Source organism: Hevea brasiliensis, chromosome 12 (assembly GCF_030052815.1).
Source record: "Hevea brasiliensis isolate MT/VB/25A 57/8 chromosome 12, ASM3005281v1, whole genome shotgun sequence".
NCBI classification, from domain to species: domain Eukaryota; kingdom Viridiplantae; phylum Streptophyta; class Magnoliopsida; order Malpighiales; family Euphorbiaceae; genus Hevea; species Hevea brasiliensis.
Window position 1 is genome coordinate 5,367,857 of NC_079504.1, and position 71,826 is coordinate 5,439,682.

The following is a 71,826-nucleotide window of genomic DNA, read 5'->3' on the forward strand; positions in this document are numbered from 1 at the left end:
ATATGGAATTAATTGCAAACCGAGATGAACCGGCGATGGGCAGTTTGGTCAATTGACCCCGAGAGCTGATTCTTGACCTAACTGTCAAATAAAATCGAAGAAAAGAAAATTTCGGAGTCGAGAATTAAATTAAAGAACTAATAGAAAAATAGAAAAAAAAAAGAGGAAAATAAAAAAGTAAAAAGGTGATGACATCATGCATGACCTCATGCATGATGTCATAAAAGAATTAATTAAATGAATTATTAAATTTGGATTTTGTGGTCTTCCATAAGCAAAATAAATAAAGAAAAGAAAAGAAAAGAAAAGAAAAAAAAAATAAAAATCTCTTTCTTCTTCTCCCAATTTCCGCCCCATCTTCCTCCATAAACTCCCATGAAAAAAATCCTTCATCTAAGCTTACATCTAAGCTTAAATTCCTTCACCCAATTTACATAACTCCCCTAAAAACCTCACTAGACCTTGCAATCTCAACTTAAGAACAAGAAAGAAAGAAGAAAGAAAGAGAACAATTGAAGATTTGGTGTTTAAGTTGAGGTTAGTATGTTAACTTGTCATTTTTCCATTTTAAATGCATATGTGATGATTGAAATGAGCTTAGAATTAATGAAATGAAATGAAAATATGGGGGAAGGACCATTATTGAATTTTCGGCCAACTTGAAGGGGGCCATGATTTGCATGAATTTAATGAGTTTGAATGAGTTATGGACCTCCCTTAGTTGAATGATTATAGTTGGGAACTTTGAAATTACTAATGGTAATTAAGTAGTGAGATTAGGGTTGGAGGCCTAGGGTTTTGAGGCAAATTTTGGAGAAATGCATAAATGATAACTTTGACTTATTGTGAAGTGAAAAATGGTCAATAATGACCAAAGGAGATGTGTGGGAATTGTTAGAATGGAAGTCAAATTCGTAGGGTAAATGGTCATGCTGCTGGCAGCATGACCAAGCCAACTTTGAAGGACCAAAACGGAAATTTTACAAGTTCAATTGATATGCCACTAATTAGGGATGAAAATAGACATAAAATGACACAATTTTCATTAAGGAACCATGCCCAAAAACTGACCAAAACCTAGTGAACCAATTGACCAAAGTTGGTTAAGAGCAGTCTGCCACTGCACAAACTGACCAAATGAACAGTATTTGTTCATTTGTCATAAGTCGAGCTAGGAAGGTCAAAATGACCTGAAATTTTACCAGTAATTAGATAAGATATAGATCTAAAACTTTCATGAAGAACACCAACCCAAATTATGCCATTAACCTAATCAAATTATTGAGCAAAATTGAGTTACTGAACCTGCAAAACTACAGAATTGCCATTTGAACAGTAAAGTTTCAATGGCTATAACTCTCTCTAGAAAACTCCGATTTAGGTGAATCTTGAACCGATGGAAACCTAAGACATAGTAGAACATTTCGTATGAAGGAAACTAGACCAAATTATGGATTTAACTTGATCAAATTATTGAACGAAGTTGAATAAAAAATATGCCAGAACTAAAAATTGCAGCATGAACAGTGCACGTTAACAGTAACTGTATTTTGGCTATAACTTGAGCTACAAAACTCCAATTGGGGTGATTCAAAAAGGAGAATAAACTTAAGATAATGGGAAACATTTTCTATGAAGAAAGTTTTGCCAAATTCCAACAATAAAGCGACCAATGGAACAGTGCAACTTAGGACTCCAAAACTGAAATTTACCAAATTTGCCTAAAAGACTTAGGATTTGAGTAAACAACCAAAACCAACAAGTTTAGTGACCAAAATGTGGTATATGGGTGAGGTTGGAGTTCCCATACCTATTAAGCCTTAGAAAGTCAACTATTTGACTTGAATAGTGTAGTAAATAGTAACCCGAAACACAAAAATTTCGAGAACGTCGAATTTAACACGTAGAACTCGGTAAATGTGAAGCTAAATTTATTTTGGATTTATGTTAAGTTCTAGTACTGAAACATTATAAAATTGTGTGTTTCAGTTGAAAAGAATACCGGGAAAAAACCCGAGGAACCGAGTCAAGGCCAAGAGGCGACTCGCTTGAGGTTTTTGCACGACGTATACTTTTATAATCATCTTTTGCATACTGTTTTGAATAATGTGAAATATTGAATTATGGCATTCTTATGACGTTTTGATTTAAATTATTGAAAGTTATTATGTATATTGAAATGACAATGTTTAGCAAATTGTTAAGATAAGCTTTCAAACCACAGTGTCATTACCATATATTTGAACACCTCACTAGCACGACTAGTGAAGGTAATTAGTTTCAAATTTTGATTCCTTCTCTGGAGAAGTGTTGAGGTGTGCCAGTAGAAGAGGATGTGAATGGATATCCATATATTTGAGCTAGCTAGCCTTGTGATGTGATTTCTCTTTAGCCTCTGGCTATTGAGATTATATTTGTTTCGAATGGCATGATATAACTGTGGGTTTTATGAAATGTGTTTTGATACTTTGAAATGAACTTGGTTTGCATTAAAACCTCATAATTCATGTTTTGTGTTTAATGTTCATGTTTAGTCAAATTTTTGAATAAATGTGATTTATATTTTGCATAAAGATTATTTTAGTATGTTGTGCACCACTGAGTCCTAGTACTCAGCGATAGCTTCTATTGCTGTCGCAGATCTGAGAGACTACTGAGGAAGCAGTGAGTTTCTTGAGGTGTGAGGAGCTATCAGCTTAAAGTCTTCGGGTATAATTTATACCCTAACTGTAAATATTTCTTTTGATGTATATATTGCACATAAATGTATGGACATGTAAAAATGGGTCTTGAGCAGTTTGTATAAAAATTGTATATAGTTGTAATATATATTGTAGTTTGAAATTCTCTTAATGTAAATTTTGTAATAATGTATCTAAATTGTTTTGTTTCTAATGAAATATGAATGGAACTATTTTATTTAATTTGAATGAAATGGATTGCTAGTATTTTGATGATCATTGGATAGTGGATTTGAAATTTGAAAGTTGACAAATGTGTTGAGAAATTGATTGAGATTGAGTTTGAAATTGAAGCAGTTGTTGAGAAAAATTTTTAGAAGTGCTTTTTACAGGTATTTGAAGAACTGTTTTCTCAAAATACAGAGGGAACTCTGTCAAAATTTTTATAAAATTTGTGAAAAAATAAAATGAACTAAAAATATTAACTAGATTTACTTTTAATCATATGTTTTAAATACCTATTAGAAAATGCTCACCACTTAACAAAAGTAAGAAAATTGCTTTAAAATCCCTTGTAGGGTACTTAATGAGTTATCGGTTGGTGAAGTGTGGTAGTTCATTAGGTATTCTACGGGATCATGTTATGCCTTACAAAGGGGTAAGGTGTGACATGTTTTAGTGGTATCAGAGCAAGTTTTTGAAGTATGTTTTAAATTGTGAATTTATGTCTTTTCTTTATTAAGTACAACTGCTCAATGTCCATAATTGTTACATACAGTGCATTACATCATGAATATGAACTAACAGAGGGAAATCTCCATGTGTTACTTGTTCAGGAGATACCCTAATTTCAGACTGAAATGGAAGAAGGGGATCGCTCAATTGAGTAGTCTGTTGAAGCTGAGGCACAAGAGGAAGCCCCAGCTTTACCGAATGTCAGTGGGTCAGTAGCACCAGCCCCGCAAATGTCGCAGTTCCCTGCACAGTTTGCACAGCAGATGGCGGCAATGTTTCAACAAATGGCTGGGGGTATGCCTGTTCAAGCTCCACCCCAGACACCTGTGACACAACCACTGCCTCCAGCCAGACAGTATGATAAATTACTGAAGTATGGGGCTGCAGAATTTAAGGGTACAGTGGACCCTTTAGAGGCAGAGCGCTGAAGTTTGAATATTCTGTGTTGCTACTGCAAGGGGATGCGTATGATTGGTGAAAGACCATCCCCCACAGCTTGGTTGAACCACCAGTACTAACCTGGGATGACTTCATCAGAGAATTCAGACAGAAATACATCCCAGATGCATATGTTGATCAGAAACTATAAGAATTTTTGAGTCTGAAACAAGGGAACCGATCGGTGGCAGAGTATGAGAGGGAGTTCTCCCGCTTAAGTCATTATGCTGGGAGTCTCCTTACTACCAGCAAGGCAAGATGCAAGAGATTTGAGACGGGTTTGAAGCCCAGCATAAGGATGCAAGTTGTGGGATTTTGACACAGCAACTTCTCAGAGCTTATGTCTCAAGCACTTAAACCGGAGAGAATTGAATCAGAAGCAACCCCAGTGAAAGAAAAATCAGAAAAAGCTGAGAAATCAGAAAAAGACAAGGGGGAAAAATCAGTTGAACAGAGTTCTGGTGCTACCTCTGGAAAGAGAAAGAAGTTTAGTGAACCCAGCAGTGGTCGAGGTGGAAGATTTGGTAGGGGCAGATTTTCTAGATAGAGACCCCCTAGGTCTGGTCAGCAGTCGAGCAGGGGTTCACATTCTGCCCGCCCCTGTGAGACTTGTGGCAAGATTCATGGGGGGGAGTGTTATTGGGCCACTGGAGCCTGCTTTAACTGCGGAGGCAAGGGTCATTTAGCAAGAGACTGCACTAGTGCTCCGTCTTCAAGATATGGTCCAGCTCCTACTACTGCCGAGGGATCTATTCAGAGTCCTGCTCCTAGAGGTTCACAGTCATTTGGCAGAGGAAGAGGCAGAGGTAGAGGTACTGCTTCAGGTAGTCAGAGCACAGTTGGACAGTCAGGACAAGGAAGTGCTTCAACCAGAATCTACACAATGAGACAGCGAGAAGAGGCCGAGACTTCTGATGTGGTAGCTGGTACATTCTCTATCTCTGATCAAGAAGTATTTGTATTGTTTGATCCGGGTTCAACTCATTCATATGTTAGTGCTAGCATAGTCAGTTCACTTGCTGTTCCATGTGTCCAAATGGGTTTTGAAGTGCTAGTAACTAGTCCGTTAGGACAAGAGGTCCGGGTCAACAGAATCTATAGAGACTGTTCTTTGGTGATCTAAGGACATGTTTTCTTGTCAGACTTGATTGAAATGCCCTTCAGAGAGTATGATATTATCTTGGGCATGGATTGGCTAGCCAGGCATCACGCCATGATTGACTGTAGACTGAAGACAGTCACTTTTGGTCTCCCTCTGTACGGTGATGTGGTAATACACGGGGAGAGGCATTTACTGCCATCAAACATCATTTTGGCTGCACTAGCCAGAAGAATGATCAGAAAGGGGTGTGAAGCATACTTGGCACATGTGATAGACACCCAAGTGGGGAGCCCAGCGCTAAGGGACATCCCTACTGTATGTGACTTTTCGGATGTATTTCCTGATGAATTGTCAGGATTACCTTCAGAAAGAGAGGTACAGTTTGAAATTGATGTTATGCCTGGTGTGGACCCAATCTCCATAACACCATATAGAATGGCACCTGCAGAATTAAAAGAGTTGAAAGTACAGTTGCAAAAGCTACTTGACAAGGGCTTTATCCGCCCTAGTGTGTCACCTTGGGGAGCGCCAGTATTGTTTGTAAAGAAGAAGGATGGCACTCTCCGCTTGTGTATTGATTATCGACAGTTGAATAAGGTGACAATAAAGAATAGATATCCATTGCCCTGCATTGATGACTTGTTTGATCAGTTGAGGGGTGCAGCTGTGTTCTCCAAAATTGACCTGAGATCAGGTTATTATCAGCTGAAAGTACAAGAGCAGAGTATTCCTAAAGCGCCTTGTAACCCGCTATGGCCATTATGAGTTTTTGGTTATGCCATTCGGGTTAACTAATGCTCCGGCTGCTTTTATGGATCTGATGAACACTATCTTCAGACCATACCTCGACCAGTTTGTTGTGGTATTCATAGATTGTCACACCTTACCCCTCTGTAAGGCATAACATGATCCCGTAGAATACCTAATGAACTACCGAACTTCACCTACCGATAATTCATTAAGTACCCTACAAGGGATTTTAAAACAATTTTCTTACTTTTGATAAGTGGTGAGCATTTTCTAATAAGTATTTAAAACATGTAATTAAGTGGAAGGCTAATTGGAAATTTTGGCCCATTTTATTTTTCCGCAAATTTTATAAAAATTTTAACAGAGTTCTGTCTGTATTTTGAGAAACTAGTTCTTCAAATACCTGTAAAAAGCACTTCTAAAAATTTTTCTCAACAACTACTTCAATTTCACAATCAAACTCAATCCATTTCTCAAGTTCAAAATTCAATAATCCTCAAAATACTAGCAATATATTTCATTCAAATTAAATAAAATAGTTTCATTCATATTTCATTAGAAACAAAATAATTTATATACATCATTACAAAATTTACATTAAGAGAATTTCAAACTACAATATATATTACAACTTTATACAAATTTTATACAAACTGCTCAAGACCCATTTTTACATGTCCATACATTTATGTGCTATATATACATCAAAAGAAATATTTACAGTTAGGGTATAAATTATACCCGAAGACTTCAAGCTGAATGATCCTCAATCTTCAAGACTCGATCTTTGCTCCTCTAGTCTCTAAATCTGCGACAGCAATAAAAGCTATCGCTGAGTACTAGGACTCAGTAGTGCACAACATACTAAAATAATCTTTATGCAAAATATAAATCACATTTATTCAAAATTTTGGCTGAACATGAGAATTAAGTACAAATCATGCATTGTGAGATTTTAAATGCAAACCAAGTTCATTTCAAACTATCAAAACACATTTCATAAAACCCACAGTTAGATCATGCCATTCAAAACAAATAGAATCTCAATAGCCAGAGGCTAAAGAGAAATCACATCACAAGGCTAGCTAGCTCAAATATATGGATATCCATTCACATCCTCTTCTACTGGCACACCTCAACACTTCTCCAGAGAAGGAATCAAAATTCAAAACTAATTACCCCCACTAGTCGTGCTAGTGAGGTGTTCAAATATATGGTCATGACACTGTGGTTTCAAAACTTATCTTAACAATTTGCTAAACATTGCTATTTCAAATATACACAATAACTTTCACAGTTTAAATCAAAATATCATAAATAATATCACAAATAAACTTTCAACAATTCCAAAGCACAAGTAAAATACATATTTTGTTCACTTTATCAATGAATTTTAAAGCATGGAGATGTTGTGCACAAACCTCAAGCGAGTCGTCTCTTAGCCTCGACTCGGTTCCTCGGGTTCCTTCCCGATATTCTTTTCAACTGAAACACACAATTTTACAATGTTTCAGTACTAGAACTTAACACAAATCCAAAATAAATTTAGCTTCACATTTACCTAGCTCTAACGTATTAAATTCGACGTTCTCGAAATTTTGTGTTTCGGGTTACTATTCACTATACTATTCAAGTCAAATAGTTGACTTTCTAAGGCTTAATAGGTATGGGAACTCTAACTTCACCCACATACCACATTTTGGTCATTAAACTTGTTGGTTTTGGTCATTTTCTCAAAGCTTAGGTCATTTTGAAAAAATTCCCAATTTTCGGTTTTGGTGCTTCGAAGTTGCACTGTTCCATTGGTCAATCTACTGTTGGAATTTGGTAAAACTTCCTTCATAGAAAATATTCCTTATTGTCTTAAGTGTATTCTCATTTTTGGATCACCCCAATCGGAGTTTTGTAGCTCAAGTTATAGCCAAAATACAATTACTATTCACGTGCACTGTTCATGCTGAGATTTTGGTTCTGGCAGATTTTTAGTCCAACTTTCTTCAGTAATTTGATCAAGTTAAGTTCATAATTTGGTCTAACTTTCTTCATATGAAATGTTCTACTATGTCTTAGGTTTCCATCGGTTCAAGAATCACCTAAATCTGAGTTTCCTAGAGAGAGTTATAGCCCTTCAAACATTACTGCTCAAATGGAATTCTGCAGAATCGCAGGTACAGTAACTCAACTTTGCTCAATAATTTGAATGGGTTAATGGCATAATTTGGGGTAGTGTTCTTCATGAAAGTTTTATATCTATATCTTATCTAATTTCTGGTAAAATTTCATGTCAATTTGACCTGTCTAGCTCGAATTATGACCAAATGAATTCATTTGGTCAGTTTGGTGCAGTGGCAGCCTGCTCTCATTTCACCTTGGTCAATTGTTGCACTAAGTTTTGGTCAGTTTTTGGGCATGGTTCCTTAATGAAAATTGTGCCCTTTTATGTCTATTTTCATCCCCAATTGGTAGCATATCAATTGGGCTTGTAAAATTCCCGTTTTGGTCCTTCAAAGTAGGTTTGGTCATGCTGCTGACCTACGAATTTGTCTTCCATTCTAACAATTCCCATACATTTCCTTTGGTCATTATTGACCATTTTTCAGTCCACAATTAGTCAAAGATATCATTTATGCATTTCTCCAAAATTTGGTTCACAAACCCTAACATTCAAACCCTAAACTCACTAATTCATTGTATTTAACTACATTAATGGTTTCAATGCTAATCATTCAACTAATTAAGGTTTCTACACTCATTCAAACTCATTAAATTCATGCAATTCATACTCCCTTCAACCAGACCAAAATTTCAGCAATAGTCCTTCCCCCATATTTGTTTCATTTAATCAAGTTCTAAGCTCTCTTTCACAACTAATTATGCATTTAAATGTAGAAATAAGAAGTTTAACATACTAACCTTAACTTAAATGCCAATTCTTCACTTTCTCTCTTCCTTTCCTCTTTCTTTCTTGTTCTAAGGTTGAGATCGCAAGGTCTAAAGAAGTTTTTAGGGGAGTTATGTTGATTGGGTGAAGAAAATTAAGCTTAAAAGTAAGCTTAAAGGACGGATTTTCATGGAGGATTCATGGAAGAAGGTGGGGCGGCACTTTGGGAGAAGAAGACACTTTTCTAATTTTTTTTTTGTTTTATTTTCTTTAGTCTTATCCCCTTTTTGAAGACCAAAAATCCCAAATTAATAAAATTAAGTAATTAAGCCTTTATGACATCATGCATGATGTCATCACCTTTGACTTTTCCATCTTCTTTCTTTTTTTTTTTCTATTTATTTTTTTCTATTAATTCTTTAATTTAATTCTCGATCCTGAAGTTTTCTTTTCTCTGATTTTATTTGTGATTAGGTCGAAGTCGACTCGGGGTCAATTGACCAAATTGCCCTCGAGTTCATCCGATTTGCAAATAATTCCATATTTCTTTCGGCTCCGACCTAATTATTTGGTAGCTTAACGATTTTTTTCGTGATTTTCTCTTTTCCACTGTGTTCATAAGGGTCCTAAGGACCGCAGCGTCACTTTTTATGGTTCGAAATTTGAGTTTAAAACGACTTCGCAGTCGTTCCTGAGGAGGTCACTCATCGCTGTGACTCTCGGCTCGTTTAACCTCTTATGTTCTGTTTTTCTTATTTATACTTAACTAATTGAACATTACTAATTATTTGTTTTTATGGTTTCTCTAATTGTCTTAAGTGTGGCCCTAATCCCATTAATTGTCCGGACCGACACCGGTCACCGGAACAGTGAAATATACCAGGCTATACCAATAGGGGTGTTACATAGATGATATATTAGTCTATTCGAGGAATGCAGAAGAGCATGATAAACATCTGTGGATTGTACTGCAGACTTTGAGGGAGAAACAGCTATATGCCAAATTGTCGAAGTGTGAATTTTGGCTGAAAGAAATATCTTTCTTGGGGCATGTAGTATCAGAAGAGGGCATCAAGGTAGATCCAAGTAAGATTGAAGCTGTCCTTAATTGGAGGCCACCTAGAAATGTCACAGAAATTTGTAGTTTTCTGGGTTTAGCTGGATACTACCGTAGATTTGTGAAAGAATTCTCTATGTTGGCATCTCCATTGACCAAGCTGCTTAGAAAAGATGTAAAATTTCAATAGACGGATAAATGCCAACAGAGTTTTGATGAATTGAAGAGATGTTTGACTGAAGCTCCAATCCTGACTTTACCTACTCCGGGTAAAGAATACACAGTATATAGTGATGCTTCTCACAATGGGTTAGGCTGTGTATTGATGCAAGATCAAAATGTCATTGCCTATGCATCACGCCAGCTAAAACCGCATGAGAGGAACTATCCAACACATAATTTGGAGCTTGCAGCTATTGTGTTTGCTCTTAAGATCTGGAGACACTATTTGTATGGGGAAAAGTGTTACATCTACACAGATCATAAGAGTTTGAAGTATTTGGGCACCCAGAAAGAGCTGAATTTGAGACAGAGGAGATGGTTAGAGTTGATAAAAGACTACGATTGTCTAATAGACTATCAGCCAGGGAAAGCTAATGTTGTGGCTGATGCCTTAAGTCGCAAGACTATGGCAAGTCTACGGGTTACTCCTTTGTCTTTGGTACATGAGTTGAGATCATTGCATGCCAGCTTAGAGATTAATGATGATGGGCAGACAGCAGTTGCATGGCATGTACAGCCAGTGTTGATTGATCAGATTAGAATGGCTGCTCAGAATGATAAGAAGTATCAGAAGCTGTTGGAAGAAGTCAGGCAGGGCAAGAAACCAGAATTCTCAATCAGAGATGATGGTCTACTGTTACACCAGGGCAGAATATGTGTTCCTAATGATGTTGAATTGAGGAAGATCATTTTGAAGGAAGCACATGAGTCTCCTTTTGCCATGCACCCTGGTGGTACAAAAATGTATAGAGGGCTAAAGGAGCATTACTGGTGGATGGGTATGAAAAGAGATGTGGCAGAGTTTATTTCTAAATGCCTAACTTGTCAGCAAGTAAAGGCAGAGCATCAAGTACCCGCCGGATTGTTACATCCACTACCAGTACCAGAATGGAAATGGGAGAGAATAACGATGGATTTTGTGATGGGACTTCTGAGGACATAGAAAAGTCATGATGCAGTATGGGTCATTATTGACAGACTGACTAAATCTGCTCATTTTACGCGATTCGGATGGACTGGTTTTAGAAAGATTGGCCAAGTTATACATCGATGAGATTGTGAGATGCATGGAGTGCGGTATCCATCGTGTCGATGCAGAGATCCTAGGTTCACTTCTAGATTCCGGTAGTCTTGAGAGCCCTAGGAACTAGATTAAACTTGAGACGGCATTCCACTCAGACGGATGGCGACCGAGAGGGTAATTCAGATCTTGGAGGACATGCTACGGGCTTGTGTGATTGAGTTTGAGGGCAGTTGGGATACATACTTGCCTTTGATTGAGTTTGCTTACAACAACAGCTACCAATCAAGCATTGGGATGCCTCCATATGAAGCTTTGTATGGCAGAAAATGTAGAACCCCGTTGTGTTGGGATGACGTGGGTGAAAGAAAGATGATTGGACCCGAAATTGTTCAGCAAACTGAGGAGAAGATCAGGGTGATCCGAGATCGACTTAAGACTACATCGGACCATCAGAAGTCCTACATTGATTTGAAAAGAAGGGATATTGAGTATGCAGTGGGTGAGAAAGTATTCCTCAAGGTTTCTCCTTGGAAGAGAATTATGAGATTCGGCAGAAAGGGGAAACTGAGTCCTCGTTTCATTGGGCCATATGAGGTTCTGGAAAGAGTGGGTCCTTTGGTATATCATTTGGCACTACCTCCAGAGTTGGAGAAGATACATAATGTCTTTCATGTGTCTATGTTGAGGAGGTATCGATCAGACTCATCTCATGTACTACCAGTAGAGGAAATTGAAGTGAATCCAGACCTCACATATGAAGAAGAACCCATAGAGATTCTGGCTTATGAGTTGAAGCAGCTACGGAACAAGAAGATTCCATTGGTAAAAGTGCTGTGGAACCATCATTCGAGCCAGGAGGCTACTTGGGAACGAGAAGAGGACATGAGGAGACAGCACCCATAGCTATTCAGAGATTGATACCAGGTAAAATTTCGAGACGAAATTTATTTAAGGGGGGGAGAATTGTAACACCCCCGTTTGCATAGCTCAGTAGATTTCATTATTGGTGGCCGTGTCGGTCGGACAATTAAGGGGATTAGAACCACACTTAAGACAACTAGATAAACCATAAACACAAATAATTAGTAATGTTCAATTAGTTAAGTATAAACAAGAAAAGCAGGCGAGAAAAGTTAAATTAGCGAGAGTCACGGCGATGGGTGACCTTCTCGAGAGCATGCTGAAGTCGTTTAAACTCAAATTTCGCAGTAAATGTGGCCGCGGTCCTTAGGACCCTTATGAACACATGGAAAAGAGAAAATCACGAAAAAGAAGCTAAGCACCAAATAATTAGGTCAGCAATTGTAAGAAATATGGAATTAATTGCAAAGGATGAGCATGAGGGCAATTTGGTCAATTGACCCAGAGCGACTCTGACCTAATCTGTCAAATAAAATCGGAGAAAAGAAAATTTCGGAGTCGAGAATTAAATTAAAGAACTAATAGAAAAATAGAAAAAAAAAAGAGGAAAATGAAAAAGTAAAAAGGTGATGACATCATGCATGATCTCATGCATGATGTCATAAAAGAATTAATTAAATGAATTATTAAATTTGGATTTTGTGGTCTTCCATAAGCAATATAAATAAAGAAAAGAAAAGAAAAAAAAATAAAAATCTCTTTCTTCTTCTCCCAATTGCCGCCCCATCTTCCTCCATAAACTCCCATGAAAAAAATCCTTCTTCTAAGCTTAAATTCCTTCACCCAATTTACATAACTCCCCTAAAAACCTCACTAGACCTTGCAATCTCAACTTAAGAACAAGAAATAAAGAAGAAAGAAAGAGAACAATTGAAGATTTGGTGTTTAAGTTGAGGTTAGTATGTTAACTTGTCATTTTTCCATTTTAAATGCATATGTGATGGTTGAAATGAGCTTAGAATTAATGAAATGAAATGAAAAAATGGGTGAAGGACCATTATTGAATTTTCGGCCAGCTTGAAGGGGGCCATGATTTGCATGAATTTAATGGGTTTGAATGAGTTATGGACCTCCCTTAGTTGAATGATTATAGTTGGGAACTTTGAAATTACTAATAGTAATTAAGTAGTGAGATTAGGGTTGGAGGCCTAGGGTTTTGAGGCAAATTTTGGAGAAATGCATAAATGATAACTTTGACCTATTGTGAAGTGAAAATTGGTCAATAATGACCAAAGGAGATGTGTGGGAATTGTTAGAATGGAAGTCAAATTCGTAGGGTAAATGGTCATGCTGCTAGCAGCATGACCAAGCCAACTTTGAAGGACCAAAACGGAAATTTTACAAGTTCAATTGATATGCCACCAATTGGGGATGAAAATAGACATAAAATGACACAATTTTCATTAAGGAACCATGCCCAAAAACTGACCAAAACCTAGTGAACCAATTGACCAAAGTTGGTTAAGAGCGATCACTTACTGCAAAATGACCAAATGAACAGTATTTGTTCATTTGGTCATAAGTCGAGCTAGGAAGGTCAAAATGACCTGAAATTTTACCAGTAATTAGATAAGATATAGATCTAAAACTTTCATGAAGAACACCAACCCAAATTATGCCATTAACCTAATCAAATTATTGAGCAAAGTTGAGTTACTGAACCTGCAAAACTACAGAATTGCCATTTGAACAGTAAAGTTTCAATGGCTATAACTCTCTCTAGAAAACTCCGATTTAGGTGAATCTTAAACCGATGGAAACCTAAGACGTAGTAGAACATTTCGTATGAAGGAAATTAGACCAAATTATGGATTTAACTTGATCAAATTATTGAACGAATTTGGATCAAAAATCTGCTAGAACCAAAAATTGCAGTATGGACAGTGCACGTTAACAGTAACTGTATTTTGGCTATAACTTGAGCTACAAAACTCCAATTGGGGTGATTCAAAAAGGAGAATAAACTTAAGACAATGGAAAACATTTTCTATGAAGAAAGTTTTGCCAAATTCCAACAATAAAGCGACCAATGGAACAGTGCAACTTAGGACTCCAAAACTGAAATTTACCAAATTTGCCTAAAAGACTTAGGATTTGAGTAAACAACCAAAACCAACAAGTTTAGTGACCAAAATGTGGTATGTGGGTGAAGTTGGAGTTCTTATACCTATTAAGCCTTAGAAAGTCAACTATTTGACTTAAATAGTATAGTGAATAGTAATCCAAAACACAAAAATTTCGAAAACGTCCAATTTAACACGTTAGAACTAGGTAAATGTGAAGCTAAATTTATTTTGGATTTATGTTAAGTTCTAGTACTGAAACATTGTAAAATTGTGTGTTTCAGTTGAAAAGAATACCGGGAAAAAACCCGAGGAACCGAGTCAAGGCCAAGAGGCAACTCGCTTGAGGTTTTTGCACGACGTATACTTTTACAATCATCTTTTGCATACTGTTTTGAATAATGTGAAATATTGAATTATGGCATTCTTATGACGTTTTGATTTAAATTGTTGAAAGTTATTATGTATATTGAAATGACAATGTTTAGCAAATTGTTAAGATAAGCTTTCAAACCACAGTGTCATGACCATATATTTGAACACCTCACTAGCACGACTAGTGGAGGTAATTAGTTTAATCAATTTCATTCTCTGGAGAAGTGTTGAGGTGTGCCAGTAGAAGAGGATGTGAATGGATATCCATATATTTGAGCTAGCTAGCCTTGTGATGTGATTTCTCTTTAACTTCTGGCTATTGAGATTATATTTGTTTCGAATGGCATGATCTAACTGTGGGTTTTATGAAATGTGTTTTGATACTTCGAAATGAACTTGGTTTGCATTAAAACCTCATAATTCATGTTTTGTGTTTAATGTTCATGTTTAGTCAAATTTTTGAATAAATGTGATTTATATTTTGCATAAAGATTATTTTAGTATGTTGTGCAGTCCTAGTACTCAGTGATAGCTCTATTCTTTATCATACAGATCTGAGACTAGGACGTGAGCTGAAATTTCGAGGTGTGAGGAGCTATCAGCTTAAAGTCTTCGGGTATAATTTATACCTTAACTGTAAATATTTCTTTTGATGTATATATTGCACATAAATGTATGGACATGTAAAAATGGGTCTTGAGCAGTTTGTATAAAAATTGTATAAAGTTGTAATATATATTGTAGTTTGAAATTCTCTTAATGTAAATTTTGTAATAATGTATCTAAATTGTTTTGTTTCTAATGAAATATGAATGGAACTATTTTATTTAATTTGAATGAAATGGATTGCTAGTATTTTGATGATCATTGGATAGTGGATTTGAAATTTGAAAGTTGATAAATGTGTTGAGAAATTGATTGAGATTGAGTATGAAATTGAAGCAGTTGTTGAGAAAAATTTTTAAAAGTGCTTTTTACAGGTATTTGAAGAACTGTTTTCTCAAAATACAGAGGGAACTCTGTTAAAATTTTTATAAAATTTGCGGAAAAATAAAATGGACTAAAAATATTAACTAGATTTACTTTTAATCATATGTTTTAAATACCTATTAGAAAATGCTCACCACTTAACAAAAGTAAGAAAATTGCTTTAAAATCCCTTGTAGGGTACTTAATGAGTTATCGGTATGTGAAGTGCGGTAGTTCATTAGGTATTCTACGGGATCATGTTATGCCTTACAAAGGGGTAAGGTGTGACAGACATATTCTTTACTTGTCCTAAAGCTTTAGAAATATGGATTCATTCTCCAATATGGTTAAGGGCCTCACAATTGCAAGGGAGAACCATGCAAGATATTTGGATAGAAATTTCCTCCTACTTACTGCAGCATGATCAAGGGTTGGAATTGCTTGCAAGATTCACTTTTCTCCTGTGGCACATATGGAAGAATAGGAACCTCCTTTCCTTCCAACACCAAAGCTGCCCCTTTAGTTAGGTTATCTCCAAAGCGTTGAATCACCATGATGATTTCTATGAGTCTCAACAATAACAATCAGCTTCCCAAAGGACAGTGGTTCCAGTAGCAACTCACATTCTTTCTCCCCCCAGTGAGTACATCAAAATAAATTTTGATGCTGCTGTTAATAGACAAGGGAATTATGGAGCTGTGGCAGCCTTAGCTAGAGACCATCGAAATCAGCCTTGTGGATGGGTTTGTAAAAGATACCCTGCTCTCGCAGACCCCCTCACTCTTGAGTCATTAGCTTGTAGAGAAGCACTTCTTCTATCAACGGCGAAGGGCTTTGAGAAAGTCATAATGAAAGGAGATTGTCAAGTAGTTATTCAGTTACTCAATGGAGAGAGTATTCTAACTCCTTTAGATATACATGACATTTTCAATGATGTTAAAATCCTCTCAGCTGATTGTATTGAAATTTCCTTTTGTTATGTGAACAAATCATGTAATCAGGCTGCTCATTGTTTAGCTACTATCACTCTTAGGGATGACACTTTCTTGTATAATCCTTAGCAGCAAATTATTATCGTAACATCTCTTTTGGCCACCTTAGGCCTTCCATGAAATTTTTTCCTTCGGGAAAAAAAAAATAGAGCGTGTAGATTTTTTTTTTTAAGGATAAAGTGTGTAGAATAGAATTAAGGGAGAATCATAAATTAACCACTTTAATTTATAATATTCAGAAATTCACTCATAAATATAAAAATTTTTAGAATTAGTAATAAAAAATTAAATAAAATAACTTAATAATTAATAAAATCAAGCATCATAAATTATTTAATATAATCTTCAAATATAAAGATAGATTAGTAAATAATAGCAATAATAGTGGATTAAATTGTAATTCAACCAATTTACTTATTAAAACAACAAACTCATCTTGTACACAAAAAAAATTACAACAAATAAATTTTATATAAATAAATGTGTTTGTTATAAAACTAATTCCTATATATTTCATATTAGCTAATGAATTGCATTTAATAGGAAATTTTTGTTGTGCCAAGTTATATGAAAAAGGTGTTTGATTTAATTTATAAAATTATAATTTTAAATTGATTTATTTATTTAAGATATTTTTAAAAATAATAAATTGTGCTTATAAGAAAAAAAAATTAGGAGAGAGAAGTTTTCCATTTTGATATTTATAATTTGGGTGCTTAATCTGATTAAGTGTCTTATTATTATCTTCATTTAATTTTATAATTTTTATTTATATCCTTATTGTATTTATTCTCATGTTCACATTAAAAAATTTATTTTCTTACAATAATTTAAATAAATTATTTATATTAATTTTAATAAATTTAAATTTTATTTTTATTAATTTAATAAAATAATTATCTATCAAATATTTGTTTATTTAATTGAAAATTATATACTAATAGATTTTCATAATATTAAAATAAAAATATTAAATTAATATAATTTTTTATTTGAGAACATAATTTAGTATACTTTTAATAATTTTAGTTATAAATATATTCATAAATAATTTTGACTAAATATATCAATTACTTATCAGTCACTTACTGTAACACCCCAAAATTTTATTAATTATGAGTATTTTTGATATTTAAATTTTATTTAAATTTTAGGAATTTTTTTGAGATTTTTATAAACTTTGATGATTTTAAAAATTAATTTAAAGACCACGTGGCAAAAAAAATATATTTGGAGTAATTTTTCGAATTTTTGGACCTCTTCTCTCTCTGGAAGATTTGGATATTAATTTCAAAGCATTAAATGAGCTGAAAAATTTATGTACTAACCAGATTTTGCCTACCCCGAACCTTGTTTTTCGTAATTTTCTAGTGCTTAAATAGGATTAAAAAGAAAATTACGATTCTTTTTGCAATAGCTTAGTAATATGTTTTATAATTTTAGAGCTTGTTTTTTTGCAAAAATGATCAATAATAAGGACTAAATTGAAATTTGTGATGGATAATTGATTTGATGGGGTGTGATATGATTGGATATATGGATTGTGAATATAGAAGTGCGTTTTTAGCCCTTTGGTCTTTTCTTTGTTTGTATTGAGTTTGTATTAATTAGATGTAATGTAATGTAAAATATTAATTTTAATTATAATTTCGATATTATTATATCCATGCATCACTTATATGAATATATTTATGTAGTTAAACTCCGATTTATGTTGCATTCATGTGATGTGGTGTGGACTATGGAGAGTTCTAATATATTATGATTGATGTGCTCCAAATTACCTTTTGATGCTATGATGTGAATATGATGTTAATGTTGCATTTCACTTAGTTATAGAGATTATAGTTAAGATTGATATTTTACTCAGGATATTTGTTGTTTATCCATGTTTGTGTAATTTTAATTACTCATTTATTTGAATTTGAATATTTTTATCATGTTGAAACTTAAATATTTTTTGATGGATTGGATGAATTTATTATTATGTTGATGAGTATGTGGAGGAATGGATTGTTTATTGTGTTGTTAATGAATAGTTAATGTTGTCTAAAGTGTGATAGAAGATTGATAGAGTGTACAATGGATGAATGACTACGTGTTACCGGATGGAGGGTTTGACAGGAACTTTAGATGAATATAAAAGATGAAGGTGAAAAGATTCCTAACTTATGAGGCTCGTGTTTACTCATTTGTCTCGTGACAACATAGATGTAGACATGGTATTTGGTAGTGGATGGAAAGATCCTCGTGTGGAAGAGTTTAGCTTTGATGGTGCGTGGCTCCATATAATTAAAAATGTTGAGGCGTGGATGCGAAGGTGTCAATATGGAAAATGTTCGAATTTATGGATGTCTATTGATGTTAATATCCATGCCACGCTTTTGGACAAGGGTTTCAGAGAAAGAAGGATGGGTCGTTGAGGTTGTGTATTGACTATTGAAGAACAAGTATCCACTTCCTCGGATCGATGATCTATTTGATTTGAGAATACAAGATATGGTCATTATGAGTTCTTGGTGATGTCTTTTGGACTCACTAATGCATTCATGGACTTGATGAGTGTTCAAGCCATTTTTTGTCATCGTATTCATAGATGACAGAGGATGGTGTAAATTTTCAAAATGTGAATTTTGGCTAGAAAGCATCTCATTCTTGGGACACGTGGTTTGATTTCTCCAAGATAAGAATGTTCCATTCATTAGTTGGCCTAGGGTGTGTTTTGATACCCATGATTTGGAAATGGTACATCTTCGAGGAGATGGATGGGAAGAGACCATTGATTACATGAGTTGATGGATCAAGGTTTAATCCTAGATCTTGAGACCAACAATTGATGAAGATTATAGAAAATGAAATCATGTTCCACCAAAATGTACCATGATGTGAAAGGTAGCTATTGGTGGAATGGCATGAAAATGATCACTATGGATTTGTTCAATGTATAATCATGTGTTAAAATTTTATTAATTATGAGTATTTTGATATTTAAATTTTATTTAAATTTTAGGAATTTTGAGATTTAAAATATAAACTTTGATGATTTTTAAAAATTAATTTAAAGACCACACTTACAAACACTTTAACAAAACATATAACTGTTTAAATTTTTAAATAACTATAAATTCAAATGGTGCTTATAAAATTTTCACCATTTAAACTAAATACTTAATAAGTAAATTATTATTAATTATTTATGTGAGTTAATTGATCCTAATCGAAGGTCATTGGTCCTAAATTTTTTTTTTAAATAAAAAAATTATGATAGTAAAAATTTAATAAATTGTAGCTATCATATTCTAACTTCAGATATATATCATATTCTAACTTTAGGCACAATAATTTTTAAAAAAATAGATATAGTAATTTTATTTTGCTGTTGGTTTTCAAGTTTCTTTGTGTTTTATTGGATGGGCTTGTGCCGCATCACAGCCCACCTGCATATTTTTTTAAGAATGAATGAATTTTATTTATTTTTTATTTCTGTTAAAAAAAAAAAAAAGAAGCAAAATCCTGGTGCAAATCAATTTAAGGGAAATATACTTCCGTCAAAACGTAGACCCGTTCCCGAATCAAATAGCTGAGAAGTGGACGCATCACCGCCTATGTCGCGACTCAGGGCAGCCTGGGAATGCCTCCACGTTGGCACCGGAATGCATGGTTTTTGAATTAGCAGTTTTGGCATATGACGGATTGTCTTCTGCTAGAGAGCCATGTGATTCAATTAAACTTTGTCAATTTTTGTGCCGATAGAGACGCATCTTGAGTTCTTTAGAAGCTATCATTTTCTTCCCAAAATCGCCAAATCCCTCTACCACAAAATGAGCAGCATTTCTTCAATAAGAAATATCAGCAAACGCAACCTATGTTCCAATTTTTTTATTGGAACTTCCCTTCCAAGCCTACAATGGAGATTCTACAGTCGCGCTCGCTCTCCTCAGCAATTCACCAGAACCATAAACCTCAAAGTCTCTCCCTTTCTCTATACACCGTTTCCCTCGCATCCCTTTTCGACTTTGAATTCGAAATCTAAAGTTGGATTTATAGGATGGTATTTGGGGAAGCTCGATTCACGCCCAATCCTGACGAAAACTATCACAACTTCTCTTATTTTCGCCGCTGCTGACTTGACCGCTCAGGTAAAACGAAAGCCTTAAGCCCTGTCTTTTAGTGGGATTACCCACCATTGCATTTCTGTATCTAATTTGAGAATGGTTTTGGTTATAAATAGAGCGATCGATAGGTGTTTGATTAAATATATTTAATATTCAAATGGTTTTCGTTGTTGCATGACGAGTATCAGGTATTATTAGCATTGAGCTACAACATTTCCCTTGTGAAGATGATGTGTATAAGATTGACTGTATGATTATAAGAGATAATAGTGCCTTCCTCCATTCCTATTATTTAATCTCCCTTGTTTGCTTCTTTGAGTCCTTAATTACGGTCTTGTCTAATTCGTGTTAGTTGGTGGTTGTATTTTCCTTTGTCTGCAGTAGATGTTAGTGTGACGTTGATAATTTGCACACGTGTTGGGAGTGATACTTCTTGATTTGATCAATTATTAGTCGTTATCATTAGTTAAAATCTGGGTGCTAGCTTGGCTTTATCGGTTTAGGATATTTTGTGATTTATGATACTTTGGTTTATAAGACCTCCGGACTCTCTTTTTATATAAGATTGTATCCCCCACTTTTTGTTTGTTTTTTTTTTTAAATAACTTCAAGAGCTATTTTTTTTCCCAACAAATCTATATCAGTTATATAATTCACTTACCATTTATCATTGATATGTTTCAGATGTTGTCACCATCATCTGGATCTGGTTCATTTGACTTAATAAGGACACTACGCATGGCTGCATATGGGTTGCTGATTTTAGGGCCATCACAGCATCTGTGGTTCAATCTTATGTCAAAAACTTTGCCAAAACGTGATGTGTTGACTACCTTGAAGAAAACTTTTATGGGACAGGCTATTTATGGACCTGCTAATGCCATTGTTTTCTTCTCCTACAATGCAGCTTTACAAGGTAAAGAAAATTGTTATATTCATTACAATTTGTGTCTAAAATGATTGCTATCTGCTTTTTCCAAGAGGGTGCAATAAAGCCTCTCTATATGGACAGAGGGCATCATGTGGTTGCTTGACCACTATGAGCTTATAGAGTTGTCATAATGGATGACTAGGCGTGCCAATAGTTTTAATTCTCTTATATTCAGAAAATGGGTTCATAGGTCAATGATGAAATTAGATGGCATAGATTTTACTGGGGCTCCATCTATGGGTTACTAGATATGCTTTATGACAAGCTATTTGGGTGTCTAGCTTGAGCTACCACAATTTAGATAAGCTTCAAACATAGGGCTTCACTAGCTTTTGGCACTTCATTATGATGTTAAAAAAATGAGCCGGCTTTCTATATATATATATATATAAACAAAATCTTTTCCTTTTCTACTTCTTTTTCCTATAACTCATTTCAATTAGCATGCTCCACTTGATAGATGGGAAATATGCCAGCTCACCTGAAAGGCATTGGATTTTTCATTTTTTTTTGGTTGTGAGATATTCTTTGAATAATTTGGATTTCCTTTCTAAGCTACTATGTTGGTGTGAAACTAAGGTGAAAGTGGTGATGAGATTGTTGCTAGATTGAAGCGTGATGTGCTCCCAACATTGAGAAATGGTCTTTTGTATTGGCCATTCTGTGATTTTTTTACATACAAATTTGTTCCAGTTCATCTACAGGTACATTTTGGTGAATCTTTATTGTCAAAAGAATTTGTAATCCAATTTGGAGACTTCATTGCTTTAATCTTAACTTCAGTTTTTCACCCATTTTTCCCTTACCTAACGTTTGGCATTTGTTGGCAGCCATTGGTGAACAGTGTGTGTGCATATCTATGGACAATCTATTTAACATACATGGCAAGCTTACAAAAAGTGATCACCAGTTAATCTTTAGAATTTTACTTCAAATCATCCACAGCTTGTACGCACTATGAGTTAGCTAAAGAAAGAGGAGAAGAACCTGACTGGTGCGACCCATCTTGCTGGTTCTAGATTAATCATTAATATTAAATTTCTTATTGTTGCTGGTAGGTATTCTTTTAGTTATAGATAATCAGTTTCTTTATGAATTTAATGTCCGGATCCGGTTGGTTAGATTTTGGATTTGAAATGCATTTCAACGACAGATAATTGACTTCTAGCTTCTTGCATATGCAAGTTAACAAATTCTGCTTTTGATGTTGACTGGATTACTAGCATGCAATACATATGTTTTCTTTCGTCTCCCTCTCATAACAGCTAGAAGATTGTTTTTCATAATTTTATGCATATGGAATATTGTGCGGAATGTTGATTATGAGCAGTGATTTTAGAATAATGACTTTATGAGGGATAACATGATTCAAAATCTTTTGAGAAGCTGTTAAGAGTTATTTTATTGGGGCTTTCGTCACTCAATCTATTCTTGTATTATAATGGGTGTTTTGTCCAAACGATACCATTTCTATCTAGATTCACAAGTGTTATTGGATGTGTTGAGGCTCTGAAAATTGTTAGAATTCATGTTTAGGATTATTGATTAAGCTAAAATATTTTTCTTAAAGCTGATAAACAATTTTGTATTTGTGAACACATTATATTCGGTTTTAGTTTTGCTGATCTTTTGTGACTGTCCGCCTTTCACTACAAATTTTGGTGGAAAAGAGATCTTACTGGCCAATCTACAATTTTCCTCCACTTTTTCCAGTTCATATCTCCACAGTATTATTTTTTAAACATTGTTTCAGTTTAGGCTTAATTGAGTTAGAATTAAGGATTAGTTAAGGTGAGTTGGATTGAAGAGTTATTTTCTTTGGATTAGGAAGAGAGTACTTAGATTCAAGCACTCCAGTTCCCTTTCAAAAAGTCATGTCATTGTCTTTGATAAAAGTGGAATTAACTTTAAACATCTAGATATCCAGGCTTGTTTCTATTATCTCTTTATTTTGTTAACATTTTCTTAATGCTTACTAATATTTGTCCATTCTTATTGTTCTTTTATTTAAAAAAAAAAAAAAAAAAATCTTCTATTGGATTTAGGTAGCAAACGATGAGAATGCATGTGAATGTGTTGTGGGAATTTTTGTGAGCTTGAAAACTTAAGCATTGATTAGTTTTCTAGATTTGACTACAGTTGGTTTAGGAATAGTTTGCCTATCTCATAATCTCATGCTCTTGCTGGCCAAAATAAAGGCTGATTGACATAATAATTGCAGGTAATCATGCTTTTTAGTTTCTTTGAATCATGTTTGGATCATCAAATATCAAATTAGACAGATCTCATCACTTCAATATGGTAATTTGCTCATTTGCTCATCTCAATGTTTTCTCATACTATCCTCCTTTTTTAAGAGTTTAATTTAGAAATTTATCCTGATACTATATGCATACAAAGGATAGTGGTTATGGTGATGATTTAACACGCTTGTTTGCTGTTGAATAAACTCCTTATTTGTAACGAAAGGTGAATTGGCACACTGAATTGGCTCCTAAGTTTTGTTGTAACGTTATTTCCTGAACGTATCGCCATCAACTAGGCATGGATCCAGTCCAGTTCTGGGCTGGCGATTTAGGATCGAATTGAAGGGTTCCCTCGATTTCAATCTTGGTTTCAGTTTGGTTTTAAATTGATTCCGATTCAGTTTAATCTGATTTATCTGGTTTGGTTAAATCTGATAACATGAAGTGAAAATTTGCAATTTTATCTAGAATTGAACTTAACTGGTCAAAATGGATGTGGTTCGATTTCAATAAGATTTGAAATAATTGTCATCAATTCTGAGTTTGATCAATTTGGTTTTAATTTCAATAAGATTCATTCTGATATAAACTCGGACCGGCCATGTGTGCCATCAACTGATGTTTTAACAGCGCTGCTACATCCAAAACTTGCAAGGGATCAAATATTTTGCTTAGAAAATGATGGTGGCAGGGCCTTTTTTATTATTCTTCTTTTTTAAAACCAAAATCTGGCAATTATTCCTTCCCAGACTACAACTGGATAGCGGAAGGTTATTGGGACCCTGTTACTTTTTGTTAGTGGGCAAAACCATTTGGAAGGGTTGATGTGTCGAGCAAAGAGGTGAGAATCATTGCATGATGGGGAAGACATGTTTTGGCGCGATGTTAACCGGCGAGCCAATGGGGCGGAGGGAAGAGATGCGCTGCTTGTTTATTTAATGAGCAAACAATCGATTCTGATGTATTATTAAACGTTTTCTTTTAATATAATTAATTTTTTGAAACATGCACATTTTTTAATTGCTTTTCGTTATGATCTAATTTCAAAAAACCAAAGTCAATTTAATGCCAAAATTTTGGGTTTTGGATGTTTTATTGGCTTTGATTGAATGCTAGATGTACCCTGGTTTTTGAGTTTTGGGGGAAAAAAATGAATATAAGTACTTCATATCAGCTCCATATCATTAATCCAATCACTAGTTGATATCTTTAAAATTTAAATTCTTGATCTTACAAATTAATTGAACCACTTATTAATGATAGCAGTTCCTTTTCACTACTCTCTGGTATAAATATAGACTTATTTTATTTTTACATGGATTAAGAAAAATATATTTAATATAATTAAAATAATAAATTTTATTTAATTTTTTAATATATCTTACACTCATATTATTTAATTTAAAATTAAATAATTCATTTTGCTAAATCATTCTTGAAATTAATAGATTTTAATTTTTCAATATATATTAACTATGGGTATTAGCAAGTTAATAAACATACTACTATTTTAAAAGGACATTGACTTATACTCCTTTCGTTTCATCCACTTTTATCGTTTAAAATTTTTAGCACAATGATTAAATTATCTAATTATAATAAAATATTTTTTAATTTAATTAAGTTATTTTTATTTTATTTAATTAAAAATATTAAAATAAATTTTAGAAAATTATAAAAAAGTTAATGTTTAAGCAGATATAAAAATAAAATTAAAAAATATATATTTTTTAATTTTTAAAATAATATATAAGGATGAATAAAACAACTTTTTAAAATTTACATACAATAATTTAGGAGGGAGAATGAAATTTGTTCTTTTGGTTCAGAGTGCACGTCGTTGGTGTGAAAAAGTTAGCAACCTCCTCTAGTCCGCGGTCCACCTCAAAGTGGTGGTCCCGGCTGCAGTCACCACATGTCGGACTCCCATTGCCCTTCATTGACCTTGGTGGGTCCTCACAACGTAGATTTTCCATTTAAACTCCTCGCGTGCCGTTGTACGTTGGTGATATAATTTCCCCGACCAACCCGTCTTGGAATGCCACGTTTCTCGCTCGTGACCACTGACATTACCAAGCACGACCAACTCAACTCTCTTTATTCCACCACAAGATTCCCCGCCCCTATGATCATCTGTGTGGCCCGTCTACGTAAAGAGCTAGTTAGTTTATCGCACGCGTTTTAGTGAGAGTGGGATCTAAATATCTTCTACCTCTTAATATTAAAACGTGGGTCCTTTTAAGAACGTTGTGGAGCAGTCGAGGTCCCACAGAGATAATATCTTCACATGGCCGTACGATCTCAAAAAGTGAACTCCTATCATTTTGCTCCACGTGGTGAGCAGAAGTCACCACCGCATCAATTAGTTTACCAGAAGGCGTCGATACCAGTGCGACCTAAGCATTGGATCCGGGCACGGTCCCGACGGACACGTGGCGACGTTAGAGGACGCAATAGCGTCACCCGGATACGTAGATAAAGCAAATAATTCAGTAATTTGGCTGTGAGAGAGGGAGAGAGAGAGGAAAGACAGTGAGAGGGGCCAGTTGCAGGCAAGTTTGTTGCTTATTGTTGTTATTATATATACACACATGTAGATAAAAGATTTATATATTGTTTGGGTTTTTGGGATTCCTTCGTCCTTTGATCTGTCCCTTCCTCTCTCCTTTAGCCGGAGGAGAGCCTATTCTGTAGTTGAAAATGGAATGGTGGGATAAGGTGATCCATCCTGTGCGAAGAGTTTGGAAAGGCGTCGCTTTTCGTATTGGGATTCGCAAACGAGGTAACTCTTCGCCCTCTGCTAGTTAGTGTGCGTTTTATTTGCTCTTCTCACAGTTCTATCACGCACTTTAGGGGACACTTATTGCTCGTCTGGCATTATCAGTTGATTGTTTTGGTGGTATATTGTATACAATGATGGGAATGTTTTTCAATCACAAGGTCTTCATTTGAATTGCTCAAGTTTAAAATTTTGTTGAGCCATTTATTTTTTTTTCCTCTCTTCTGAATTCAAATTTCATATTTTCCCCCTTTTGGGGCAGGGGGAGGGATTAGTTCATATTACGGTGGTTCTTGGGAGCTGATGAGACGCTGGGTCCCGGTGTAGTTATAGAAGTTGTTGGTGAAAGTTGCAGTGCCTTTGTGCTCTTTTTTTTTTTTTTTTTTTTTTTTGTAATCTATGTTTTATTTCAATTTAATTTCATCTTATCAGTACTGGTTTCACAAGTTTAATTCAAAAAATAGATCCAGCTGAATTCAAATTCATTTCAGTTATGAATTAGTTCCAACAAATGCATAATTGAATATAAAATGAGTAATAGCACTGTCATTAAAAAAATTATTTGCAATTTTGTGATATCCTTTTTCTTTCTGTGGGAAATTTTTTGACACTGGTTGATGGGAGGTGGCAGACTGCTATTGTCATATTGTGCTAGCCAGCCAAACTTGAATTTGTAGCAATAGTCAAAACCCTGGTCCTTTACATCCTTTGTTTTCAAATTAGAAGTTGTTTGCGCACTAGATCATGGTAGCTATGTCCATCTTTTTCTATTTTAAAATTGCTCAGCGACATGAGGGCTACAGGATTGGGGGAGGGATTCCCAGTTTTGATGAAATGACTTAACATATACACATTGTTTCTTTTGGAGAATTAAAGTTCCTTAAAATGTCCAGTGTGTTCTGCGTTTGATGATTTTCTTGATTTGTAGCATATGTTTTGATTTACTTAATTTTTATATGTTTCTGGGGGAAAATGATAGGGTTACTCAAGCTGCATCATGATGTAAGAGCTTGTGAATATGAGGATGTTCGTGTTATGTGGGAGATGCTGAAAAGAAATGAAACTGAAAATGCTAAGCTTTCAGGGAGGAACAAGAAGAGAAGCTTTTGGGATTGCTTTAGCTGGGCTAGGTGCACTCCATATTTTGGCCACAGCTATTGATCATTTCGTTTGTGAGACTTCTGAGTAAACAGTCATCCACTGCATTTGAATCGAGTGAGATGTGCATGTCAGCTGATAATAAAAGAGAAAGGAAGGCTCCATATATATGAGATAGTCTTGTTTATTTTTCTGTCGTTCATTTGTATATATCATCGAATCTGCCCCCATTTAGATGGATACAACCCATCTCATCCTTATCTCTCTGTTTTATCTACTGGAATAAACTAATTTTTAGTGGCATATGCAATATATGTGTATTGTAGTACATTTGTGCTATTTTCTGTGTTCTAAATAAGTTCATTTGTGCTATTTACTGCATTGTAGATCTATGAATTTGCTTTTTGTTCTAATTCTTTTCTTTTTCTCTAGCATTCTACTGCTTTTCAGTTGAACTAATCACATTACATAGAATCACAAATGCAGAAACTTGTAGGGGGGAGGGCTAGTGAAGTGTAACAAGGCTTTAGCATACAGGAATTCTGGTACTATGCAGAAAACTTCTATAGAATGGAAGGGTTCTTTAGTTCTTCATCTTCTCTTTCATTCCTTTTGCTCTCTTTAACCTATATGCTTTTTGAGTATACTCAAATTGATTTCAAAGCGTGCTTTGTAAACGGCTTTGTGACAGAGTACCATCTATACTGAGCCAATCTTTTGCGAATTAAATTTTGATTTGGTATCTGATGTAAGCTTGATGCATGCAATGAAAAGCTCGTTTGGTTTTCTTAAGTTGATGTTGATAATGCTGCTCCATACACTCTATGGCAGGACTTTCTTTCTCTTTCATTATCAGACCATGATATTTTCTCATTCATTGCTGGATTTTTTGACTTCCAGTGGAATCATTCAATGGAAAACTGCATCCCCTGCATAGCGTAGATAGTATGCATTCTAAACAAGCTGATTAATGACTAACCCCCTAATTGTTCACATCATTGATAGCAACTTTATTTGGTGATTGAGGTCTTTGATGATGGTTAATCTATTTTTGAGCAACAGTTAGTATCATTACCTGTTGCAATTATAAGTTGCCGATGGAAAGGCTACATCATTTAATTTTTATCCAATGCCAGTCATGCCATAACTATTATTTATTTATTTATTTATTGTCGTTAATCTTGATATCAGAATCCAATTTATTGACTAAAACAATCTTCAATTTCTTTTTTTTATTAAATGTCATAGTACCTTGCTGGAAATTTGTTGTCCCCTAACAGTTAAGGTTGCCATGTGACAAGCATTAACACCATGGATTGTGGTCTGTACACTGGTTGGTGGTAACAGTTAAGGGCTAACAAGAGACTTTGGTGCTTTAATTCTCACTTTTTTGTCCCTTCTGAGAGTAATAAGGATTAGTTATAAAGATTTAGATCATCCATTGGCTACAAAGAGTTTCCTACCAAACTTTTGCAAGAAAAGCATTGATCCTTGGCAGATTGCAAGGGCGGAACTAGTTATATGCAGGTATAATTCACTCTTAAAAAGCGGTTTGCAAGAGGATGGTGTTTAGAAACTTACTAATCTCATATTAAGATTATTTCTTAGCGATACACTATGTTTGAAGAACTAATATTTTCATTGGTCATGGTTATGTTTGTCACGACTAGTACTTTACTTATCGGATCCCTTATTCTTATACAATGAGCCTAAGCTACTACTCCGTGAATTACTACTTTATGGGCCAACACTTCAAGCGTTGGATATCGCAAGATGGGGCTAACTTTGCTGTCAATTGAAATGAATAGTTGAGCTTTACAAATCGCTGATATAAGGATAGGTCATATAGGTAAAACTCAAACTTAAAAATCGACTTGCAAAAGGGAGTACTTAGAGACTTATTAATCTAAAACTAAAGTTATTCTTTAGAGTGGGATTGTAACAAATTTTTATCAAAATTTTTCTAGTTAATTAAAATTAATAAAATATATAATTTATAAAAAAAATATGGTGGATTATATTTGATAAAAATGTATTTTATAATTGACTTTTACAGATTATAAATTGTATAACTATGTAATTTGTAATTAATTTTTTTCTTATAGAAAGAAAGATACAATGTTTGGGGCAAGACCCGCAGTAACTTATAGAAGTTTTTTGAGCCATGGGCTGAGCCCATTAAATTGTATAGTCGGTTTGACCGAGGCGGTGCGTTTTGTGTACACAGACAATAGTTACGTGCTTCGACCTAGACCTATAAAAGCAAAAATTTCTCTCATCATCGTATAGTATTCTATAAATTTCCCACAGTTAGGGTTTTTGCAAGGCATAGTGAGGCGGCAAGCAGCGAGTCGTTCTTTCTCTCAAGCGTTCCAAAACAATGGGTCATTCAAATATCTGGAACTCACATCCGAAGACCTATGGTCCCGGTTCTCGTGCCTGGTACGTCCTTTGGTTTTCAGCTCTTGATCTTTTTCCCGCCTCTAATTGATTCTGCCTTGTTTATTTTCTCTTTTAGAATTTACGGGCTCTGATTATGCGATTAGGGTTTTGTTCAGAGACCTCATGTTTAGATTACTTCAATCGATTTAGCATATTTGGTATCGATTTCACTTTATTGCTGGCATTAAAAATTTTACGAGGGTAGAAGCGAATTAGCGATAACGATTGGAAGTGTTAAGATAGGTTTAACTGGGACCTAGCTTGTGGGAAACAATTGATTATGCTTATGTTTTAATATTTATTTGTCCTTTTACTGAAGAATAATTTGCTTTTGGAATTCTTCCTCAAGTTTGGAGTGGGTGAGTGAAATTTTGCAAAGGTGGATTGGATTGCAGATGATTGGATTTGTCTTTTATGCCTTTTTTTCTTGTGTACGATGATCTCAGTGTGTTAGCCATTCTTTGTGTATATAGTTGCGTTTTATGCTCAATTGTAATGATATCTGATATTTTCATCTCTTTATATCTATGCCAATTTTAATTTCGGGACCCCTGTTATTTTTTGTAGCCGGGTTTGTGGAAACCCTCATGGATTGATCAGGAAATATGGGCTGATGTGCTGCAGGCAGTGCTTCCGCAGCAATGCCAAGGAAATTGGATTCATCAAGGTAAGATTTGAAAATATTTCGCTATGTTCATTGATGTTTGTTTGGTTCAGTGTTTTATTTCTGCATTGCTTTGTTGGCTAATTGACCATGTTAATGACTAGATACCACAGTTTTCTAATTAAAGTTTGCTAGTGATTCAATTTAAGCTTTTTGCGTGTATTTGACATACTTTCCTTTATCAAAAGTTTGGGTAGTACGTTTCAAATTTAGAAGCATCATAGAGGAGAATAATACTGAAAATGTTGGATTGTGGAAACTGACCAGATATTTGGCATTATTACTGCTGCATTTTCTTGTTTAATGGAGTGAGGACTGAGGAACTTATTTTTGTTTGCTTTGTGTTTCCAGTATCGCTGAATGTTTGAAGGATCTGTTACACACATGCATTGCCTGTGGCTTTCCCTGAAGTATGATTCAAAGAGTTTCTGTTCTTTTTCCTTTTGTTCTCTTCAGTAATGTATTGCTGGATTAAGAAGTTATTATTAAACTGTTAGCTGTTTAACATTTAAGTAGAACACAAAGTAATTTTGTTTAAGAATATCTGAAGATTATTTCTTTTGGTGTGGTTTTTGCTTTGCTTATAGCAATTAATTTTCTTCGTTTTCACAATTAAAATGGATGGCTGTACGAATAGGGATTCTGATGGCTTTAGGTTGGGCTGGGCTCTTTGTCTCTCTGTGTTTTTTTTTTTTTTTTAATTTTTCTTTTAGTTGGGGGGGGGAGCTGTGTTTCTTTGGAATCATTTATAGCCCTGCATGGCATTGAGTTACAGAGTTTGAAACTAATTTTCTAAATAAAATTATTATTTTAGATGCGGAGGGGGGGCTGTGTTTCTTTGGAATCATTTATAGTCCTGTTTGGCATTGAGTTACAGAGTCTGAAACTAATTTTAGATGCTGTTGAGAAAAGTAGTTTGAAAAAAAATTATTTTATTATTTTAGTATTTTATGACTAAAATTGATTAAATTTAATTTTTAATTAATTTTTAACACTCTCTAATTAGTATATTTAAAAATATAATTTTCTCAATAGCAGTCCTATGATCGGTTGCCTTTTCTTCCTTTTGTGGATCTAAATTGGAGGATGAAAAAATTCATTAAAATAAATGTGGTTTTGAATGGAACATGCTGTTTTTGTTGGGCTTTTTGCTCTTGATATCGGGGTGGTTCCTTTTTAACCTTTGGGCCATTTTGTGGGCTAAGCGTAGAATTCAATTAACGAATGCTCGGCCTATCCCATACATTTGTCACAACTCATTTTTATAGGTGATGTGTTTTGGGAGCTGTGGATATTCCAATTTCAAATTATGTGGTTATTTTAGTTGTTACTCAATTTTAATTTATTAAAATAAAATTATTTAACTTTAGTATTGCTTTATGAAAAGTCTTTTTAACTTATTGTAGTAGGTTTTCATGTTATTTTTTTAATTAATATTTAATTAAAATAAATATAAATTATTATTTATTATTTTTAAATATTTCCTAAAAATTAAAATGTTTATAAAAATATAATATATTAATAAAATACTATTAAAAAATTTGAACTTTTTTTATTATTGTTCTCAAATTGTTAGAAATTAATTTGTAATAAATAATAAATTTTGATTTAATTATAGAAAAGAAAAGAAAAAAAAAAGGAAAAGAGAATAAAAGTATAATTTTATTCTTTTTAATGTAAAAATTTTTTATTATAGGCATGTGATTTTTCTAAAATAAAATTGAAGTTGAAATTTTATTTTATTAAATTGAAATTAAGTGTAAAAAAGTAACTGCAGACGGTTGCCAGAATTTATCGGGATATTTAAGTTTTATAGATTCAGAGGCCTATTTAAATATATAATTTTCTCAATAGCAGTCCTATGATGGGTTGCCTTTTCTGCCTTTTGTGGATCTAAATTGGAGGATGAAAAAATTCATTAAAATAAATGTGGTTTTGAATGGGACATGCTGTTTTTGTTGGGCTTTTTGCTCTTGATATAGGGGTGGTTCCTTTTTAACCTTTGGGCCATTTTGTGGGCTAAGCGTAGAATTCAATTAACGAATGCTCGGCCTATCCCATATATTTGTCACAACTCATTTTTATAGGTGATGTGTTTTGGGAGCTGTGGATATTCCAATTTCAAATTATGTGGTTATTTTAGTTGTTACTCAATTTTAATTTATTAAAAAAAATTATTTAACTTTAGTATTGCTTTATGAAAAGTCTTTTTAACTTATTGTAGTAGGTTTTCATGTTATTTTTTTAATTAATATTTAATTAAAATAAATATAAATTATTATTTATTATTTTTAAATATTTCCTAAAAATTAAAATGTTTATAAAAATATAATATATTAATAAAATACTATTAAAAAATTTGAACTTTTTTTATTATTGTTCTCAAATTGTTAGAAATTAATTTGTAATAAATAATAAATTTTGATTTAATTATAGAAAATAAAAGAAAAAAAAAGGAAAAGAGAATAAAAGTATAATTTTATTCTTTTTAATGTAAAAATTTTTTATTATAGGCATGTGATTTTTCTAAAATAAAATTGAAGTTGAAATTTTATTTTATTAAATTGAAATTAAGTGTAAAAAAGTAACTGCAGACGGTTGCCAGAATTTATCGGGATATTTAAGTTTTATAGATGCAGAGGCTCATTCGAGCGGGTTAAGTTCTCCGTGGCAGGTAGTTTAACTTGTAGAAGAAGAACTGAATTGGAGCAGAAGGCAAGAGAACATTGTCCCTCTACGACAGTGCTGAAACTGATTAATTCTTGTTCATTTATCGCTTTTCTTGTTGACCTTAATATAAGAATTTTCGGGTCTGTCTCATAAGCCATTCTTACTTCCATGCTTCAAAGAACATAGCCCATACTGCTCTCTTTAGAGTGTGGAATACAAAAGTTGAGAACTAAATCAAGAAATATGGAACAAATGCCGGTGGCATGTGCCAACTTTTCAATGATAGCCAGCTAGGTTTCTTACTTTTTTATGAAACTGGGGCCTATGATGCACGATTGGTATCTTTCAACCACCCATCCATTGAATTATTTCTGAAAATTTTCACTAATAATTTGGATTTTGAAACTAAGATGGAAAAATGTGATTGCTCATCAGAATGAACAAAATTATAAATGAAAAGGTGTAAATTTCAGTTCCAACTTTCCAAGTTTTCTAATACTCCCTACATTGAAAAAAATTGGAGTTGTGGTGAATCGAACCCCGTGTCTCTAGCAAGCCAAAGGCGCTCTCTACGATATGAGCTGCAGGCCACAACGCTGCGAATGTATCCTGCGGAGGAAAATAAATCTATTAAGACGGCATCGTGTCACGAAGGAAAGCACAGCACTTTGGCAGTTGGCGCTAAGGTTTTCGCTTTACTGTGTAAAAATGTCCCGTGGCTCGCATTCCAGCACAGTTCAAATTCAGCATTAAAGTCTCACATACTTTCCCCATTGGATTGATTCTGCTGCCCACTACAACACGATCCTTATTTACTCCCTTCCTGCATCTTCCAGCACCGAAGAGAATGAGGCTCACATGCTTTCTTTTATTATTCTTCACTTACCACCATAATAAAAGATAATATCCTATACGTTCATTCATAGACATGGCCCCTTGAGTCTCTTTATCTCCACGGATTTTCTGGTCTTCTCTCAATCTTGGGTGACGAAAGGCCGGCGGTTTTCTTTTTTTTTTTTCTCTCTTCTTTTTTGGTCAAATATCTCATGGGTTAAGTTGCTTTGCTTACAAGGGTTTTACAACAATTACTCTTTTTTTGGAGCAATTCTTTTTGCATTTGGGGTTCGAGTTGCCCGTGTTTGTTTCTCATTATGAAGGCTTCTGGGCTCTGGGTTTCGTACTTAGTGGTTGGGACAGCTTTAATGTTCCTTAACTTCTCTTTCGCTACAACAACCTTGTCAATATCTGGTAAATAGTACTACCTAACTGTTTTTTCACTTGTGGGTTTCTGTAAATTACCATATGCAAGGACAATAACTGTGTTTGTGTTCTTATGTCGGCAAAACATCATCTTTCAGAGGGTCTTATCACTTATGAGAACTCATATTGTCGTTATATGTTGTTTTGGTTGTTGGGTCTGAAATTGCATGCCTTTTTGCTTGTGGTAATTTCAGCTGTTTTTATTTGCCTCTCATCAATTTTTAACCGATTGATAATATTACTCTCCTACAATTTGCTTACTCATTTGGGTTTAATCATATACAGTGGAAATTTGATGTATTCGTGAAGTTCAACAAATTTAAAACATCATCATATGCTACTGATACTTGAACTTTAAATCATTATAAATTCACTGAGGAGTTTCCTTTGTATAACTTGAGCTGGCAGTGCTGGTTCTTTCCTACTACCTGCAATTATTATCTAATGCATTTGAATCAATTTTTTTACTAAAAAATACAAGGATTTTTTCTGTGATTGATCACTTTTTGGTTGGACTACTGAGAGTATAAACTTCTTTTTTGCAACCAGAAGGTTGCAACTTTGAGGCTTTCATTCAATAGCAACGCTGTCTGTAGAGTTTTCTCTCAGGATGCTGCATTGGCCCTTGTTTATAAGACCATGAAGAGCCAAGGACATTTTGCTTTATCATCATTTATCAGAACACGTAATGCTTCTGAAATTGGGACTAATTTCATCTGACACCTGAGATAATGCATGGAAGAATCTCTTTACCAGGCATTTTATGGACTAAATAGCAAGTAAAGAGAGAGTCCTAGTTATTTGTTATATTGCAAAAAAAACTACTGCTCAGTTGCAGGTTTCAGAGTCCAGCGAAGTGATTCTTTTTATTGGTGATCTTTTTTCTGTATTTTGCTGTTCTGAATGCGTTCTATCATCTGTCCTCTTCTCAGTGATGCATGATAACATGCTCTGATCTGGGGAGGGAGGAATCGTCATTCATTTGTTCACTTCTTTGCTATTGTTCGCATTCATTGGTCCCATCCTAGTTCGTTTGTTAAATAACAGCGGTAAGTATTCATATGTTTTCCCACTTCATTTAGTTGATTTTTATGTTATATGGGGCCTGTTGTAAACAATATCAGTAAAGCTACAGCCTGCAGAACACATGACAGGGGTGTGGATGTGATGGTAGACCAATATTAACTTGAATCCATGTGTTGAATTCAGACATAAAATGAACATAATTTCAGGACTCATTCATGGCAGAAGAATGGCAAAGCTATAGACTAGGCCAAAAACCACTTACTAAATCACGTTTATTCTTCTTCCAATGATTATGCTGACACCGTTTTATTCCAGATGTGGTCTTCACCGACAGAAGCAGTAGAATGATAATGACGGAAACAAACAGGAAGCTTAAGGTACATGCTCTATACCTATATGACAACAACAATCCACAAAAATCTTTTGATTCAGTCTGCAAAATTTTGGCAAGGCAGTGCATAATCTGTTTAAAGGCCACAATGTGGATTTTTTCTTGTTTCATTTAATCATTAACAAGTAGCAGACTAATTAATTAACACTGGGAATGCTGGGTTTTTCTTTTCTTGGAATTGCAGGAGAACAGCTATAATCGCAAAATTGACAAGAACAATGATGCTCGCAACTTGACTCTAGATGATTACCATCCTATTGATCCAGCTCCAAGTTCAAAGGCTTCCATAAAACCTGGACCCATCGAGCACGGCACTCCCCTGAATCCATATATTCCCAAGCATCCTCCACCAAGTCCTGCTCCTCCCAAGAAGGTCGGCTACCTTAACTAGCTTGCCATTCCATTTCTCCAAATGGATGTATGCTAATAACACGAAGAATTTTAGTTACTTAGTGTGGATGTAGTGTTTTTATTACCTGTTTATTGTATGATCTGCATTAGCCAGCTTAAGTTATCCCTGAAAGGATATTAGCTTATGTTTCTTTAAGGGAATATGACTATTTCTAAGTATGAAATAATTGTTTTCAGATGTGGGATTTTTATGCTTTCACATAAAATTGTTTCCTTTCAATAATTTATACAAATGGAGTATATACACTCAAAAAAGTTAACTTAGGTTTCTTTGCATATTTGTTTATACACCTGGGAACAATGTGATTATTAGGAGAATTTATTCAGTGAAAAGTTCCTTTCCATATTTCTTGCAGGTTTTGGATTGTGTCTAAGCTAGACAAGAATCATAATTGTAAAGTAATTTGGCGAGGGAGGTTTTAGATTCTTGATTTTCTTTTTTTGTTTAGGAGGATTGGAGGAGTGAAGACTCAAACCTAACTCTATTGAGTGAGTAATATGTCTTTAATCATTAAATCAAGTTAAATTAATTGTGAAAAATTACTATGAAAATAAATGGAGATAATTAGTTAAAATTCTATTGTTTATAGCCTTTAACCATAATCTATGACATCAATCTATGACATCAATGGCTGAGGTTAATGTGATGGGCTATGTTAACAACTCTCCATCGGCATCTAACTACTTTAATCATTAATTATGGAACTTTCAACTCTTTTTTTCATCAAAGTAATTGCATCTACATTTCTACAATTACACCTACCTTTTCTTCCCAGCTGTGTAGCAAATCTGTACTAGCTGCTAGGCTGGACAACAGGTCAAATCAGATTGAAATCAGTGATTTCAATTTGAATCCATTTTGATTTTGTTTTTGTTAGGTAAATTCAATGGTTGAATTTCGATTTTTTTTTTCTTTAAATTTGATATTAGTCTGAAATCAAACTGTTTGGTTTTAATATGCTTTCGATGTAGCCCTGGCCGACGAGCCAGTTTTGGTTTGAATCCGCCCAAAATAAAAACCGTGAACCCTCAATGGTTCTAGTTTTAGTTCGATCTAGTCTAAATAGAACATTTCATTACTTTTTTTTTTCAATTTTTTAAATGAAAAAAAAAATTTCAGCCTAAAACCATTCGGTTCTATTTTGATCCGATTCACATACTGTTCGAATCAAAAATAGATTTGATAGTTTTAGTTTCAATTTTGAATCAGCCCTTAACCGAGTCTATTTTAATCCGATTCAAATACGCTTTCATCAATTCAGTCTTTTCTGTTCTTATCTAATTTCAATTCCAAATGAAATCTAACCGATTTTAGTCCAATTTTAACCCGCCCTTATTGGGTCTGCTAGTTGTTACACCTCTTTCCTTCCCATGGTGCTGAAAATCCAACAAATTAAACCACAACTCATTGACTATAAAAACTTCCACTACTAGTTATATACTAACCTCATTATATCACATTTTTTTTTCGTTCTCTTTGCAATATTGACTAAAGAAATTATTCATGATAATGAATAATCGATGTATATGAATAATCCTACATAGTGTACTTTTTAAAACTTTTCCTATTGACGCTATGGATGTTGCTTGCAAATATGGCCTAATATATCATGAGAAGGATAATAAGATAAATATCTAATGGGGAAGTAGCAGGGAACAAGCTAAAAACATGGAGATAGTAATCATCATGGTGGCACTCTGAAAGGGACCTATATATGAATTGATTATCAAGTATGAATAGTTGCTTATCTGTAGGATGACCAACCCAAAGCTAAACCACACCAACAATGAAGGAAAGTGGAATAATCCCTTCACTAACCTCATTGGTTATAGACCCAAAAATTGAAGGGTGTTCTCTTCTTCTTCAAGCTAATTTTATTACCCACCCATTTTCTCTTCTTCCTTTACTATACCATCAATCAACATCTCACCTAGCTAGTGCACTAACTCATCTACCTCATGATCTGTCTCTTTTTTTTTTTTAGAAAAAAGAAAAAAAAAAGTCCCTATAATTAACGAAATAGCTTGAAAGCCATGATGAGAATTGCAAAAGGGAACTCGACTATCTTTTTGAGTCTCTACTGTCACACTCTTCCTTTTCTTCTTTGTGGGTTTGCTATAGTGGAAAGAAAGAAGTATCATAAAGCAATGGGACCAAGACTAAAGAAACAAAGTGGGTAAACTTATTATATTTTAATAAAATTAATTATTTAGTTTATGTATCATAAAAAAAATTCATTATTTAATCTTTTATTTTTAGTCTGTAAATTATTTAATTGCTCAATCTTTCTGTTAATTTTTTGATTAGTCAACGTAGTCAAAGTAAAGGAAATAGTTATAAATAGATACTGAATAGTTAATAAATTTAAAATTATAAAGATTAAATAATTATATTAATTAAATTATATGAATTGAATAATTGAGTTAAAAGAAAAGTTTTGCTTTAAAATAGCAGAAGGAATAAACAGCCGAGGAACTAAAAAAATACTGAAAGTAAATATTATATTTTTTAAAATAAATAATTAAATAATTAATTTTATTAAAATATATTATTAAATAATAATTAAAAAAAAATCATTTCATCCTAACTTTCAGCATGGGCTATGGTACTTAAGCTTACAAACATTACTTATTAAGGTTTAGTTTACTTTAAAACCAATTATAAGATAAAGTAATGCTCAAGTCATGACGCTTTCTAACTCCTAACATTCATCATTTGTTAATAAAGATATGATTTAAACTCAAGGTCATCTTTATTAACGACTTAGCCTATGGATATGGATGATCAGTGGCAGTCAGCCACTGTCTTCATCAACTTTTCAATTTTTTAATCATTTCCCACTGGAAATTCTTCATAATATTTTTTACCTTATATAATAATTAAGGTTAATACTAAGTAGAAGTGATTAGATTTTGTAACTAATTATTCTTTTTTATCATTTTTAACTAATTACTTTGATGACTTGATTTGATTTTATCCATCACTTAAAACTCATCATATCAAGAATCTCACTATTTCATATTGATATCAAAATTTAAAAATATTTTCATAGTAAAAATTATAAACCTTAGTTCACTTTTGGGATTAAATTAGATTCGTCTATTTTCTCTGTATGGTGTTAGAGTTAATTTTATCAATAAATAATGATCACGTACTCTAATTATTATATACTTATTTGATATTCATTTTATTGATTTGGTGTAATATATCAAATATGGGAAAGAAATTTCTATTAACTTTTCAGTGTACTGAGTTTCTCTCACAACATTGCTTGGTGAATGGTATGTGCTTGTCCTTGAGCTGCCAAGAAAGGAACACGAAGAGAAATTTGACATTTTTGTTCAAATTTCTCTAAGCTTGAGGTCTGATCAATGATGGATGTGTTGGTTAAATAGTTGACATTAGTCCTCTGCTATAATTTGAAATGGACATTTGGTTTGTTGTATTATTATGAAGTTTGAATATCCATCGATTACCAACTAATATTATTTTGCATGTCCAAATATTAAGCTTCTATTTAGCATTATTGTTATAATTTTTTTAAATTTTTTTATAATTCACGATTGAGACTCGAACTCAATACCTAAATATATCATGGTTAAAATTTTAGCTATATCAGTAGTTAACAAATTAAGAACATATATATTGAATTTTCCACTGAAGTGGAATGGGATCACGAGAATATTGGAGAATATTATCACATATATAAAACTTAAAAAATGCATGAAAAAATCAAAGGTGATGAGAATCTGCATGATTCAATACACAGCTTTCAATCTTGGAATCATGGCAGGGATCTATGACCGTCCAAACTCCCCAGTCACCAACACACTGGATTAGGGGATTGGATCATAAAAGTTATGCATCTCTGGAGTAGTTGCAGTGGCAGTGGCAGTAACAGTAGCAGTGCCACTGTAAGAAGGCATGGGACCCAAGAGTTCAAGAGCCCATAAGAAAGAAAATGGAAAAAGAAAAAAAATATCATCAGAAACAGACAGCATGGGACGCAGCATCCCAGAAAGAGATGTCTTTTAATTAGCCTTTGTGATGATGATAAGCTTGACATACAGGGGGGTCTTTGCTCCTCCTTTTCTTTTATGTTGAGGAGTGGAGACTTGTAATTAATTAAATCTTGCCTTCATTGGCAATAAAACAGTGTGCTTACCAATCAAGTTTATCAAGTGGAGCAAGATCTAGCTAGTTAATTTACTTCTTTTCATCCTTTTGGCCACCAGGTAATTATGCACTTCTCATAAATATTTCTTAAAATGATTGCTTCATATAAGTAGTGTTCATAAAGCAATATTTCTTCATGATCATCATGTTTCATCATTATATATATAAACATTAATTTGCTCATTTTCATTAAATTCATAATTTATTGTGTGTTATGAAATAAATATTTAATTATTAGATTATTAATTTAACGAAAATTTTATTGGGTCTTTGATAAAAGAAAAGAAACTAAATGATTCCTATTCATATGTAAATTGTACTTAGAGAAATCTTTTTTGAATTGAGTGCTAAAGAAGAAAGGAATTCATCTATAGTGGTCCTTTAGTGCATTGATTTTGCAAGGATGCATGTGTTATTGTCCAACATAAACGATTCTGATATGCATGAGCTACCTCACACTTGTTCATTGAACCATTCATCTTCATGGGCATGGCAAATGGCTGTCCTTAGGACCAGTATTCGACTAAAAAAATTAAAGGTAAGCCCTTTTTCATTTTGGTTGAGATTAATTAGCTTGGTACAGAAGAGATCATTAGCATCTCACTGGCATCATTATCAAAGCAATTAATAATTCCCACCCCACTCTTAAAAGACTTGCTATGCCCATTTGGTTTGCCTGTGATTAATTAATTGAATATGGTTGCTAGTGAATGCATGTATATATGAAGTTACATAATCTGTGGGTGGGTATGAGATTAGAACTAAGATTAGCCAAGGTTAATAGGGTTGGTGTGCAATCTAGAATGGCAGCAATTAATATGAACAACTTTTGCTACCCTAATACCTCTCTCTCTTTCCCCTTTCAATTATTTATCAAGTATGCACAATTTAAAAAAATAACTAATAATTGATAAATAATTAATAAAATATCTATCCGTCTTAATTTGTATTAACTGATAAGAGAATTTTTATCAAGTATATATCTTTAATAGTATGACTGCTTATTTCATAATATAAGAGATAAGTGATTTAAATTTTAATAAGCTCATTGAATTTAATAATTTTCAAAATATTAAAAAAATTAAAGAAGAAAACTTGTGCTTATAATTAAAAAGGATTAAAAAGATTAGGCATAATTGAAAATCAAAAACAAAAATTTAAAATTCTTATATCATTAGCAAAACAATTAATTAGAAGAATTATATATAGTTGGGGGGTGGGAAATAGTTGGTTGGTTAGGAATGAAAAACTTGGTATTAACTTAATTATTAAAGGAGTTGAGTTAAAAAAACTCAAAGGAGGGTGGTGCTCGTCCTTTTCAACATTGGAAGATTAAGGGTTCGTTAAGCTTTGATTGTTGATGACGCAAATGACTTGCTTAGTTTAACTTAAATTAGTTAATAATTACGTTACCCATTTTTCTTTAAGAAACAATATTCATTTTATTCTCAAAAAAAAAAACAATATTCATTTTCTTTAAATAATATAATATCTAGCAGTATTTCATGGGAAATTTTATTTTACTTATTTATGTCTTACCAAACAACCTTCTTTTTTTTTTTTTTTTCCTTCATATGGCTTAGACGTACTTTTCAAACCTTAAACTCATCGTTTTAAATGAGTTCACTGTTTTTTCTCTGAGGTGTGCATTTAATTTAAAATAATTAACATTTTAAATGAAAAAATTATTTTCAACCAAATGACACCATTGACCAATAAAAAAAAAATGTCCTAGGAAATAACTATTTAAAATAACTGTAAAGTCCAAGGGAAAAAATGTCATTATCTAATTAATTATGATTTACGGAATAATTAATTGATAAGAAATGCGTGAAAAATTTGGTCATCTAATTTATTGGAACGAAAGGGAGTGCAATTTGTTAAGCTCGAATTTAGTCTAATCATAAGCCCACCAAAAATCAAAACGGCAGCGCATGCATTTTTTGAAAAAGAAAATTCAAATGCAGTGTCGTTTGCGTAACGTCTCCCCGAAGATTTACAGAACTCAAGCATCCAATTCCACTCTCATTTTAGTCCCTTCACTATCAAACCCACACACTCGCTTCCACGTGGACCCAACCATTATAGCTCCATTCGTATTTCCCAAAACTACCCTCACATCTAAGCACGTCACCCTCGCCAGCGCGCGAGTTTCCTACTCCTATATAACCCGCGAGTAATTCCAAAGTCTTCAATGCCGTGTTTATTAATTTTTTTTATTTAATTTGTATTTAAAAAAAAAAAAAAGAAAAGCCAAACGAAAAAGCCTAGTACGACAGTTATGCTCCCAATTTTCGCCTAAACAGCGCCCCAACAGTCCACACCCTCTCTCGTTGGTGATCGGTAACGGTCATTTTTCCGGTCAATTTCTTTTCTCTTTAAAGAGTTGATTAGAAAGTTGCTTCTTCCCCTTGCAAATTACACTTTATCGCTTACAAATCTCTCTCTGTGCAACTCCCTCTCTTTTCTCTTTTTAAATTGTACTTAAGGAGGGGTTTATGGTGATAAACAGGCACTAAGTGAATGTTAGGGTTTTGGGACAGTGGCCTTGAAGAATGATATGTGAAGTGATTTTTCAATTTTGGTTTCAATAATGGTGGCTGCGGTTTCCACTACAATAAATCCCAAAACGACACCGCCGGCGGCAGCAGCCACGCGAAACCACAACCCAACAAGGCCTCCTCTGTTACCATCGGACCCCGACAATGCTCTCGCTCCTCGCCGCCCCAAATCCCGCGAAGTTACTTCTCGGTACATGTCTTCTTCTTCCTCCTCTTCTTCAACTGCGAAGCGGTCCTCATCGCCGTCAATTTCGCGGCCAACGGGTATGATGACCCCGGTGCCCTCTTCTCATTCCACAATCAAACGGTCGCAATCCGTCGAGCGGAGGAGGTCTACTACACCGCGCTCTATAGATTTGAGAACCGGGAATGGTATTGGTGGGGAAGTGTCGAATGCGCAGAAGATGTTGATTACTTCTACGAGAAGTTTGTCAGTCTCGTTTCAGGGGGAGTCATTCTCGCTTCAGGTGAGTAAAGCGAAACCGGCTCCGTCGCCGATTAGCGCAAGGAAAGGTACGCCAGAGAGGAGAAAAGCTACTCCAATGCCCTCGAGAGGAGCGGATCAGGTAGAGAATTCGAGGCCGGTGGAGCAGCAGCGGTGGCCTGGGAGATTGCGGCAACCGAATTCCCTGAGTAGGAGTGTGGATTGCACTGATGATAGGAAGAGATTAACTGGATCTGGAATGAATATAAATATTGTCAGGGCATTGCAGAGCTCCTTGATGGATAATAGGTCCTCAGTTGAGGGCAGATTGAACTCTGATTCCAGCAATATCGATTCAGAGAATCCCATTGAGGCTAACGGATCCGATGGACAGAGTGATCCTCCTGTAGCTTCTGACACTGAGAGTGTGTCCTCCGGTAGTACTTCTGAGGCTATTAGTAATATTGTTGGTGGTGGACAAGCACAACGTGGACAGCGTGGGATAATGGTGCCTGCGCGGTTCTGGCAAGAGACTAACAATAGACTCCGGCGCCAGCAAGAGCCTGGCTCCCCAGTCTCCAAGACTGTCGGATTGAAAGGGTCCGTACCAACTAAACTTGTTGCACCCAAGAAGCTTACTGATACCCCAGTATCTTCACCAAAAGGAGTTGTGAATGGTAGGGGACAGTTGTCTCCTATTCGTGGTGGAGCATTACGGCCTGCGTCGCCCAGTAAGCTTGGTACACTGTCACCAATGAGGGGAGTGAGCCCATCAAGGATGAGGAATGCTGCGGGAGCTGTGGTGAGTAGCAATTTAAGCAATATGAATAATACGCCTTCAATTTTGAGCTTTGCTGCTGATATTCGGAGGGGCAAGAGTGGGGAGCATCAGATTGTTGAGGTGCATTTGTTGAGGATTTTATATAATCGGTTGTTGCAATGGCGTTTTGTGAATGCCAGAGCTGATACTGCCTTGTCAGCCCAGAGGTTGAATGCAGAGGTATGGTTATGGCTTACTGGACTTAAAACTCAACCTTGTTTTCAAATTGGTTCATATTTTCTTTGTGGCAACTCTGTTCTTTGCTGACCTATAACAGTTGATGCATATAATTTAACTAGTCATATGATTTTCTGTCTTTTTTTTTTTACCTTGTTAAATTTTTTAGTAAGTAGTAACCATTAACATTTTTTTTTTTTTACTTCTTTTTGACCCTGTTCTGCTTTGTTGTTCTTATATTGACTTAAATAGTGAGTGGGAATTGCCATTTTTTCATATCTTAATGTGACGTCTGGAAGTGGACTACTACTAATTTTATAGGAAAGTGGGAAATTGCAGTGAGATTATTTCTTGCATGCTTGTTGAGGAAGGATGGATCAGACTACATGGTTGACTTTTTCAAATTTAGCCATGTTTTCTTTGGTCTGATATATAACAAAGTCCTGCATTCAATGTTCATTTACATTTTATCTTAAAAATAGTTATTTCAAAAAGTGAAAAAGAATTGTGGGATCATTTACAGCTTGCAAGTTTACTCCACAGTGCACATAGCTTGGAAGAGGAGGGGATGGTTAATATAGGTTTATTTTTTTTTTTTTTTGGATGGCAGTAGCATTTAGAGTGAATAGTTCATTTTGGATGTGAAGAAAATCCAAAGATCAGAAATTAAATATTTGGGGGAGAGAGGGTTTTGTTAATGTGGTCATGAAGTGTCTTGGAGCACATAGTTGAAGAAGTTCAACTGCTGAGGCAGTTAGCTGAAGGCAGAAGTTGCTGGTTATTTTGCTTAAAAGGAATAATAGAACAAGTTCTTGAATGATTATTGGAAGACACTCTCATAGAATGCACTTCTTCTGGTATTTGGGTGGTACAAGTGCAAGCAACAGCAGAAACATAAAATGATGATGGGCAGGTTTATTTTTCTGTTGTTAATCAAAACGAAGATCTAGCTAGCCTGTAGATGGGAAGAGATATAAAAAAAAGATGGACTGACTGCTCAGAAGAGGAAAGAAATGGATTTTTTTTTAAAAAAAAAAGGAAATTACTCTTCTTAGATTTTTTTTTTTTTTTAAAAAATTGCTCTTCTTAGATAATTTTATATTTGAACAAATCACATAAGGGAAAATGAGGTGTCATTGATCTCTTCATATTTTTAAATTGTGGTTGGAGATTGTTGCAATTGTATTAAAAAAAAAATGCAAAATGCAATACACTAAATAAAAACATGGAATCCATGATTTACATTACGTATTATTAATCAACTTAACTAGTACAAAATAAAGTGGTGAATACAGATCTAACCTTATCACTGCCAAAAAGTGTGTCCAAGACTAAGAGGATGTTGAGTCTCTTGGCTTTGAGTTTGAGTGTTTTGACCTCAAAATATACTTCCCCTTGATTTTTGCCTTGTTTCCAAGTAAAGACAAACTAAAATTGCATGTGGTCAGAGTTTCAAGCAATGTAAAATTGTAAACTGAAGAAACAGTGAAAATGGTGGCTGGAAAAATTGGGGGAGATGGGAAATATGTTTGTTGGACCTGGCAGAAAAAGAATCTGCCCTTCTGTAGAGTTAACAACTGTTATGGCCTGCATTTTACATTTAACAGCCTTTACTGTTATATAAGCTGTTAACATCCTTCAAAATCCACCACGTAATTGCTTTTTTCTTTATGTAAAATTATGGTTCTCATTGATTATTTTTTAAACAGTTGGCTTAAAGAAAATTTAGTGATTATGCATTCTGTAATTTTAAGATTGTAGGGCACCAATTAGGAATAATATGACAGTCGACACTGCCATAGGGGAAATTGTCACATTTTGGGCTTATCAGTAAAAATCTCTGGTGTTGTTTCCAAAATACATAAGATCTTGATTTCAATTTTTATGTTTATTTGATTGTTACAATGGTAGATATTTGTAGTTCTCCTAGCTTTCCTAATCTCATACATTCTAATTTGTGTGGATATTCTGGGAATTTAGTGTTGAACTTTTATAATATTGTTGGAGAAGAAAATGAGGAAGTGCCATGTGATTTTATTTTAATGATTAAGGGAGGAGGTTAGCATTCACAATAAACTATGATAGAAAGTTGAGAAATTTTATATGTGTAGACTATTTGTCAATCAATGTGATCCTAGAGTTCAAATAAAATTGTATAGCGCTAAAGACATATCATTCACCTATTAGAGCCAGGTTTGAGGCTCCATTTTCCCAATCCTCCCTAAAAGAGTTCAACTAAAATTCTGAAGTATGACTTGCAAATATTTTGTCAGGTGTTTGTAGAAATGAGGATATACTATTAACTATTGATATGGCTGATGAAAATTATGATTGACAAGATGAGCTACGTCTTGCACTGAAATAATGATGTGGGAAATACAGCTTTTTTACACTTTGTTTAAATAATATGGAATACCATTTTTTATTTTTTTCAAGATTTTCCACTATAGTTTCTGGATCAAAGTAACAATTGGTTCCTAAATTCTATGTGAAGATAAGTGTTGTAAGAGCACCTTCTCTGTTATGTGTAGCTTTTGGTTAGAGTATGTTCAAATCAAAATGCATTCAAGGCATAGATATTTAAGTTATCCGGATAATAGTAATATGTAGAGCTGGCCATTTGCAGTTAAAGTACAAGTGACAGCATGTGCATTACAGTTGAAATGCTGGAAATGTCTATTTAAGAGTGCATTCAAGGCGCGCATGTATACAACGATACCTAGATAATAGTAATACCTAGAATTGTCCATTTGTGGAAATACAAGTGATAGTGTATGTAATGTAGTGCAAATGCTTGCCGCTTGTTTTTTGTTTTACTTCTTTGTTATTTTATTTAACTGTTATTCTCTGTATCAGAGAAGCCTGTATAATGCACGTGTAACAAGCTCAAAACTGCGTGAATCTGTCAAGGCAAAGAGAATAGAGTTACAGTGGTTGAGGCAAAATTTGAAGCTAATTTCTATTCTCAAGGGGCAGGTAAAATATGTTGCTAATTTTGGTACATGCATGGTTGTGCTTAAATAGGGCTACACTACTATTGATTTCTCTTTGGCTGTTATATAATTATGTTTAATGACTGCAGATGATATATTTGGAAGAATTGGCACTTATGGACCAGGATTTTTCCCGTTCTTTATCTGGGGCTATTGAAGCTTTGCGGGCTAGCACACTTCGCCTACCTGTTGTTGGTGGGGCAAGGGTAAGTGCCATTTTAAGTTTTGCTTGATTCTCACCACATTGGCATGGAATGGGCCTAACAATTTCTTATTTGCTCACTATTTCTGCAGGCAGATATCCAAAAAGTGAAGGATGCTATCTGTTCAGCAGTTGATGTGATGCAGGCAATGGCATCCTCAATATGCTTATTGTTATCAAAGGTGATTTTCCGCCCACTCTAGGCATAAACTTGGACTGATAATTTCTCATTTTCCAATCATAATAATAATCACTGGCACCTGTTCCAAATAAGAGAAAATGAATAAATTCATACACAGCATTAGTAATGTTGAACAAGCTCATAATGTTTTTGACTGGTCCAATAATGGTTTGTGCTTTCTTGTTGATCCTAATGCTAATGAATGTCGTGCGAGTTGGGTGCCAGAGTCCTGTGATTAATTTAAACAAGGTTTGGCTAAAGGCAGTAAAAGGGCAGGAGAATATTATTTTTCTCACTAGGATGTTTTCATTTCTGGAAAGGATTTCAAATTGCCCCTCTGATGTTGTCTTATTTCTCATTTTTGTTTCCTCTTGTGATTTTGTGGAAATCAATTAATATACATTTTCATGCATTGAGCCCTACATCATTAACAGAAAGTATTTGATGTTTAATTAGTTTATGTCTAAAAGCATCTACTATTGATAGGTTGGGGAAGTAAACACTCTGGTGGCCGAACTTGCTAATGTAGCTGCAAAGGAGCATGCTTTGCTTGATCAATGCAAGGATCTCTTGTCAATCATCTTAGCCATGCAGGTAATCTTGTGTTTGGTTTGACTTTTCCAAGAATTGTGAAAGAATTATAACTCATATAAGTGGTTATCTTATGCTTAGAGCGGCCATGTTTTTTATGATTAAAAGAAAAATCTCTCTATGGCCAGGTGAAGGAATGTAGCCTGAGAACGCATTTTATACAACTAAAACGTGTACCTTCCAGCCTAACAACAAAAGTGTAAAGCTCATGTTTCTTGACAGCCTACCCTAAACGCTAACAACAGACCAGATCTTTTTTCCTCGGATTGAACAAGCCAGATGTAATAAGAGAAGTACCAATTAATGGTCGGTTGCTCTTAAAAGCAGAAGATAGCACACTTGCCTCTTGGCATAAAAAAAAAAAAGGCTATATTATATATGCATAGACGGCATGGAGTTGTCATTCTCAATATTCAGATTAGATTGTATAAAGGTACTTTCTCTATAGGACAGAAAAAAAAATATATGTAAATATGTTCTTATTCAATAGTTCTTGATGAAGTTCGTTCTAACTCGTTTGTGTGTATTTACGAGGCTTGCATTGGTATGGTATCCGCAGAAACAAATTTGTGACACATTATTTTCTGTATAAATATCAAGGCATTGCTTGTCAACATCTGCAACTTGTTTACCTCATTAAATGGTGGGGAACGATTGAAATGAATCTTCTTGAATTGGTGAATCGTAAAATCCAGAATTCCTCTTTATGCACGCCTTATGTTTTCAATGAAGGATGTCTCTCTTCGTCTTGAATTAGAAGGTGAAAGCATGAATATGTTTTTAATTTGGTGGAAAGGATAATTTTATTTTTAATTAGCAGGAAAAATAATTTCCATAATCTATTATTGGGCCTTATCTAGCTGCCTTAGCCTTGATGATTTTACCCATTTGTCATTTCTTTTGTTAAAACCTTTGTTCCGCCAGCTTCCCAGGAGCCTTTTCTCTTTAGTAGATAAATAACCTTATTTTCATTCGTTGGTTCTTTTTATTAAACAAGCACTACGTAAGTACCCTCCCAGATATCCTCTCTGTTATCTGAGGATATTATGTAATGTTGCTTTGTTGGAATGAGATTCTATTTCTGGTAAAAAATAAAAAAAACACTACACGAGTAACAAAGACGAAGGCAGTTGCTAGTGCTAAGTTGTGGAACCCACAAGAGCCACAGGGCACAGCCGCTTCCTAGCAAAAGAAACCCACCAAGGCCTAGCAATCTACCTACCATATACATATCGACCAACCCTTCCCTTCTAAGGAGACAAAGGGTTGCCCAACCAATATTGATATTTCATTCTCATCTGCCTTAAAAGGACACAACTAATTAGTTTGAAGTTGAAATCAAATTTTTAGGAAATTTTTGTAAGAAAATTTTACCTTCAAAATCAAATATTTTATCATTAAATCAATAATTCGATTATTGATGCTAAGAAATTGTGTTCCAATGTGGAGAAATAATTAGGAAAAAAATAACACTTAATGATTGACAAGTCAAATTTAAATTTTTTTTTCAGACAATTTGAAAAATCATTTAATTAAGAAAAATACATTAAACGAGATAAAAATGATAAGAGTCAAGATCTAATGATATGTAAAAAAAAATAATCAAGTCGGTGAAAAATTAAGTGAGAAAATTAAGTCGATCGGATACTGGAGACTCATTAAGATTATAAAATTGAATGAAATTTGACTTAACTAGATTTAATCTTAACAATTCTTGCCTTTTACTTAAATTTTGCATTTAATGCTTAACAGTAATAAGATACTAATTGACCTTCATTTCTTCTCACCGATAATTAATAATTTTATCTGCTATACAAGAATTAATTAATTTTTAGAAGAAATAAAAGTTATTATCTGGTCCTTTCTCCACTTGTATCATCATTAAATCTTAACTGATTTAAGTATCAGCTTAGGGCCGATATGATCCACTTTTGCTTTTACTTTTCATGACCACGCTTAGAAAAAAAGTTGAAATTCATCACATCATATGTCATATGTGATCCATTTTCTTTCAAGTACTGTGACTTTTGTATAGGCACCGAGCATTTAGCCTCGAAGCTTTTGCCCCTTTCGCATCGCCCCCCACTGCCACTAATTTGTACTTTGTACAAGGAGAATGGTGGTGATCCAATGAAGGTGATGTGGGATCCACACTCAGCATATGCCATAAGACGCGGCGACTCGAATGGATTGGAATAATACTAATTTGCTTTTCAAATCATCAATCGTGTCCTTTTCATATATGTTAAACTTTATATCTTTTTTTTTTTTTAATTTTAATTTAAAGATATTTTTTCATAGGTGTTGATGTCGTGGAACCCACTTCCAACGGAGGAGGACTATGAGGGAGGAGGCTGACGTGCACCGCACCCATTTTCCTTTTTTCTCTTCACAAGTTCTAGTTTTGGTTTGGGGACCCCCCTCTCTTACCATTTCAATTCCATGGCAAGTACGCAAATGATCATCTTCTGCTTGGTAACAATGAGACCATGTACCAAAAATCATCTGACTTCATGTGAATGCCACGCTCTTTCGGCAATTCTTGGCCAAATTTTAATCACTCACGCTTGTTTCTTTTCTTAATTTGGGATTTAACGGGTTTAGGGCAGATCATAGGAAGAAAATAATTTCTTCATTGCCCAAGACTCCTGCAAATTCAGAACTCCATGAAACCACATGGATGGGAGAACCCACAACAGACACCAATGTAGTTTGATATTATTAGTAGATTATTATCTCATTAATTTATTAAAATAACAAGGCCATGATTTCTTGAATTGCTTCTTAGTGTATGTAGTTATATACTTTATTCATCATACAAATAAATTAAATTTTTGGTAGATGAAATTTCAGTAGCACTAGCACACAACATACATAACCCTGTTTCACAGAGCTCATGTTTCACAGGGCTTTCTTTTATCTTCGGTACCCGGGAGGAACGCGTGAGAACTGAGAAATTAGCTTGTTTCGTGAAAGCACTTGGGAACAAATAAAAGGAAACCCATTAAGCTTGCTGCCACCAGATGATCCAACCAACCAAAATCGAAGCAAGGTTAGAATTGTAAGTTGCAATTTACATGAACCTCAAATGGGGAAAGGTCCAGAGTCTTTCTGACTTATAGGTGCACCAGAGCAAGTACGTGTCAAACCAAAGGTCTCTCAATCTAAGAGCCACTTGTGGATGGGTCTCACAGCCTATCTCTATCCTCAGATGCCCATAATCTTCCTCTTCCTCTTAGTCCGTATGCATGTACAGGACAAAATCCCCAAGCAAAATCCTCCACAAATTGACAATTCCACTACCATCATTATCAACCCAAAATAATTTTAAAAAGATAATAATAAAACACAAAATCTTCACTGGAAATGTATAGCTCACTTCCAAAAACTCGCCGGGCTAAAATTCCGGCTTCATATTTATATAGAAACAAAAAGTTTACACCGCTACGGTGATCACTCACAGTACAAAACCCTCTCTTTCTCCCTTTCCCCTCAACACCCCCCCCAACTTTTGTTTTTTCCATTCAAATGAACAGATTCAAAAGTTTCTTCCTATCGTTGCCATTGCTCTCAAAAGTCGTCGTCTCTGACGATTCTTCTCTGTAAAACGACACCGCATCTCTGCCTCTCTTCTGTCTCCCAGTTCTACCTGCCGCCACAAGCTTTGGCGTGAGAGAGAGATTGAGATCGGACGCTTGATTCTCCCTAGTGATATTAGCGTACGGCTTCGATTGGGTCCACATGTTTCGTAACTTGCATGCCTCTGCAGAGAAACTGTCAGATGACTCATCGTAATTTGGCGCGAAGACTCCAGTGAGGATGGCCGGTATCGGCCGAAGAATTCCGCCGGAAAGAACCGTCTCCACCGCCGCCTGGCACACGTGCCAGTTCCCGCTCCACAACAGTCCCACCGCTCCGTTTACCGGATTCACCGTTCGCCCGCAAGCCTCAAACAGCAGTGATTGAAACAAAGCTGCACGCAAAAGAAACCAGAGAAAAAAAGCAAGAAAAAGCAGTTCCATCAACGTCTAATAAGTATCAATGCATATATAGAGCTTTGAAATGTATATTTGTACCTGGCCGTTGGGATTCCGGTACGGCGGAGATGAGAGACATAAGATCACTGCGGCCAAAGAATTTGGCGAGGAATAAAGTGGCGTTGCCTTGTGCTTCGGGGGAACTGATCCAGTGCAGGCACGACCTCAGTATACAAGTCTCGCTGCAACCCTTTCGCAGAACTCGGCATCCGTTGCAGCTCATCTCCGCCGTCGATCACCGATTGACCTCCAAGAATAAGGTTCAAAGACTCTGCCGATTTTGATTCCGCCGATTTTGATATCTGATGATTATACAGGGGCGGAGATTTCTTGAGGGGTAAGGAAGTGGAGTGAGAGAGAGGGGCACGAGAGTGAGCTTAGGGGAGTGGTAATAATAATGCAACGGAAGGAAAGGCGGATTTGTTGAATGGGTCAAGTTAAAGTAACTATGGTTGAGTTGAGAACTTTGTAATGAACGGTAGGATTTTAATTTTGGCGTACGGTGGGGTCAAGTTTTTTGTGTTCGTGGAGGCGAATATCTTCCAAACTCTGGGCACGAGCGGCTCCGGGTTTTCGCGTCGCTTGTTCAGCCAGGTTCGCACCGTTGGATTTTAGTTATTTGTTGATGTGTGCCGTTGGATCTTGTTGCCTTTTAATTTCTTTCTTTTTGTACTTTTTATTCATGTACGGGTACGAAGTCTAGCCGCCCCATACAAGTGGATAGTGACACCGAATTAGGACTTGCGGCCTCTTTTTTTTTTTTTTTCCCTTCAAATTAGGTCTCCACAGAGTCCAGTTCTCTCTTTCCTCGTCTCTTAAAAAAAAAATAAAAGAAAAAATGGAATTGAACAATACTTTCTTGAGATTTTTAATTATTTTGTGAGAAAAAAAAAATGTCTCGAAAGAGACTAAACGCAAATAATTAGGGAACAAACAATCCCAATAACATCATGAAGTAATCAATAATTTAAGCTAAAAGGAGTAAGTAATAAGTGGATTTCAATTGACCATTTGTACACTTCATTCACTAATCAATCCGCATAGACATTTGACTCATCATAAATATAAGAATTCCAAAAACTTAAATCCAACATCTTTTTTATGGCAAAAACAGAGAATGTGGATTGAGATTTCTGTTAATATAGGCTTATTTTGATTTTTTAGCCATTTTATATTTTAAAATTTTGTCTTTGTTAATTCAACATTAGAATTTCATTAAAAAAAAAGAAAGGATTTATTATTGATTTAACAACGTATGAGATAATAATTTAAAATTTGATAATTTTTTTTAAAATTAAGCAATGGATAATATTAAAGCAAGTAAAACTATAAAATGAAACCTAAAATTCTGAATCCAAACATATTAGAATTGCCTTAGAAAATGAAATTATATATATAGGCATCAGAATGGATATGATAAGGATAAGCTAAATAAGCTATTAGAGGAATCTTTTTTATCAAATGCCAAAGCTCAAGAAATCCCCTCAACTTTTCTTTCATGATGCCTTATTCACGTGCAAGTACCCGATTTAACAATTCAAAAGCTTGCTACATGACTATGAACTCTATGCTCCTCCCCACATGAGGATATAAGCATCTATATAATATAAGCATCTTTTCTTTCATTACATAACGTCTAATATGGATATGAAATCCTGTTTATAATAACACCCCTTTCACTAGTTAAAACGAAAATATTGAATATATTTTTATTACGGCACCAAATTAGTGCTCAATTTTGTTCCAGTCTTTTACCCAACATCCTATCCATCTATTGGGCCACTGCGGGGCCCAATTCGCTTGTTAATTGGAAGGAAAACCATAGATAATCGAGGATGTTTTAGATGGTTGATTAAGTTGAACTACAAAGGATTTTGACCTGGGGTGATTCAACAATCCCAAAAGCTTGAAGTTGAAAGGGATTATGCATAGCTAACCCCAACTTGTTAATGATTGAAACTTAGCTCTGTTGTGTTGAATTGAGCGGCAGTCTGGGCTAAAATTAGCCTAGAGTGGGCACTAATGGAGTTGTGGAAACATAGTATACGATTAAAAATACTGTAAGGCTGATCCAAGAAAATATCGTATTTAGCCCGAATTCTGTGAACTTGCATAACAGCGAGCTTTTGGCTACTTGTTTGACGATCAAGCATGATACATCTACAATTGGCCAGCAGAATTCCTAGTTCCTAGAATTCATACTCGCTTGATGTTTGATGGGAATGGGAAGGTATTAAAGAACCAGCTACGTTGCTTTTTTTTTTTTTTTATCAACGCTTTGGTTTTTTTAATGGTTATTGATGCTAGAGCAAATATAGGGCTTGTTGACCATACCAAGATTGTAAATGGATCCAGCATATCTAAAGGCATAAGGAATGCAAAATTATCATGCATGCCTCAGTCACGAACATATAAGAAATCCACGATCTCTCTTAACATTCATGATAACCTATATAAACCCTATTTGCCTGAAAAAGAAATCACTCCACAAGTATAAACGCATGCATATTCACCAATAATATATGTACCTATACCGGCTATTACAGGCAGCATATTTTAATTAAGGAAACCCTACCATAAAAACAACTTTGATATGAGGGATGAGACATTTTACATTTTAGCCTTATTATAGCATTATTCCATTCGTTTATTTCTCCTCTTCTCCTCACTAACTTAATTATGGAAGTGCCAAGATGAGGTAATCATCCCCTTGGCTCCCTAATCCTCTTTGTTTTTGCAGACGACCATCTAAGAAAAGTCTTGCTGATCATAGCTCGTCATTCCTACTGCCCCGAAGGTCGTCTCTACAGTGCACATACGCGTGTCATCCATCCCTCTACCTCTCTTATAATTGAAGATATCAGTTATGGAGATGCAAATTGCAATGCATATTTAGTGACACACTCTGTATGTTAACAAATATAGAGCATAATCAATACAGTCGCCTGGATTTTTTTTCCTACGCCAAAAAAGTTTAGGCATTGGATGACAGTTTTAGGTGATAAAAAGGGGTTATATGAAAGGAAATTTCTTATTTACACTAAGGTGTACAAACACTCAATTAATAAAAAATTATATACATATATTTTTATAAGGAATTCATTATGATTTTAACTAAAATGACTATTGATGATTGATTGGGTGTGTGTGCATCTGGGTGTTGGAAAAAATTACTCTATGCAATAAAGGAAAAGTAAACGGATGAAATTGAATATACATAAATACTCATTAATTAATTTAAGAAGAGGTTAATGAATGTAAAAACAAACAAAAATAGAAAAATTAAAAAAAAATTAGCAGACTATATATCATGCGTTGCAGAATATTATTTTTGATGGGCAAGAAAAATGCCCAACTAAAAAATTGTTTACAGATTTGGTATAGAAGTTAGATTTGGGCAAGCATTCGCCACGAAGGCAAACAACATACATGTGGCAATTATACTCTACAAAACAAGAACAAAGGAGAGAACAAAATAAATATAATTTTCCATTTTAGAGCTTCAAGTATAGCCCTGAGCAATATTGGTGGCTGCCAAAGAAGCCACGTGCCACCCACTTGATCTAATATTCCATCCGATGTGGCCACAAATTAATGCAGCACAAAAAACCAGTTCATGGCTGCTGGGATCACCCTGGTCCAGTTCCAGCAAATTTTAAAATATATTGTTTATGAATGAAGGGCAGGTAGGTACACGCATCATACAGGGTACATCCGGTGGTAATTCCACTCAGAACACCAAAAGCAAACAAAAGACGACGACTGGGTCACAGTATACATACAAGTGTGGAAGAAAAGTATTGTATGGACGTTAGACGGCGTCGTAGACCTTCTAGATTCTTCTTTTGCGGTATGAAACAGTCCCGCATTTGCGTTTGCCACTATTAAAATTTCTTTTTTTTACTGTTTTAGATTTCATTTCGATTTATAGACTTGTTATGACACCCTTCACCCAACTACTATGTAGCCGAATAAGGCATGTCACACTCGGTATTGGAACACCCTATTTTATCTTACTTTATTACTTTAAAAATTTTGTTCTCGTTATATTTTAATATCAATTATCTTTCTATGGAGAAACCAATAGACTTTCCCCTGTTTCTATTACCATTTGACATATTTCACAATTCAATAATATTTTCAAATAAAATCTCGTAATCATCTCATATTTCAATATTATCTATGTATTTCAATTCTCATATTCATTTCCATTCACTTTCCTTCATACTCAATTCACATATCAAAACTCTCATATTTCTATTAATTTACATAATTTGTAAACTAATTGAATAAATTTATAATTTACATGATATACAATTAATTACATATGAACTAATAAATTTATTAATTTACATCACATTCTCATATTCATTTCCATTCACTTTCCTTCATACTCAATTCACATATCAAAACTCTCATATTTCCATTAATTTACATAATTTGTAAACTAATTGAATAAATTTATAATTTACATGATATACAATTAATTACATATGAACTAATCAATTTATTAATTTATATCACATAAATATTACTTACAATTTCTTAGTTTACAATTCTTAGTTTACATTACAATATACAAAATATTTATAATATACAAAATACATAAAATGACTTATATGGGCCCTATCTACATGTATTGCTGAGGATGTGACAACTTAAAACCCTTCTGACACTTCTGTAGATCTGGACTTCAAAATCCCAGTCTAATATCCACTGGATTTTGCCTTCACTACTTGCGTGAAGGAAACAAATCCATCGCGCTAAGCATTTTTGCTTAGTGGTGCAATCATATAACAAGAAATAATGTATACAAATAAAGAAAGAATCAAGCATTCTAAATATTCAAGCATCAATTTGATTTAAAATGACATTTCTAGTATTAACTATCTTATATGCTAATTTGTTCCTCTTTTGAAGTACTGAGTTTATAGCCTTACAGTAATAATATTCAATATACATTTTATTACAGGAGTATTGTATTTGAGGTATCTCTATGAGTCTGCAAATTGTATTTTTGTTATGTTTCTATTGCTAATCTTTTTTTCACATTTTATTTAATACTTTCTAATGTTTTTAATTATTAATATGATTAAATAATTTTAATAATTTAATCTGCCTAGGTAACCTATGACAGGCTGACTAAACTGGATAACGGGTCATTGGCACTGGAGACCGTGGTGCCTCTGGCTATCATACCATTGGACGCAGAATGTCAACCACGTATGCAGTCAGTATGGCTAAAAAGCCATGATAACACATAATGGGGCATAAAAGCCATGAGTGCAGGCATAAAACCATGAATACAGGCATAAAGTCTTTCACAGTACTGCTAAAACAATACCCTATTAGCATACCAATCTATTCAATCTGACACACATGTCTAGGCGATACATGGGCACATAACACCATTAAGTGTTCATAAGTTTCATTATTTCATTATAGGTTCTAATTATAATTTATAGTATTTTAATATTTTTTCATAATAAAAACATAAATCTCTAAGTCTAATATCTACATAATTTATGCATTTATCGTAATTTATATATTCATTATGTTATCCATAATGATCACAATTCAAAATAATGGTTTTCGTGTATCACTGTATTCAAAATATTTTTCCCTTCTACGATAATGAGAACTCATGTTTCATTCACACATTAATATGGTTCATTTATTCATTATACTATTTATATATTTATCATATGAAATTCAAGATATGTTTTTGCTTACTAAGTATTTATGATTACTCTTAATTTCACTCATGTACCATTAAGTGTCGATAGGTTTTATTTTATTTCCTAGTAGGAGTACAATGTCTAAATTCATTTTTATCTAATGCATATGTTCATAAATTTCATTTGTATAGTTTATTTACAATTTCATCTCTAATCTATCACATTAATTCACATGTACCTAGGTTCAAACAATTTTTCATTTTTATTCAAGAAAAAGGGAAAGTCTTCAAATATTATTTACACATCATTTATACATTTAATATTTCATTTATAGTAATTTACAATTCACATTTCAAATTATATCAACTATTTCTCCTAAGTTCTATTTGTGATGAGCCTACAAATCCCATCAAACTAATTATATGATTTAAAAAAACCTTAAATCATTTAAGTGAGGTATCATTAGCAATTTAAGTTTTGGTCCTTTGCATTCATTTCATTGAGGTTACTATTCACTTAACTATTCCTACACAAAAGTTGACTTTTTAATACATAATAGATTTGTTAAACCTAAGTTCACCAAGATACCACATTTTGCATTTTATTTTTGTTGGCATTGATTTCCAATACCATTTCAAAGCTTATTTTATGTTATTCAAAATGTTGACCCCGTGTAGCTCAAAATGAGCATTGATTTTGATGATAACAAAACTCAAAGAGAATCTATCTAACCTAACCTTGAAGTGATGTGTAGATTCTTTGTCTTATGCATAAAGAACCTTTGAAGTTGTATCTAAGGAGAAAGGATACTCAAAGGTATTTCAAGACAAATTCAAAATGAGAAAAAGGCTATGGAAATCAAGACTCAAAGCAAAGGTATGAAAAGCATAGTGTTAGAGTCTTAGGTCTTTTTGTGAAAAAGAATAGATGAGAATTTAGTCATATGGAGCTCAAAAATGAAAATTTATTTTCTGATTACTTTTTCTCATCATGACCTTGAACACAACTATTGAAACATTTTTTTAAAGGTCTAAATCATTTTGCATTGCAAGTTGAGACATGCAGCTGTTGACTTAGTTTGCTAACTGGTTTGCTAATTTTTTAGTTTGCTAATGAGTTTGCTAAAAATGTTAGTTTACTAACCAGTTCTTGATCGCTCTAAAATTTTATTAGTTTGCTAATTTATCGAGTGCTCAACCGCACAAAGGACAAAATAACGGCTATTTTGTCTTGGGCAGTGTGTAACGTTCCAAAAGGGTTTCAAACGGTCTAAAATGATTTGGGACTATAAATACACATTCTCTACTTCATTTACACTTGATGAAAGCTAACAATTGAACTCCAACATTGATTTTTCATTTATTGCTTTCATTCAAGAGCTTTAAAGATTTTTGAGCTTCCATTGGCAAATCTACTCATCTCTTCTTTATAGTTTGATTTGTATTGAGTAAGAGTGAGTGTTGAAATATTAAATTGCATTCAAGAGAGGTTGTACAAGCACCTATTGAAGCTTGAGAGAGAAAGTGCTTGTGATAGCACTTGTAGAGGTTTCAAGCTACCTTGGTAAAGCTTGGTGTTGTAAAGGGCTTTTGGTCTCTTGCCTTCAAAAGAGCAAATAGTGGAGACAAGACTCAAAGAGGGTTCTTTGAGAGAGTGGATGTAGGCTAGTTAAGCCGAACCACTATAAAAATCATTGTGTTTGATCTCTCTAACCTTTACCTCCTTAATCTTGTGCAATTTAAATTTTTCTTGCTATACATGATATTGAATGTTGTTTGAATAAGATTGAGTTGATATATTTGAGGACATATTAAGTGACTTGAGAAATCAATTGTATATTGTATGGTGCATGCCTTGTTAGAAATTGCCATATACATTGATTGAGGGTTAAATTGCAACTTAGGAACACATTGTTGAAGCTCATATTATTTTCATTACACATAGAGAAACACTTAGTTGAACATAGCCACAATTTTTCATTAGGCTACAAGCAAGGGCCGAAAAATTGTTAAAGTCCAATTCACCCCCCTCTTGGACTATATTTGGGACAACAAATTGGTATCAGAGCCTGACTCTCTTGCTTAGGGTATTACAACCTTAGAGTGATCCATAATGGCTAGTTCATCTAGTAATACTGCCGGTATACCTGCACCTTTAGTTGAAGGCTACTTAATCACTAGACCACCACTTTTCAATGGCACTAATTATTCATTTTGGAAAGTAAGAATGAGAAATTTCATACAATCTGTAGATATTGATGCATGGAGAATTATTAAAAATGGTCCACATGTTCCTCAAAAGAATGGTACTGGAACTACAAAAGTTCCAAAACATGAAGATGAATATGATGACAATGATTGGAAGAAAATCTCTATAAATGCTAAAGCTATTAATATTTTGCATTGCTCACTTGACCTTAATGAATACAATCGTGTTTGGGATGTCAATCTGCTAAGGAAATTTGGGATAAGTTTGAAGTGACTTATGAAGGAACCGATGTTGTTAAAGAGTCCAAAGCAAACCTTACGATTCGAGATTATGAGCTGTTTGAAATGAGGCCGGAGAATCAATTGCAGATATGAGTACAAGGTTTCTTGATCTTGTAAATCTTCTCAAAGCACTTGGTAAAAATTTGAGGAAGCTGAACTTGTGAAGAAAATTCTTAGATCACTTCCAAAGTCTTGGGAAGCAAAGACAATGATTATCCAAGATACCAAAGATTTCAAAACATTCACCTATGATGAACTCATTGGTTCTCTCATTGCACATGAGATGGTATACAAGAAGGATGAAGTTGAAAATGAGCAAAAGAAGAAGAAAAGCATTGCTCTCAAATCAAACAAGGATGAAGATAAGAAGAAAGGAGTTGCATTCAAAGTTGACTCAAGTGACAACTCAAGTGCTTCAAGTGAAGATGATGATGAAATGGCTATGCTTGCAAGAAAATTTAAAAGAGCTTTCAAGAAAGGAGGAAGCAAATACAAGAAATTCTTGAAAAAGTACACTCCCAAGGATAAGCACTTCAGAGATTCAAAAGAAGAAATTGTATGTTATGAGTGTCACAAACCTGGACATATCAAGCCCAAATGTCCATTGCTCAAAAAGAAGAAAGGAAAAGAAGATAGGAGCAAGAAAGCTATGAAGGTAGTATGGAGCAACAGTGAAGAGTCTTCAAATGATGAATCAAGTGACAAAGAGGCTGCTCTTCTTTGTTTGATGGCATGTGAAGAGAAAGTTGAGAGCTCACAAAAAGAAGAAGAAAGCGACAATGAGGTAAATTCTTATGAATCTCCTAATGTAGAGGAACTTGAACTTGCATTTGCTAGAGTATATGATGAGTATAGAAATTACAAGAGGAAGTGCACTAAAATGAATTTAGAGATTGAATCATTGAGATCACAAAATATTGCCATGTTCAATGTGTATAAAGAAAATGAATTTTACAAGGGACAAATTGCCATGTTTAAAGAACTAGATTTAGAGTTGAAAATCTCAAAAGATACTTGTGAAATGCTCATTGAGAAAAATAAAGTTCTTGAAACTAAAGTAGAGTCTTTGACAAATGATTTGGCTAAATTTACAAAAGGAAAAGAAACTCTAGATGTACTCCTTGGAAACCAAAGAATTTCAAATGAGAAATATGGAATTGGTTTTGATGGTTTCATGAACTATGACAAGTACAAGAATCATTTCATTAAAGCATCTACATCCTCCTTGCCTAATGTTACATGTTATTATTGCAATAAAAGAGGTCATATGATTAGTTCTTGTGCATTTAGAAAAGGTCGTCTTAAGGTAAAGAAGGTATGGGTACCGAAGGGAACCTTACCTAAGGTCACTAACCCCCAAGGACCCAAAGTTGCTTGGGTACCTAAAGTTCAATGATTAAATTTCAGGTTTGTTTCAAAGGGATGAAGGAAAGTGAAAAATGGTACATAGATAGTGGTTGTTCAAAGCACATGACTGGTGAAAAGGACAAGTTTTCAAAAATCACAATGAAAGATGGAGGATATGTAAAATTTGGAGATAAAGGGAAAGGAAAAATAATTGGAAATGGCACAATTGGAACCAAACCTTGTATTGAAGATGTTTCACTTGTTGAAGGTTTGAAATACAACTTGCTAAGTGTAAGCCAACTCTGTGATAAAGGTTTTGAGGTAAAGTTTACTTCTTCTCTATGTACAATCAATAACTTAGATAATGATACATTGTTCATTGCCAATAGATCCAATAATGTTTACTTGCTTGACATGAATAATTTTGAAACTAATCATGGTACATGTCTAGTATCTCTTGATAACTCTAGTTATTTGTGGCATAGAAGACTGGGTCATGCAAGCATGCATACACTCTCAAAACTATCTAAGAAAGAACTTGTTAATGGTCTTCCTAAGATTAAATATGAAAATGAATTTCAATGTAGAGCATGTGCACTAGGAAATCATACTAGAGCATCTTTTAAATCTAAGAATATTGTGTCTACCACTAGGCCATTAGAATTGCTTCATCTTGATTTGTTTGGACCTGTAACTCCTACTAGCTTAGGTGGAAAGTCATATGCTTTAGTTATTGTTGATGACTATTCAAGATATACATGGACATTTTTCCTTGCTCACAAAGATGAAACTTTTAAAAAATTCATTTCATTTAGTAAGATGGTTCAAAATGAAAAAGGCTTTTGCATATCATCTATTAGAAGCGATCATGGAACTGAATTTGAAAATCATTTATTTGAGAAATATTGTGATAAACATGGAATTAATCATAATTTTTCAGTTCCTAGGACACCACAACAAAATGGGGTAGTAGAAAGGAAAAATAGGACTTTGCAAGAAATGACTAGAACTATGTTAAGTGAAAATAACTTGCCAAAGTACTTTTGGGCTGAAGCTGTTAATACATCTTGTTATGTGTTGAATAGAGTTTTGATTAGATCAATTTTGAAAAAGACCCCTTATGAGCTATGGAAAGGAAGGAAACCAAATATCTCTTATTTTAAAGCATTTGGTTGTAAGTGCTATGTGTTAAATAACAAGAAGGATAACCTAAAGAAATTTGATGCTAAATCCGATGAAGGAATCTTTCTTGGGTATTCAACAAAGAGTAAAGCCTATAGAGTGTTCAATAGAAGAACTTTGGTTATTGAGGAAACTATTCATGTTTTGTTTGATGAGACTAACCCTTCTATTAGAAGAAAAATGCTTGTGATGAAAATGAGCAGGTTTTTGGAAAAGAGAATATAATATCAAGTGAAGAAATGGAACAAGTTGATGACAAAGATGAGGAAACTCAAGGAGAAACTACAATAGATGTCCATGATGCCAATGAAGATCAAACTAATGAAGAAATGCCAAATCTGGAAGAATTACAAGTAAATGAGCCCCAACATGAAGATTTACCTAAAGATTGGAGATTCCATAGAAACCATCCTCAAGAAGACATTATTGATGATCCATCTCAGAGGATGATGACTAGAGCACAATTGAGAAGATATTTTGGTAATGTTGCTTTTGTTTCACAAATTGAACCTAAATGTTTTGAAGATGCTCAAAATGATGAATGTTGGATTCTTGCTATGCAAGAAGAACTAAATCAATTTGAGAGAAATAAAGTTTGGAATTTAGTACCTAGACCAAAAGATCATTCAATTATTGGTACTAAATGGGTCTTTAGAAACAAAATGGATGAAAAAGGCAATGTTGTTAGGAACAAAGCTAGACTAGTGGCTCAAGGCTACAATCAAGAGGAAGGTATTGATTTTGATGAAACCTTTGCTCCGGTTGCTAGAATTGAAGCTATTAGAATGTTGTGTGCCTTTGCATGTTTCAAAGATTTTATGCTTTATCAAATGGATGTCAAGAGTGCATTTTTAAATGGTTATATTGATGAGGAAGTGTATGTTGCACAACCTCCAGGCTTTGAAAATCATGAGCATCCAAATCATGTTTATAAACTTACTAAAGCCTTATATGGTTTAAAGCAAGCTCCTAGAGCATGGTATGAAAGGCTTAGTAAATTTCTTTTACAAAATGATTTTCAAAGAGTGACAGTGGATACAACACTTTTTGTTAAGAAGCATCATAATGATATGCTCATTGTGCAAATTTATGTTGATGATATAATTTTTGGTGCTACTAACGAATCTCTTTGCAAGAAATTTTCTAAGATTATGCAGAATGAATTTGAAATGAGCATGATGGGTGAGCTCACAATCTTCCTTGGACTTCAAATTAAACAAATGAAAGATGGCATCTTCATAAATCAATCAAAGTACATCAAGGATATGCTAAAGAAATTTAAGATGGAAAATTTGAAGAGCATGGGCACTCCTATGAGTTCAACAATTAAAATGGACAGTGATGAAATATGTAAAGAAGTAGATACCAAGCTTTATAGAGGTATGATTGTCTCTCTTTTGTATCTTACTGCATCTAGGCATGATATACACTTTAGTGTTTGCTTGTGTGCAAGATTTCAATCATGTCCAAAAGAATCTCATCTAAGTGCAGTTAAAAGAATTTTTAGATATCTCATAGGGTCACAATCAATTGGTTTATGGTATCCAAAGTGCGAATCATTCAATCTTGTTGGCTATAGTGACTCGATTTTCTTTGGAAGTAGACTGGACAGAAAAAGTACCTCAGGTACTTGTCAATTTCTTGGTCATGCACTAGTTTCTTGGCACAGTAAGAAACAAACTTCAGTAGCTTTATCTACAGCTGAGGCAGAATATATAGCTGCTGGTAGTTGTGTTGCTCAAATTTTATGGATGAAACAACAATTGGAAGATTTTGGTTTAAAATATAATCTTGTTCCAATTAAGTGTGATAACACAAGTGCCATAAACTTGGTCAAAAATCCAGTCCAACATTCAAGAACTAAACATATTGAGATTAGACATCATTTTATTAGAGATCATGTTCAAAATGGAAATATCAAAATAGAGTTTGTTGCCTCTGAAAATCAACTTGCTGACATTTTTACAAAGCCTCTTAATGAAGAAACCTTTTGTAGAATTAGAAGGGAAATTGGTATGTGTGAATCACTTGCTTAAAATCTAAGTCATAATAACTTCATGTATCTACATTTTATTAAATGTGTAATTGATCTGCTGTGATATTAGTTTCTTTGAAAAATCCTTAAAGCATATTAGCTAACTTGTTTGTGTACTTGCGAAATTAGTTTACTAGGTTGTATGCTAATATTGCGTGACGAAAATTAGTTTGCTATATTAAGCACTGTTCAAATTTCAAACCAAAAGGTGATTGTTCTTGAAGTTTTCTACGTGTTCACCAATGCATTTATCTTTCCACATTTGATATCATACTCTCAGTAATGTGTCAGACATGTAGAATTTTTTTTTTGTGTATATAGGTATAGGTAGACTTGTTTGAAATGCAAAATAAAATAAAATAAAAAAAAAAAAAAAAGGGAAAGAAAAGGAAAAAGCTGGTGACACTTTGAAAGCGGGACTCAAGAGGACTTAAATCCTCTGCCACACGAAACCTCACATTTCTCTCTCTCTCCTCTGTTTTGATTTCGACACATCCCAAACCATACCCAATACCTCTATCCGTGAAACAAACCCTAACTCACCCAAAAATCTCGAGTTTCCTTTCCTCTTCCACACTTACCTCACGAACTCCCATTACCCGATTTCATTTTGTCTCAATGGCTCGCACAAACGAAAACAAAAATCCTGTTGTTGCATTGCTTCATCTTCCTCGTCCGCCTCCGACGATGTCCCTGTTGCGGCATTGCGGAAGAAACTGAAAGGACAGCAAAACGTGTCGAAATCAAAATCAGTTAGTGAGTCTTCTCACTCGTCCAAGGGTGTCGAATCCTCTAAATCGACGCCAGAAAAGAAGAAGACGATCATCAAGCAAGGGACGGATGCTAAAAGAAAATGGGTATCGCAAAGCTTTGGGTTGATGGATAAAGCATCATTGGATTGCAAATTCATCAAATGGGAGAACTTTAATCAGGTAAACTTTCACTTTAAAGAGCTTTTTGAATTTCAAGGTTGGTTGGGTGTCTGTGAATGCGCAAATGAATATTACCCTAGGCTTGTACAAGAATTTTATAGAACCTTGCGCACTGTTGATGATGAGGATCGATTTGAAGTCATTTTGAATACAAATACATATAGTGTCTCTGTTGAATTGATAGCCACGGCTTTAAAATTGCCCAATGATGGAAATAGAATTTCCACGCATAAGGATGTTGCTAGAGTAGCAGGTTTTAATCTGGTTGAGTTTGAAAATGAGGTATTTCCTGCTAGCACTACCAAAAATGAGAAATCCACCAGTACCAAAGCCCTCCAGCATATCAAAATTATTCACAGTATGGTAAACTATGTGTTCTGTCCGAAATCTGGCAGTTATGGCTATCTGAGTCACTTGGACATGTGTATTATGTGGCACATTGTGAGTAAAGTTAGGTTAAATTTAGCCTACTTAATTTTCAAAAACATGTGCAAGGCCTATGGAATTGGTAAACTGCCCTATGCACACTTGTTGACTGTTGTGTTTAAAGAGCTAGAGGTGAATGTCTCTAAGGAAAGCTCTAGGACTGATTTGATGGTGCTTAGAGAAATACATTCAGACACTGATGGGAGAAAGACCAGATTTGAAAAGGGTAGTTCCTTCACTGCTAAAGTTGATTCTGGTTCTGGTAATGAAGTTTTGAATTAAATTCAAGGGCTAATGCCTGTTAATGACCATTTTAGCTCAACAACTCAATCTCTTGATATTCTCAGAAAATTTGTAGATGTTGTTGACTATAAAGTGAGTCACCTACTCACTCAAAATGAGGAGTTAAAGAAGTTGATAATGGACCTTCAGCAGGCCAAGGAAATTGCAGCTCCAACTAAAGTTGAGGTTGGCACTCAGGTTTCTGCTGACAAGGGAGAAAGCAACAAAGTTGAAGAGTCTCCTGCTGATATAGCATGTGAAAGTGGTAAACTTCTTTGACGAACTTGAACCTGTAGTGGATGCCCCTGATGCGCAAGCTAGTGACCATGATGCACCTGAGATTGATCCTACAGCTGATGTACCCACTGCACTTGATGATCCCAAGGTTGTAGAAGCTGCAAGTGAGTTACCCAAGGAAAGTGAAAAGGTTCCAGAATCTGAACCCATTGAGCCTGCTGCTCCACTAGTTGAATCTCCTCCTGCTCCACTAGTTGAGCCTGCTGCTGTTCCTACACAGCACCAGGAACCTTCCCTTAAAGACCACCAAGCTAGTGCTCGGACTCGGCTCTGCAGTTCTTGTCCACGCAACCAAGAAAGGTACGAAAAGGTACAAGTCAACCGTATCAAATCCGTCCAGACCCTCGCTGCTGCTCTTGAACCACCTTCTGAAGATGATGAGCCCGAGCCAAATGATCAAGTGGCTGACCAACCACCTCCGGCCCCTGTTATTAAACTGCCTAGGAAGAAAATGGTGCCTACAAAATCCACTCGCAGGAGTAAACGACTTAAATAGCATCTCATCTGAATTTTTAGTTTACTGATTGCATATTTAGTTTACTAGTCTGTTTGCTAATATTGGTTTTTAGTTTGCTACTGTCTACCTTACTGCATTTACATTTTGGCTAACATGATTCTTTTTGGATTATTTTCTCCTGTTTCCTTTTTGATTGATGACAAAAAGGGGGAGAATGGTTATGGATATGTGAATATGTGTTGATGAACATGAAAATATGGAAATGTGTTGATATACTTGTGAAGTTGTGAAGTATGATGATATGTGAATGTGTGTTGATGTTGGTGAGATATATATATGTGATGATACTTGTGTTGCTGGATATATGCTTATACTTGTGATTGATACTTGTGAAGTGTGAATATGTTTTATAGCATAATTTCAGGGGGAGCTTATGTACAGAAAATGGATTTCTTGGATATTATGTGCATATATTTAGGGGGAGCATTTTCGGTATACTATACTTGGATTTACATACTCACATAAATTCTCACACACTTTTATTTTTGACTGATTGATTCAGTTGAGTTTTGTCATCATCAAAAAGGGGGAGATTGTTGACCCCGTGTAGCTCAAAATGAGCATTGATTTTGATGATAACAAAACTCAAAGAGAATCTATCTAACCTAACCTTGAAGTGATGTGTAGATTCTTTGTCTTATGCATAAAGAACCTTTGAAGTTGTATCTAAGGAGAAAGGATACTCAAAGGTATTTCAAGACAAATTCAAAATGAGAAAAAGGCTATGGAAATCAAGACTCAAAGCAAAGGTATGAAAAGCATAGTGTTAGAGTCTTAGGTCTTTTTGTGAAAAAGAATAGATGAGAATTTAGTCATATGGAGCTCAAAAATGAAAATTTATTTTCTGATTACTTTTTCTCATCATGACCTTGAACACAACTATTGAAACATTTTTTTAAAGGTCTAAATCATTTTGCATTGCAAGTTGAGACATGCAGCTGTTGACTTAGTTTGCTAACTGGTTTGCTAATTTTTTAGTTTGCTAATGAGTTTGCTAAAAATGTTAGTTTACTAACCAGTTTACTGACTGCTCCTAAAATTTTATTAGTTTGCTAATTTATCAGAGCTGCTCAACTTCGCACAAAAGGACAAAATAACGGCTATTTTGTCTTGGGCAGTGTGTGTAACGTTCCAAAAGGGTTTCAAACGGTCTAAAATGATTTGGGACTATAAATACACATTCTCTACTTCATTTACACTTGATGAAAGCTAACAATTGAACTCCAACATTGATTTTTCATTTATTGCTTTCATTCAAGAGCTTTAAAGATTTTTGAGCTTCCATTGGCAAATCTACTCATCTCTTCTTTATAGTTTGATTTGTATTGAGTAAGAGTGAGTGTTGAAATATTAAATTGCATTCAAGAGAGGTTGTACAAGCACCTATTGAAGCTTGAGAGAGAAAGTGCTTGTGATAGCACTTGTAGAGGTTTCAAGCTACCTTGGTAAAGCTTGGTGTTGTAAAGGGCTTTTGGTCTCTTGCCTTCAAAAGAGCAAATAGTGGAGACAAGACTCAAAGAGGGTTCTTTGAGAGAGTGGATGTAGGCTAGTTAAGCCGAACCACTATAAAAATCATTGTGTTTGATCTCTCTAACCTTTACCTCCTTAATCTTGTGCAATTTAAATTTTTCTTGCTATACATGATATTGAATGTTGTTTGAATAAGATTGAGTTGATATATTTGAGGACATATTAAGTGACTTGAGAAATCAATTGTATATTGTATGGTGCATGCCTTGTTAGAAATTGCCATATACATTGATTGAGGGTTAAATTGCAACTTAGGAACACATTGTTGAAGCTCATATTATTTTCATTACACATAGAGAAACACTTAGTTGAACATAGCCACAATTTTTCATTAGGCTACAAGCAAGGGCCGAAAAATTGTTAAAGTCCAATTCACCCCCCCCTCTTGGACTATATTTGGGACAACACAAAATTTTCAGATTTCACACATTAAGTTTACTGTTCAATTGGTCATTATTACAATGGAAATTTGATAAAATTCTCTTCATCAAAGTTGTTCCTTTATGTGTCTTCTTTAATTTACTTTTTGAATCACTCTATTTGGAGTTTTGTAGCTCAAGTTATGGTTAATTTACCATAACTGGCCGAATTGGTCATTACCGAGATTTTTTGAGCAAATTTGATTCTGCCAGATTTAGTGTCCTAACTTGGAGTAGCAATTTGAATTGGTTAGGTTCAGAATTTAAGTTTGTATTATTCATAAAAGTTGTTCTAAATTATATAATCTTTCTATTGATATAAAATTTAGGTCAAATGGATATTTCTACACTGAGTTATGGCCAAATGAATACTATTCATTTGGTCACTTTTACCAGGTCCATAATTGGTTACCTGGATTTGGCTAATTTTTAGGATATCCTAAGTTTATTTTCTGGATAATGTTTCTCCATCAAAGTTCTGTCATTATGTGTCTAGTTTCATGTCCAATTAGTCTTGCACCAATTGAACCTACACCACTCAAGTTATGGCTGCCAAAACTTGCTAGACTCACACTCAGCCCTGCAGGTTACCTAAGGCAGTATACCTAACCTCAATTCCATTGGCATAAATCACTTCAATTCCTCATCAAATATAGCCAAATTGTCACTAATTGACCATTAGGACTTCCATTCACCAATACATTAGCAAAACCCAAATTTTGGCCCAAACCCTAACTCCAAAATTCTAATTCATGGCATACACACACCAAACTCATACCAATCACTTTATACATCATCTATACTCATCAATAATATAAATAACCACTTAATTTCAGTAAAAACCAATAATTCTCAAACTTTCTCATGGCTGCCAACATTTAGAGGTTCCATTTATTCATGGTTTTCTTTTAATTTCATGCACTTTCTCTTCAATTATTGACAGCCAAACACTTCCCCAAGAGGTGTAAACAAGTTTTAATGAAGGGAGTCTAGGGTTTAGTGGTGGGAGACTAGGGTTTTAGAGCTTGAATTGTGTAACAATGGAGGAAAGAAAATGGGTGAGGGAGAGAGAGAATTATGGACGGCTGGTTGTTGGAAGAAAACCACATTTTCTTATTTTTTTTTCTTTAATTTTTGTCTCTTTTAATTATTTTAAGAAGGCTTGTTGAATGGTGATTGGTTGGAGTGTTCTTAATAACATCATCTTATGTCAAAATTTAAGTTTTACTTCATTTTCTTTTATTTTCTTTTCTTTTTTACTCATTTTCAATTAAATTTTTAGCAATATTTATTCATATTTTATGTCAGATAATTTATTTACTTAACTGAATAAGTTAGTCAAAAATTGTCTTTGAATGTGAAATGACCAAAATGCCCTTCGTTTTACTTAAAAGACTAAAATTATTCGTTTTACTTAAAAGACTAAAATTGTATATACCGATTGAATAAATTTTATAAGCATTTTCTTGGCATTCTAATGCCATCAAAACCTCAATTACTCTTATTTGGAGTCTCAAAAATTATTTCACGCGATTTCTCTCGGGTTTAGGGTTACTAGTTGTGAAGACAGCAACTTTCCGTTCGGGTCACCCATTACTGGGGCATCTGCTCATTTAACTTTATTATATTTTATTTCTTAAATTTTTTCTAAATTTTTTTTTATCATTATTTGAGTTATTTATGATTATTCACTCTAATTTATATATAATTTTAATTATTTTAACTGTTTAAATAAATATTAATTATTAAAACAGTCGAATGCACAAATTAATTAAAATGAGGGTATTACACTTGCCTTAAGTTTTCCCAGCTTGCAAAGGAAGGTGCAGCGTGTACTTTCTTCGTACAAACAACAAGCGCTTAGTCTGTATAATAATTAATTATTTCGGCAATTAAAAAAAAATCCGAGGCAGAAAAGTTATACCGTACAGTGAAAGAAGTTGAGGAAACGAAGCTTCGTGGAGGGGTGGATGTATAAATAGTGATTTATTTAGCCCACCCAGGACACCGAAAACAAACTAAACAAGACGTTACGGACTTACAGTATACACACTGCTGTGGAAGAAAAGTATTGTATAGACATTAGACGGTGTCGTAGACCTTCTAGATTCTCTTTTGTTGTATGAAACAGTCTTCCATTTGCATCTGCCATAGACCTGTGATGAGTTTTCCCAGCTTGCAAAAAGTCGACATTTGAGTTTATCTATAATTTTTTCAAAAAAAAAATCTATAAAATCTGAAAATAAAAGAATTGACTGGTTTATTTTACTTATATATATATATATA

General features: G+C 34.3%; 6 protein-coding genes across 7 annotated transcripts; 5 read left to right on the top strand and 1 right to left on the bottom strand.

The window, feature by feature from the left end:
- Positions 1-19,709: 19,709 nt before the first annotated feature.
- On the top strand, positions 19,710-22,502 carry LOC110639996 (protein SYM1). Of its 2 annotated transcripts, XM_021791129.2 has the most exons (4): positions 19,712-20,349; positions 21,010-21,241; positions 21,836-21,960; positions 22,087-22,502. In XM_021791129.2, exons 1-4 carry the CDS (start codon positions 20,032-20,034, stop codon positions 22,168-22,170), a joined length of 759 nt encoding a protein of 252 aa, XP_021646821.2. In that variant the 5' UTR covers positions 19,712-20,031; the 3' UTR covers positions 22,171-22,502. The 2 variants fall into 2 exon arrangements, with proteins under 2 accessions (XP_021646822.2, XP_021646821.2); XM_021791130.2 differs by lacking the exon at positions 21,836-21,960 and having other exon boundaries at positions 19,710-20,349.
- Positions 22,503-26,014: 3,512 nt separating this feature from the next.
- LOC110639975 (uncharacterized) lies at positions 26,015-27,718 on the top strand. Its single transcript, XM_021791103.2, has 2 exons — positions 26,015-26,284; positions 27,261-27,718. The coding sequence occupies exons 1-2, from the start codon at positions 26,203-26,205 to the stop codon at positions 27,440-27,442; spliced, it is 264 nt and encodes an 87-aa protein (XP_021646795.2). The 5' UTR covers positions 26,015-26,202; the 3' UTR covers positions 27,443-27,718.
- A 1,890-nt stretch (positions 27,719-29,608) lies between these two features.
- LOC110639976 (40S ribosomal protein S29) lies at positions 29,609-31,046 on the top strand. The gene is made up of 3 exons (XM_021791104.2): positions 29,609-29,821; positions 30,389-30,488; positions 30,837-31,046. The coding sequence occupies exons 1-3, from the start codon at positions 29,760-29,762 to the stop codon at positions 30,843-30,845; spliced, it is 171 nt and encodes a 56-aa protein (XP_021646796.1). The 5' UTR covers positions 29,609-29,759; the 3' UTR covers positions 30,846-31,046.
- Positions 31,047-33,638: 2,592 nt separating this feature from the next.
- Positions 33,639-36,421, top strand: LOC110639998 (uncharacterized). The gene is made up of 3 exons (XM_021791132.2): positions 33,639-34,403; positions 35,757-35,818; positions 36,017-36,421. The coding sequence occupies exons 1-3, from the start codon at positions 34,307-34,309 to the stop codon at positions 36,221-36,223; spliced, it is 366 nt and encodes a 121-aa protein (XP_021646824.2). The 5' UTR covers positions 33,639-34,306; the 3' UTR covers positions 36,224-36,421.
- A 6,197-nt stretch (positions 36,422-42,618) lies between these two features.
- LOC110639971 (QWRF motif-containing protein 2) lies at positions 42,619-48,985 on the top strand. Its single transcript, XM_021791099.2, has 6 exons — positions 42,619-44,405; positions 47,259-47,378; positions 47,485-47,601; positions 47,690-47,779; positions 48,265-48,372; positions 48,498-48,985. The coding sequence occupies exons 1-6, from the start codon at positions 43,014-43,016 to the stop codon at positions 48,570-48,572; spliced, it is 1,902 nt and encodes a 633-aa protein (XP_021646791.2). The 5' UTR covers positions 42,619-43,013; the 3' UTR covers positions 48,573-48,985.
- A 2,763-nt stretch (positions 48,986-51,748) lies between these two features.
- LOC110639956 (LOB domain-containing protein 38) lies at positions 51,749-52,807 on the bottom strand. Its single transcript, XM_021791089.2, has 2 exons — positions 52,446-52,807; positions 51,749-52,342 (listed from the first exon to the last, which is right to left on the bottom strand). The coding sequence occupies exons 1-2, from the start codon at positions 52,627-52,629 to the stop codon at positions 51,894-51,896; spliced, it is 633 nt and encodes a 210-aa protein (XP_021646781.1). The 5' UTR covers positions 52,630-52,807; the 3' UTR covers positions 51,749-51,893.
- Between the last annotated feature and the right edge of the window lie 19,019 nt (positions 52,808-71,826).

Excerpts from the sequence above, each read along its gene's own strand:
- LOC110639975 (XM_021791103.2), top strand. The coding sequence starts at position 26,203 with ATGGAATGGTGGGATAAGGTGATCCATCCTGTGCGAAGAGTTTGGAAA. Across the intron at positions 26,285-27,260 it reads TATTGGGATTCGCAAACGAG|GGTTACTCAAGCTGCATCAT; the intron begins GTAACTCTTCGC and ends GGAAAATGATAG.
- LOC110639996 (XM_021791129.2), top strand. The coding sequence starts at position 20,032 with ATGAGCAGCATTTCTTCAATAAGAAATATCAGCAAACGCAACCTATGT. Across the intron at positions 20,350-21,009 it reads CTGCTGACTTGACCGCTCAG|ATGTTGTCACCATCATCTGG; the intron begins GTAAAACGAAAG and ends GATATGTTTCAG. Across the intron at positions 21,961-22,086 it reads TTGTTCCAGTTCATCTACAG|CCATTGGTGAACAGTGTGTG; the intron begins GTACATTTTGGT and ends ATTTGTTGGCAG.
- LOC110639998 (XM_021791132.2), top strand. The coding sequence starts at position 34,307 with ATGAAGGCTTCTGGGCTCTGGGTTTCGTACTTAGTGGTTGGGACAGCT. Across the intron at positions 34,404-35,756 it reads AACAACCTTGTCAATATCTG|ATGTGGTCTTCACCGACAGA; the intron begins GTAAATAGTACT and ends GTTTTATTCCAG. Across the intron at positions 35,819-36,016 it reads AAACAAACAGGAAGCTTAAG|GAGAACAGCTATAATCGCAA; the intron begins GTACATGCTCTA and ends TTGGAATTGCAG.
- LOC110639956 (XM_021791089.2), bottom strand. The coding sequence starts at position 52,629 with ATGAGCTGCAACGGATGCCGAGTTCTGCGAAAGGGTTGCAGCGAGACT. Across the intron at positions 52,343-52,445 it reads ACCGGAATCCCAACGGCCAG|CTTTGTTTCAATCACTGCTG; the intron begins GTACAAATATAC and ends TTTTGCGTGCAG.
- LOC110639976 (XM_021791104.2), top strand. The coding sequence starts at position 29,760 with ATGGGTCATTCAAATATCTGGAACTCACATCCGAAGACCTATGGTCCC. Across the intron at positions 29,822-30,388 it reads GGTCCCGGTTCTCGTGCCTG|CCGGGTTTGTGGAAACCCTC; the intron begins GTACGTCCTTTG and ends TATTTTTTGTAG.
- LOC110639971 (XM_021791099.2), top strand. The coding sequence starts at position 43,014 with ATGGTGGCTGCGGTTTCCACTACAATAAATCCCAAAACGACACCGCCG. Across the intron at positions 47,780-48,264 it reads TATGCTTATTGTTATCAAAG|GTTGGGGAAGTAAACACTCT; the intron begins GTGATTTTCCGC and ends TACTATTGATAG. Across the intron at positions 48,373-48,497 it reads CAATCATCTTAGCCATGCAG|GTGAAGGAATGTAGCCTGAG; the intron begins GTAATCTTGTGT and ends CTCTATGGCCAG.